General features: G+C 34.9%; 1 protein-coding gene, 2 long non-coding RNA genes and 1 pseudogene across 6 annotated transcripts; 3 read left to right on the forward strand and 1 right to left on the reverse strand.

Moving 5' to 3' along the window:
- The first annotated feature begins 13,445 nt into the window (after nt 1-13,445).
- On the forward strand, nt 13,446-17,842 carry LOC147382514 (BTB/POZ domain-containing protein FBL11-like). Its single transcript, XM_086427330.1, has 3 exons — nt 13,446-14,567; nt 14,998-15,241; nt 17,132-17,842. The coding sequence occupies exons 1-3, from the start codon at nt 14,514-14,516 to the stop codon at nt 17,197-17,199; spliced, it is 366 nt and encodes a 121-aa protein (XP_086283456.1). The 5' UTR covers nt 13,446-14,513; the 3' UTR covers nt 17,200-17,842.
- A 2,529-nt stretch (nt 17,843-20,371) lies between these two features.
- LOC147382515 (putative lipid-transfer protein DIR1 pseudogene) lies at nt 20,372-20,689 on the forward strand (annotated as a pseudogene).
- A 6,279-nt stretch (nt 20,690-26,968) lies between these two features.
- Nucleotides 26,969-28,858, forward strand: LOC147382516 (uncharacterized). The gene is made up of 2 exons (XR_015173570.1): nt 26,969-27,706; nt 28,674-28,858. It is a non-coding gene; the product is annotated as an uncharacterized LOC147382516 (long non-coding RNA).
- A 394-nt stretch (nt 28,859-29,252) lies between these two features.
- LOC147382517 (uncharacterized) lies at nt 29,253-34,504 on the reverse strand. 4 transcript variants are annotated; one of them, XR_015173568.1, is made up of 7 exons: nt 34,283-34,503; nt 33,969-34,166; nt 32,548-32,598; nt 30,602-30,688; nt 30,424-30,517; nt 29,536-29,589; nt 29,253-29,458 (listed from the first exon to the last, which is right to left on the reverse strand). It is a non-coding gene; the product is annotated as an uncharacterized LOC147382517 (long non-coding RNA). The 4 variants fall into 4 exon arrangements; XR_015173567.1 differs by having other exon boundaries at nt 29,253-29,589; XR_015173566.1 differs by lacking the exons at nt 30,424-30,517; nt 30,602-30,688 and having other exon boundaries at nt 34,283-34,504.
- Nucleotides 34,505-72,089: the final 37,585 nt, after the last annotated feature.

Below are 72,089 nucleotides of genomic sequence, written 5' to 3' on the forward strand. Positions count from 1 at the left end.
TATGATTCTTTATCTATCCAATTTTCTCATGGCTTTTTGTTTTAAAGTTATATTATAAACCTCCTTGGGCCAAATCAAAACAGCAAGGCTGATTCATCTCATCACCTTAAAATTCATTAAAATTCGACAAGTCTATTAGGAAACTTGACTAAATCAACTTAAAATTTTATCAAGTTGGAGTTAAGACTCTACTCATGAATTAAGCAAATTATCTATAATATTTTCTCAGAATATAAACGAGTTGACGTGAGTGGGGAAATTCGTCCCCTGGTGTGCTCTCCTACTGACCAGTCAATTTGATCGAGAACAAGAACTAATCCTTGTCTGAGTCTAGAAACTCGAATAAGGATGGTTTTCTTCTCCTCTTAATTAAGTAGAAGTACCCTTGTTTTTTAGGGCACATCCTCAAAGAGAGCCGGACTCTTATATCAAGAAGCCTGAGTTGCAGATATTCTCCCAACGGAGCATTCATCTACTCGATGACATAGATAAGATGGTAAAAATTATCGCTCTTTTGCCCAAGAGCCCTCCTATAAAAGTTAAAGACTTCTCAAGTTTACCTACTGAGAGGGACTCAGATGACAGCCTGCAACTGCCCCCAGTACACCACAGTGATGCTATTGGGGGAGGCTTTGAGAGGATGAGGGCTCATCTAATAAAGAAGTGCCCATCTCATTAAGGATAACATAATATTATTTTCTAACCTCTTGGTAGAAATAGAACTGCACTAGGTGGAGCTTACTGAAGTCAAGGAAAGATGAGTATGGTGGCAGACAATAAAATCTCGCAATAGAGAGTTGGAGAGGAAGAAGAGTAGAAAGAAAAAATAAAAAAGAAAAAGTGAAGGGAAAGGGGAATTTATAGACCTCAAAAGCATCTAGATACGTAACAAATGAATGGCCATGATAGACTCGAAGAACGAAATAATAATAAGCTATCGACGCATTTAATATGCGTGGGAAACGATTGAAATGGTACTAACATGCGTGCACTATTAACCACGCAAGGGATGACACGTGTGTACAACACATAAATACTTCGTAACATGATTATCAAGATGAAACAATCGGCATCGCGCCGCATAAGAAAGCCATTTAAAGCGTCTCCATGATGATTTGAATGGTTGGAGCTCGAATTTAATGCCATGGGTGGAAGGCTGACAGGAAACTGACTAGCAATAGTCCAATAGGCAGCTGCCACATATCATTAATTTATTAAGTTGTCTTTGAGCCTCAGATCAAGATTCGAATCACTGAGAAGGGGTATTGTAAAAAACATTTTTCAAGAAACTGACATGTGATAGTCAAGAGACGATCTCGCCGAGTGTTTGAATCAGCAAATGAGGAAGAAAGGTCGATCGTTTCATTCAACTGAGTTCTAAAGGTTAAGGATGAAAGCTTAGAGGCATCAAATCCCTTAGAATCAGGAGTTTAACCATATTTGCAGTGGAATCATTCAAATGGAAATCAAGGAAAGAATCTGAGAAAATCTAAGGGGAAATCTTGATAAATACATAGGTGCAAGGCTTTAGAAGGTATGCAATTTTCTTTGAAAATACTACACTAATTCTTGTACTTAAAATCTTGACTTGGGCGTCGGGACGATGTTGTTGTGGGCACACCTAGGAGCACATGAAGGCTAGAATTTGTTTGTCAGCAAATATCACAAGGTAGTGCAAGTTTTGACATCTACAATATTCATCTTTATTAATGGGATCTAGTAAAACTATCCCACTCAAATGCATAATTAATGCTTCACAATGCTCCTCCCCCACTAATGATGGTCCATTATCTCCAATTGTGTGTATGGATAATTTACAAGTAGTCCCATATCCAACAATAATAAGAAAGACATCGCAAGCACTCCCTAGCTTTACCACTTGTTGATCTATCCACTACCATTCACACATCAGCACCACCATCTCATTCTATGGTAACATGCATGAAATTGGAGTTTTCAAGCCTAATCTGAAATACTTCTTGGTGTTAATTGAGATGCCTTATAAACCAAAATCAGTCAAGTCTGCTTTAAAACATCCTGGTTGGCCATTTGCTGTATAAGAAGAGATTCAGGCCCTTCACCAAAATGGCACATGAGAATTAATTCCACGTAACCCCACTATGAAGCAAATGGGTCTTTAAAACCAAACATCACTCAAATGGATCACTTGGGTATCTCAAGGCATGATTGGTTGCAAAAAAGTTCAATCAAGTTCCAAGAGTTGATTTTTTTGACATTTCTTCTTCTGTCATCAAACATGCAATAATATGCACGATACTTATTGTAGCCATAACCCAGCCCACGATTGGGATATTCATCAACTGGACGTTGAAAATGCTTTTCTAAATGGGCATCTTAATGAACCATTCTTCATGGAACAACCTCTTGGGTTCAAAGACCCCAATGGACCGGATCATGTTTGTAGTCTCAAGCGGGCCTTATATGGGCTTCATCAAGCCCCACATACTTGGCTTGATCGTTTTATCACCTTCTTACTTAGCATGGGATTCTTTTACAGTTTAGCCGATCCATAGTTATTTATCTACCATCATAGTTGTGGAACAATTCTTCTATAATTATATGTTGATGATATCATCTTAACAGGTGATAATCCGATTTTTTTCTCTGAATTGTGACTCGTCTCCATCAAGAGTTTTCCGTAAAAGATCTTGACTATTTGCATTACTTCTTGGATGTGCAAGTTCATAAATTTTCTGGTGGATTATTATTGAATCAAGCTAAGTATGCCTATAACCTTCTAGAGTGAGCACAAATGTAAGATTGCGAAAGTATCTCCACACCAACGGCAACCAAAATTCGATCATCACCTATTAGTAATGATGATCTATTTCATGATCCTCAATTCTATAGAAGTATTGTTGGTGGATTGCAATAATTAACTTTAACACATCTAGACATATCCTTCCATGGAAATTATGTTTGCCAATTTATGCAAAATCCCACCAATTTCCATTTTCAGCTTGTCAAGCAAATAATTCGTTATATTCACAAAATGATCAACTATGGTGTTCGATTATTATTTCATAACTATTAGTTATCTATGGCTTTTTTTATATACTAATTGGGCAAGGTATCCTATCACTCGTTGATCAACTATGGGTTTTTGTATGTATCTGGGATGTAATTGCATCTTATGGAGTTCCAAGAAGCAACACATGGTAGCTCATTCAAGCATAGAGGCCAAATATCATGTCCTTACAAGAAAATTGATATATAGCAACGGGATTTAGCGACAGCAAAATTGTATCCGTCGGTGTAGAGGACTTATAGCGACGGATCAAAAATATTTCGTCGCAATAGAGTTTATTTTCTCTATTTTTTCCCCTCTCCTTACGTTTTCCTTAGTTTTTGTTTTCCCTCTCCTTTTGTTTTTCCCTCCAATCAAACAAGCTCTCTGCCTCTCTGTCGAATTTGAGAGAAAAAAGTGCATTTCTCTATGTCGAAATTGAACTCTCGATTTCTATTTTTTATCCGAAGAGATTGACTTGATGAGGAAAGATTAGGGATGATCCGAAGAGAGAGCTGAAGAGGGATGAAGATTTGATCCGAAGAGATCTGATGATGACTTAAAACAGATCCGAAGGGATGAAGAGAGAGCTGATTAGGGACGATCCGAAGAGAAAGCTGAAGAAGGACAAAGATTTGATCTAAAGAGATCTGATGATGACTTAAAACAAATTTGAAGGGACGAAGAGAAAGCTAATTAGGGACGATCCGAAGAGAAAGCTGATTAGGGATGAAGATTTGGTCCGAAGAGATCGAGCTGATTAGGGACAAAGTGATCGATTCGTTCAACAATTTCATATTTTCGACTAGAGGTCTAGGGTTTCTCATCGATCAAATCAAGGTAAATCTATCTTTGTGTTTTATTTTATTTTCCTAGTTGATTCCACAAAACCTAATCGAAATTTACTTCTTCAACAGTGCTGTTGCTGCGAGAGTTTTTTATTTCCATCATCAGGTATATATCGATTAACTTTCTACCTTTTCATATTTGAGCATTATTATATGACTTCTACAATTGCTAGATTATTTATTTATGACGTTTCAAATTGCACATGCTTAGATCTATGATGATGTTAGCCATTGACTTCATCCAATTAGAAATTAGTCTCTAATACGATCCACTTAGAATTTAAAACAAATCAAGATGATGAGAGTTTGTGAATTTTTTTTTTTTGTTTTTCATCATTTATTTTAATGTTGTTTGCTGAATTTTTGTTAGTGTATCCATGCTTGGATTAGGTTGGGATATGTTCATTAATAATGAATATATAGGTGGTTGGGAGGTCAATGTTTTTTTTTAAAGGCAAAATGAAAGATTTGTATTGAAATAAAAGAAGATAGATAGAGCTACAAAAGTCAAGATGAACTCAACCAATATAAGAAAAAAAGGAATAAGGTTCCCCCTAAACAGAAAATGGTTGAAACTCCCCTTAATTTCTTTAGTACATCGGCATCAATAAAATAGAAAGCTTACTTTCCAAATTTCAGATTTCCGAGAAACATTCCTCCTTGGAATCAATCTATCTTGTTCTTCTTTATTGGAAAGTTCTCCCAAAAGTAGGTGTCCAAAAATCTGAAGATGTCTCCTTAGTAATGGGGAAGGTGTTTGATATCGGCACCAAACATAACCCACGGCTTCTAAGATCTTGTATCACCTCCCACTTTGTATGAGAGACTTCATCCTTAGATTGACACTAAAAGGTTGAATCCTTCTTTATATTTCTCTCTCGATGCAAAGGTGATTAGTTTCTGAAGGGACGTCATAGACATTAGATGCATGCATGACCATTCATTAGTTTAGTGTTTTGGTTGTTAAAATAGTTGGAAAATTTGTTTTATCTTTTTTTCTCTTTTTATTTAGGATTCAATAAGCAAGGTTGATTGAAAATTGAACCTCATCTTATAAAGGTTTGTGTCAAGGTTACTGAAAATCTGAGCACCAAATCAGAGAAAGAGAGGTACAATGTGTGTTGATGACAAGTCATTGACAACAGTCCTAAAGTAGAGGAAATGAACTATTAATTGGACGATCATCATCATCATCAATAAAGTCTTTATTTAAAAAATTTGATGGAAAATCGTGTTGCTTGATTCATTTCTATTTAAAGTTATGTTTTGTTGCTTTAACATCCATTATTTTAAAAACTCAATCCTCATCTTTTTGGTTCTTCATTAATTTTGTACTTCTAATTGGGACTATCATCGATTTTTGTTGCATATACCAAATCATGTCAACTGATTTTTATTGTAATCGATTGTTGTTTCACAAATGTGTTTCATTTTTAATTTTCTCTTTTAATATTTTTACTCATTTATCCTAGCATTTTCTTTTTTGCTAGACTTTATCCATGAACATATTATTTGGAAATTAAGAATTTCACACTGATTCAAGAAACCATGAAATTTTGGGGTCGATCAACTTAGTGAACTTTGTGGACGTATAGAATTAATTCTTCACCGACATACATTATCACATTAAATTCATTAATGTTTCTTTTGTGGTTGTAAATTTAGGAGAAAATGCTTCCTCAATCATTTGAACTTCCCCATTATACCATTACTTACCTAGAAAATAGATATTTATATGGACTTGGTTGAGGTTCATCCAAGAGAATAAATAAAGATATTTTAAAGATTTCTACTATTTCTACTATTTTAACTTTAGTTATTAGTTTTGTTGGTTTTTTATTTTTCTTCCTTGAGTTGATTTGTATTATTTGTAGATATAGTGCAAATAAGGATTCTCATTTATGAGCTGAATTTTCAACATTTTTCTTATCCCATATACCACTAAGGATTCTTTTTTTCATTTCAAATTAACATTCTTGTGATATGTTCTTTTATGTGTGTGACTATGTGTTATTGGTTTAAAGGTGATGTCGTCGTAAAGTAGACATGCCAATAGATAAAAGTTGGATTCAGTTGCCTAGAAGTACCCTTGTGTATGATGAAGGAGTTATTAAGTTCTTAGATTTTGTATTTTCTCGTTCAAGGTTTGGTAACATGATTACGTGCCCATGCGTCAGATGTTTCAATGCGATTTTAAAAGATCAAGATAACGTGCATGGTGACTTATTATGGTATGGGATGAATAAATATTACACTCGTTGGATGTACCATGGAGAAAAATTTGAAGATGAAGATAATAGTAATGAGTCTGAAGAGGGTGATGATATGCAAGGGATGTTACAAGATGCATTCGGAATCCCTAATTTTGATGATGAAGAGGTTAATGAGTCAAATGATGATGGTCCCGATGAGCCAAACGATGATGCAAATAAGTTTTATGAAATGTTGAAGGATGTTGAGATTGAGTTATACCCGTGTTGCGCTAAATTTTCAAAACTATCTTTCGTTGTAAAGTTGTTACACCTGAAATGTCTTAACGGATAGAGTAATAAATCATTCGATATGTTGCTTGAGTTTTTAAAAGATGCATTTCCTATTAGAGAAAAATTGTCAAAGAATTACTATGAATCGAAGAAGATTTTGCGAGGACTTGGTTTACATTACAATAAGATAGATGCATACCTGAATGATTACATATTATTCTAGAAAGAACATGAGAATGCAAATAAATGCGCAGTATGTGGTGAGTCTAGGTGAAAAACTGTTAAATGCCAATCAGTTGAAAACTCCTCTAATTTGTCTTCAAAGGAGAAGAAAATACCTGTAAAGATTTTGCGTCATGTTCCGTTGATTCCCAGGCTGATGAGGTTGTTTATGTCTTCAAAAACAGCTGAACATATGTAATGGCACGCCGAATATTATATAAAAGATGGGGTAATAAGGCATCCAGTAGACTCTATGGCGTAGAAAGCTTTAGATAATAAATACCCATCATTTGGTTCTGAACCTCGGAATGTTAGACTTGGATTAGTCATTGATGGCTTCACTCCTTTTAGTTACATGAGTACTCCTCACAGTACATGGCCCGTTATTCTGATTCCATATAACCTCCCTTCATGGATGCGTATGAAGCAAATATCTTTTATAATGTCGTTGCTTATTCTTGGTCCTAAGGCTCCTGTGAACGACATCGATGTTTACCTACAACCATTAGTGAATGAATTGCATGAATTGTGGATATGAGTTACAACATATGATGCATCAACAACACAAAATTTTTGAATGCATGCAGCGATTTTATGGACTATCAACGACTTTCCTGCATATGCTAATTTGTCAAGATGGAGCACTAAAGGAAAACTTGCTTGTCCATCCTACCACAAGGATACTTGTTCAATATGATTGCAAAAAGGAAATAAAGAATGTTACGTAGGACATCGTCGATTTTTATTACTTGATCATAAATTCTGACATAATAAAATGTCCTTTAATGACAGAAATGAGTTGGGAGTTGTGCCAAAATCGTTGACAGGCGAGGATGTGTTCGATCAATTACGTGACTACGAGTAAATCATATTTGGTAAGGTAAATAAAGATAAGGATGGGAGGAAAAGAAAAAAGGATGATTGCAAATTATCGAAGAATTGGAAGAAGAAGATCATTTTTTTCAATTTACCATATTGGAAAGATCTTTTGTTGCATCATAGTTTGGATGTTATGCACATTGAAAAAAATGTGTGTGAGAATGTGATCGGAACATTATTGAACATTGAGGGTTCAACGAAAGACAATTTGAAGGCCCATCTTGATTTACAATTAATGAGTATAAGAAAAGAACTTCACCCGATATCGAATTGGGGAAAGTTGTTACTACCACCTGCATGTTACACAATGTCTTCAATTGAGAAAAAAAGATTTTGTGAATGCTTGAAGGATATAAAAGTACCAGATAGTTATTCATTTAATTTCTTAAGGTGTGTTCAAGTCAAACAATGCAAGATATTAGGGTTCAAGAGTCACAATTGTCATGTTCTAATGCAATAATTTATTCCACTTGCATTAAGAGGAATCTTGTCTAGGAATGTGTGTTTGATTTTGATTGAGTTGTCCACATTCTTCAGACAATTATGTTGTAAGGTTCTAAGGATATGGGAGTTAAAACGCCTTGAATCTCAGATTGCGCTAACACTTTGTAAAATGGAGATGATATTTCCGTCGGCTTTCTTTGATATTATGGTGCATTTGCCTATTCATTTAGCCGATGAGACCAAGTTGGTTGGACCAGTGCAATATAGGTGGATGTATCCAATAGAAAGGTACTTTCACAGGCTAAAGTCATATGCGCGTAATAAAAATCATCCAGAAGGTTCTATTGCTGAAGGGTATCTTTATGAAGAATCATTGACATTTTGCTCGAGGTACTTGCATGAGATTGAAACGAGGTTTAATCGACCAGTGCGTAATAATGATGTTGTTGATGATGGTTCAAGTGAAAAATTGTCAATTTTCAAAGAAAATGGTCGTATTATAGGAAAGGCAATCTCACAAATGTTAGGACGGAGTGAGTGGGAACAAGCTTGTCTATACGTGCTAAACAACTGTAATGAAATTGCTCCATTTGTTCGATAAGATAAATAATTTTTATTTATATTCATAATTGATAGTAGTCCCTAATAAATGAAATAATTTATTGTACAGACAACACAAACAGATGATTAAAGACACTCATAATCACATGAGTGTTAGGGATGTGGAATGAAAACATGTGAAGGAGTTTGCCGAATGGTTTAAACATTATGTATGTGATAAATATCATCAAAATTAACCTACTTAAATATAGTTTTAAATGTATTAATTTCATTCTTTGATCTTAATAGGTTTCACAAATGCGATTAAATGGTGAAGACATAAATGAACAAATCTATTAGTTAGCTCTCGACCCTTCTTATAATGTGATTTGTTTTAAAGCCATTTCACACCAAAAAACAAGATAGCCAGAGAAAAATTCAAACTAGTGGAGTATTTGTCTTTACAGAAACAAATAGTTTTGCAAGCGCTAAGGACATTAATTCGATGACAGGTAATGTAGGATATTATGGCATCTTAAATAATATTTTAGAGCTGAAGTATCCAGGTGGGAATTGAGTCATACTATTCAAATGTCATTGGTGGGATGTCATAAACCGTGGGGGATTCAAGCAAGATGAATATGGTTTCAAGTGTGTGAATGTTACACGGACCTTAGTCACCAACGAACTATACATTCTTGCAAATTAAGCACAACAAGTTTTTTATATAAAAGACAACACCCATTGTGATTGGCGTGTTGTAATAATACACAACCACGCGACTTATACAATATGGAGCAGGAAGATGATGTAGTAGCAGAACCTTTCCAAGATAATGAGTCAGGGTTGCATCAAAATGCAATCGATACAAATGATGATATTATCATTTGGAATAGGAACGATATCCAAGGAGTACTTGTCGAAGGATATGTTGGTGATGATCAAGACTTTATTAATGATGATGATGACGATTACATCTAGTATATGATTGATTGTGTAAATTGTTATTTTTTTTATAATAATAATTCATTTTAATAAAATGAAATTACTCTGTCATTTGATGAATATATTGATTTTAATTATATGAGAAATTGTTGGTTAGATATGTTACGTAGAAAGTCATCCAAGCAGGTGGTCCAACAGACAGTGGGAAGAAATAATCCCTCAAATTCAGTCTCAAATGCATCATCTAGTATAACTAGACCATCTATGAGAGGTGAAAATGGGAGTAGTAATACAGGTATGATATGTTTTATTAAGTTATTTTGAATACCTTGTAGTATCATTAATACAATGTTTGTCTAAATAAGTTTTCATTGACATATTTTTTGTTTTGTTATATTTTTTTAACTCTTTAAACAGCTTCTAGCAGTACTAGAAGGAGAGGGCCTACGCGAGGCGTAGGAAATTTTGGACAAAAAGTAGGGCACAAGATGTTAGTAGATTGAAATGCTCATTGTCAGCCAATAGGAAAAAATTCTAGCCATTTTACACATTTCCTAGGGTATGTTGTGAGGCATTCTGGTCATGCCCCATTGCAATTCAAGTCATGTACTGAGGTTCCAGAGCATGCAAATGATTCCTTGTGGCGAGAGGTTCAGATAGATATAGATTACTTTATATTTTAGGTATTGTTTTACGTTTGCCTTAACAATATGATATATGTTTATTATTTTTCTTGTAATGTTTATTTTTTAGAGATTTGTTGAGATTGATGATGATAAAAGAGATTGGTAATATTATCCATGTCAATGAAATATAAAGATTGGAAGAATGACTTAAAAAAAAATTACCTACAATTCGATACGGATGAAGAAAGATTGCTCAATATTCCTAACAATGTCTCAGAAGCCGATTGGACTTGGCTCGTCCACTATTGGAGTACTCTTGAGGCTCAGGTATAAATTATTAAGAATTTGTTAATTAACAATCCTTTATTATAACTTTATGAAATTTGTGTAGGTTGTATCCAAGAGGAACAATGATAATAGAAAAAATCAAGTAATCAAACATGTTGGGGGGACAAAAAGTTGTGCTCAATATCGTCATGAATTGGTGCGTATCTAATATCGGTCATTTTGATTATTCCATTATCTTCTAATATTCAATGTGATTTATGACATATTTAATATGATTATGTTTGTGTTACTAAAGAGTGAGGGTAGAGAACCGGGTAATTTACCTATTCGAGCTGAAGTCTTTAGGAAAACCCATACTAAAAAAAATGGGTCACCATCTGATCCTAAGTCGGCTGAGCTTATGGTATGTGATCTTCAATAAATTTTAATATAATGCCAAATAAATAAATTTGAATAAGTTCATACTAATTAGTTCATTTTTGTTGTATAGGCTAAAATGAAAATGGATCATGAAAAAAGTGATGGATCAGATTCTACGCCTATAGGCGAGAAGATATTCACTGACGCGTTTGAACTAGATGGGCATGGTCGAGTGCGTACATATGGTTTAGGCCCGACACCGAAATCAGTTTTTGGCTTCTCTTCTCACTCATCTATTACTAGTTATGCCGATATGCAATCTCAGTTGACCAATCTACAACAAACGTTAGAGGAAAATAAAAGAGAACATGAGGAGAGATTTGTTGAGATGCAAAATCAAATGCAAAGTCAAATCCAGAGTTAGGTGCAAGAGCAAATAGCACAGTACTTCCGCACCATGTTTCTAGACGGCCATCCTCCTAGTCAAGGGTTATGAGATTTTTTATATGCTTGTTTGTCCTTCCCATGACATTTAACTTTTTTTGTATTATTTTCGTACAATACTTAGACTATATTAGATAACTTTGCATGTATTAAGTAAAACATTTTTTAACTCCGCATGTCTTAAGTAAAACATTTTTAAACTTTAGATGTATTAGGTAAAACCTTTTTAACTCCACCAATGTACAACTAACATTTTACATTGCCGGTCCCAAGCCTGGATAAAAGAGAAGGGAGAAGGCATGCCATGGATTCATCACTATGAGTTTATTTGCTGCAGATTTTAAATTCATTGAAATGTATTTTGTCCTTTTTGTCTTCTTTTTCCCATTTTATTGTACCTATCTGAAATTGGTAGCTTTCTCCAGCAGACCATAAGTTATGACATTTTGGATGTTGGGATCATGCATCCTGAACTCAAACCTACTGGAGTGCTTTTGACTGGACAAGTGGGTTATGTTGTCAGTGGCATGCAGTCAACCAAAGAAGCACGTGTTGGTGATACTCTTTATCATACTAAAAGCATTGTAGAGCCTCTTCTAGGTATTTCTTCTTTTATCATTACTTCACTTAGTAATGCCATTTGTTAAATTTATAGCTTGAGTTGTCGGTATGAAGGGACATGTTTGGAGTTGTTATTTTAAATTGATTCAACTGCTTTGCAAGATATGGTGATATGTGTACTGGGTATTTGATTCTTCATCTTTTTAGGTAGGTCTAGGAAGTGGGGAATTTGGAAAAATGGTACCTTGTCTGCAGTGTAATTAGTAATAATAGCTTATGAAAATCATGCAAAATACTTTTTATGAATATTATTTCATTTTTCCACAGCTTTGACAAGTTATTTTAATGGTAGAAATCTGATCAAGATTTTGATTCAGATGCAACTATTGTACAACTTAGCTTTGGAGATCGCCTTGGGGCTCTTATTGACATGGTGAAGTGACTCAAATCATGTTCTCTCTTATGAAAATTTCTGCTGCAGTACCCACATGCAAATTCTCCTAGTAAATGATTTATTTGATTCATTTGGTTTATATATGGAGGCATCAGTAACACAAACAAAATTTTATGCCCAAACAACTATCTTAGCATATTAGAAACATGGTTAGGACTCAGGGTTACAAGATTACAAACATATATTTCTCTAAATTTAATTTGAGATTTTTACAATGGAGAAAGTAAGCGGTCTGTATTGGTGTTTGATTCGAGTTCAACCAACTCCCACATCTTACAAACTTCGGAATACCAAGCAGAACATATAAACTAGATTTCGGGTTTTAATAGTTGATCTGTGATAAAGATAATTTATTGAGAAATAGAGAAAGAGTGATGGTCAAGACATGTCAAACGTAAGGTGAGATGGCATTGACCAAAATAAGTGTGCATCTTGAAGCTGCTGTCAAGGGCTTTTGTAATTCATTCCCATCACTAAGAATATTGAAAGCTTCTTACTGTTTGCACTTCAAGATGAAGGCTCTGTTTCACTTGGTACAAAACTGCCCTATAGTCAGTGAAGTTGACTTAACTGTTGATATTAGTCCTGCAATACCAACACAAGTATCGATAATATCGACTAGTTTTGATAGGTACCGAGATGTAGATCTTGCATCATATAGGATGTTGAAAGAGAGACTGTTGTCATCACAATCCTTTAGATATTTTCTTTAGCTTTTTGTAAGATTTTAATGCTGTTTCTTGTATTTAAGTGGCTGTGGGCATCAAAATTTTAAAGAGGCCCTCATAAATTTTATAAGTCAAAATAAAGTCCTTAACCTCACAGTTAGGCCCACAAGTCTAAATTGGGGATCTATTAATCGGGACGGGCTTCATATGTTTAGGTTTGGATTTCCGTAGATAATACCCATGATCTAAACTAAATCAAGTGATCCATATATTAAATATTGGGCCTTATACCTAAATAAATGAGTTTGGCCCAATAATAATCCATAGAATCCTTAAATGGGATTTGGACAAATTTAGCCTCTTAAACAAATCAATTAAGCCTATTTAAGTTGGGGTATAATTGGAAAGCTAAATTATTTTAAGTCTATAAATACAAGAGCCTCTCTCATGGAAAGGGGATCTGGATCACTTTATCTCAGAAGATAAAAGCTCTCCCTTTAGAGAAGAAGAAGCTCTCAAGCCCTCCTCCAGCGACAAAGCAAGGTTCTTCAGAGATCTGGACTCCGACTAAAGAGAAGATCAAGCATAAAGCCCTTCTCCGAAAGCAAAGTAACCTTCTCAGCCGATAAAACGCAAAGCATGGAGAGAAGAAGATTTACAGAAGCCTCTACAGAAGATTAAACACAAAGCAAAGTCACCGTCAAAGCATCATTCTCAACCGATAAAGCGCGAAGCACAGAGAAAAGAAAAGCTACATACGTCATCATCACTATTTTTGTACTTGACTATTAATCAGAGGAAATACTGAGATCTGTATCCACTTTTCATCAAAAAATCAAGAAAATCATTTGCGATCTTATTTCACAAATCTCGAGGTAGATCCGTTGAAATTTATTGTCGACAGTGGCATTTCTTTATTTCATTCACAATCCTACTGAGCTGTTCTTTTTCATGCTTATGCAGATGTGGACCTCATAACTTTCTTGGTATTGTCTGATTCCTTATCTTACCTGAACCTTAAAGGGTGTACTTCAGTAACCGATGTGGGCATTTCCAAACTTATATGCAAATGTGTGAACCAACATTCAATAGTTGTTTCCGATACATATTTTGGGGCAAATTCTATTCTAGCTCTTTGTTTCGATTTTCCTTCTTCGGATAGTTTCCTGGGAGTGCATCATGAATAGAAGCATTCAGCTTCATTGACCTTTAGACTTCAAAAGCTGTATGTTGGTGGCTGCAAGAGTGAGTGAAACTTTCTCCTTTTCATGATCTTATCCCAATGTGGTGAACCTATTAGGAATGATCTTCCTCAAATATTTTGATTCTGCATACAAAAGAGGAAACAAAGATCTTGCTATTTTTAGGAATTCTTGCAATATTTTTGAGAAGTTAAAATACAAATTCTGGGAATATATATAATGAATCAGATTTCCACTCAGAACTTCAGAAAAACACAAAAATAAGTCATAGATGCCCGAGGACTCCCTTGCCACAGAATTCCTTATTATATGATCCTATACATATGTATGATGCATCATTTTTTCTTTGGCAGGTGTTGATGTATCATCTCTGTTGCAGCTTATGTCTCACACTTACTTGCTAAAAAGTCTTTGCTTGAGGGGGATTTTCATCTTTATCACTGGAAAATTTGAGACCTGCAATCAGTTCACTAAGAGCCATAACAGTGGGTATTGGTGCATCGTTAAGCCATTCTGCACTCATGCTTCTACCTAAGATTTGTCCTTTGCTAGAGTTTGTGGTTCTTAATTTTCAGGTAATTTTGAAGAGTAGATTCAAGTCCATGTAGGATAGACCCTAAGGACGATACACCACTGGTTGATTGGTCCATGTGGTGCACAATCAGGAGAGTCTGGACTACTATTCGATGACTGACACAAGATATTTATCACGCCTAAAATGATGGATGAGACGATCATAACCATTCATCTCCGCACTTAAGACTGAGCTTATGATTACAATCAACCCAATCTATATAAGTTTGTGGTGTGGGAGATCCCGCTGGGGCTAGTTAAATGATCAATGATGGAATTTAATCCCTTGTATGTAGACCACTTTTGAGATGGTGCTGATGCTAGATCATCCTTAGGGTCTACCCAACTGGACCTATTACTTGCCTATATTTTAACAATCTTCACTTTTGTAAAATGTTTGTTTCTCAATATTATGATTAATGGTCTTAACAGGTAATTTCTGATTGTATTGTGAAAAATACCGTGGAATCCTTGAGGCATTTACAAGTGTTAGGTCTGTGCTACTGCCTTGGAGACAAGTCTTCAATAAGCTTCCACCTCAATATGCCAAACTTAAGGAAATTGAGGCTAGAAAGAGTGACTCCATGGATGACAAATGATGATTTGTTTATTCTAACTCAGAACTGTGCAAGTTTGATTGAGCTCTCATTATCGGGATGCACACTCCTCAATTCAGGTCTGCAATCTTATATATCAATCATTTATTTTACATGCAGGATAACTCTTCTGCATGTTCTCTATAAGAAAATGTATTCTTTTTCTCTTATTATATTTAAAGAAGTCACAAGCACATGATGCAAATTGCTTTCTTCTTAAAGCCTTTTGTTCTTCAAATTTCAAAGGCTCCCCCTCTATATCTGTATTATTGTCTTCTTGACATCAAATTAACTTGGTAAAAGCTGTCGCTTGATCAACTTGATGGAGTAGGTATGATTGTCAAGTAGATCTTTATTTCATCTCTTGTATATCTGAATGAGTAAACACGCTTATTGCTTCTTGTTTCTTGGGTTTTGGATATGAGATTCATGGTTGAGGAATTGCAAATCATGCATAATAATTGTTCATCACCAAAATTATTTTGAATTCTAAACTGAATTATATGATGGCTTGGATTAATAAAACTGCCATTGTGGATAACAAGCAATTACTTTGATGTGATTTTCAACATTCGTTGTTATAGGATTCATTTTTTCATTCCTTACTGCCCGCATAATGGAGTAATGAACTCAATTCAGCTCTTCATATACCTATCTTTGTTGGTACGAGTCTGTCAAAGGAGATGGAGAGTTGGGGTTCAATGAATTACCTTCTGTTTGCATTTCTTTGCTATATATTTCATATTGCTGAAGAGAGAGAGAGGGAGAATTTATGTTCCATTGATCTTTTAAGTCTCAAGCTCTTAAAAGTTTGATATGGTTCTCCAATCTTTTACTATTATCTCAAACTCATTGTTATAATCATTATGGGTATAGCCCACACCAAACACCCATGTTTACATACATGTATGGAAGGACTATCCAGTTTCTTGGTTCCAATAAAAAATCTGACTCCGTTATATTTGTGCTTCGTATTTATCCATGTTGCCAAGATCTTTCACTTCTATATACTGTAATCGTCCTTCACTTCTTCAGATTCTGTACTGCACTTTAGCAATCAAACTTAATGAAACACAGGGCTTGTTCAGGTATATTGGAACTTTAAAAAGAAAATATTTACATAACAATGACAGTGTTGTGTGAGTGACTTGACACTGATACAGAGTTTTGCACGCACTAGCAAATACAAACCAAGCACTTGATACACATGCAGATATGGCAGGCTCTTCATTTCGATGGTAAAATACTCTGTCATTCTTACGAAATCAAATGTATATAAATGATTGGGTTTGGAGTTTTAAACTCGAATGGAACAGATGATTAAGTGATTGTTTTTTAGTTTCCATCTTCATCTTAATGTTTCTTTAATTGGGTTTTTGTTAATTTTTATGATTTTACTAAGAATCATGACTAACCACTTAGAACCCTTATTCCAATTCCTTGGTTTATTGGTTGTTTATGTCCATATAGTCCATGGTATGCTTTTAGTTTCCATATTTTGAGTACTGTAGTAGTCCAAGGGGTATACATTGGAAATGGAGATAGGAAGACATAGGCTGTTGTTGGGTACTGCAGTAGACAATCCATCCTGCAGCTCAATAAATCCATGTTATATAGATGGAATAAGTTTTTTTTTTTTTTTTTTTTAAAGTAACATCTTTTATTGATGAGGTTGCCCTATTTTTAATCTTTTATTTTATTTTCTTCTTCATATCAGCCAATAGAATAGTTTGATCATTCTAATTTACACACAAGACACATACAACCCAATCTATATTTCTTCATGGTTGATGATTCTGTAATGTTGTGGATGCTATTGCAGCTCTAGGCTCTCTAATCACGGTGAGTTTGTTTAATTACTCAAAAAATATAGTTGGATCCTTAAGTCATTAATTACACACAAATGTTATGGAATTTGAATGGGAGTTTTACATATTTTTAACTGAATTGGTGGTGGAGTTGGATCACAGGCATAAACGCTTTACGGTTTTGCTTGCAAGGAAGTGGCCAATGTAATAGCTGCAGAGTTCTTCTTTGACAGTCAAGCTAAATCTGGACTTAAAAACAATTCAATGGGGTCTCAGGTAACTGCAACAAATGTACAGAAAATTCCATGCCTCAACATACTTGTGCTGCTGTTTTCACTGGTGACTGAATTGTGTGCCAACAAGTCCTCTGTAAAGATTAGACATGAAATAACTTAACAGCATAAACTGTGATTAGTGGAGCCGTGTGAGGTCTTGTTTGCTTATGCAGGATCACCGATATGGATGGACAGTAGAACTACTTCTCAATGCAGAGAGATAGAGAAAGCGGTTGGTAGTGCATTGGAGAAAGCGTGTGAGAAATTCACAGGATTGAAGGTGTTTGCACTCTCAAACAAGGCCGTAATTAGACCATTGCCAACGCGATTCGACATCCAAAGCATAGCTGTCAACAATGATTTTGTATTTACAAGAACCAAATGTACAAGTTCATATTTGGATTTTGTATTTTGTTTTATGGGTAATGCTGTGTTTGGGGACAGCAGTGCATTAGCTCGAATTTGAGGAGAGAAATAAATTTACAGTGGGGTGGGGGCTAGGCTGGCATTTTGATTTTTTTTTCTAACAAAATAGCATTTACCGACGGACTTACAAAGTCTGTCGGTATAACATATAGCGACGGCATATACTACTGTCGGTAAAGATGAAAATAAGTGACGAAAAACAAATTTCCGTGTTAAATTTTTTCCAGAAAATAAGGGATATAGCGATGGTACTTTTATTATGCCGTCGCTAAAACAAATACCGACACAACCAACTCCGATGAGTGCCGACGAAAAATAAATTTCAGTGTTAAATTTTTTCCAGAAAATAAGAGATACAGCGACGGTACTTTTATTATGCCGTCGCTAAAACAAATACCGACGCAACCAACTCTGACGAGTGCTGATGAAAAACAACTCTATCGGTATAATATTCGGCAACGGACTTCTGTAGATTTAGCGACGGATCTAACCGTCGGTATAAGTCTCTCTTCTAGTAGTGTTGCATCCACTACTACAGAGCTCACATGGGTCTCTTTTTATTTTGCATGATATTGGTCTTCATTTAGCCCAACCGCCTACCTTTTTTTTTTTTTTGTGTGTGACAACACATCAGCCCTACACTTGACTGTCAACCCTGTATTTCATGCCAAGAAAAAAGTCAGAGAGATTGACTATCATTTTATAAGGGAAAAAGTGGCAGTAAGTTCTTTGCTGACATTCTCACTAAGGCATTTCCATTTCCACGAGGTTCCCTTGCAGATTTACGAATCAAATTAAGCCTTTGGTCTGCACCACATCCCAGTTTGAGGGGAAGTATATAAGTATGCAGCTCAAAAGGTGTCAACAATATTAGCTGTATAAATGGTGATTATCAAAGCTGCTACATGTCCAATCCCAACACAAGAGGTGTCATAAGCAGCAGTACACATTTGTGCTCATCCAAGATGACACAGACTATCCTAACACAACACAACAATATATTACTTGAGTAATTAAAGGAGAAGCTCAACTGCATTGACTCATTCAAATTTTAGTTAGAAAATCTCTTGATTCTATAGGAATACAACAGTTGTAACATTCCTATTTAAATAGTGTTGGAGAGATTTACCAAAAGTTTTTTACTTTAAAATTCAGATAATCCTAATTGTCTAAGCAACTTAAATAATTTCAGACAGCCAAAAGTCAAGTGATAGAAAAAAAAAAAAGTTGACAGAGGAGGATATGTTTAGATCAGTCAATCATGCCGAAATTTGCTCAATATGGTTTCCCACTTAAGGCCCATTGTTCAATGGTATTACTATGCACCCTTTTTAAGATAAGAGCAATGTAACATTTATATGAAAAAAAGATCCTACACTTCAGGGAATTGAGTAGTTATTTAACTCCATTTTTTTTCCCATCATGTTCCAGTGGTGGCCTAATGCAATAAAATAATAAAAAAAAGTCAGATGCTTTGAAATTTACAACCATTAGGAAATATCAATCTCAACAATTTGAATTACAGACCTTGATTATTCAAACATTGATCTCGATGACTGTTTTTTTTTTTTTCCGACATACATCTACACTAGATAGATCTTCTTGAAATATTCAAAATGCATTATAATTAAATATCCAAATTTTGAGCATCTTACTCTCCATTTATCAACATTCATTCTTACAAATAATAGAAATAGATTGGAAGTTTTATCTAAATCTTCAAATTTATTAGCATATCATTTCTGCTTTTCATTCACCATATTAATGAATTAACAGTGAAGTTTTTTTTTTTTTTTCAAAATTCCTTTTAAAACTTAAATTATTAAATCAAAATAAAATCAAAAATCAAAAATCAAAATCAAAATTTCACCAATAATTCATTAAAAAAAAAAAAAGAAACATTGACTAATTTCACCAAAAATTTCACCAATAATCAACCAAAAATTTCACTAATAATCAAGGGTAGTAAACCTAATCTTGCACTTTGTAGGAGGGGACTAATTTAAACCTAATATCACCAATTTAAGAGGGGGTGTTTTTACTAAGTTACCCTTGAAAAAGGGTCATTGAACCCACATGGATTGCCACAACGACAATCTAACACCAAAGTCTTCTAGATTTCATGAAAAAATAAGTTTAAAAAATTCAATTTTTTTTTTCTTTTTCACTTCCGAACTTGATCCATGGTATTGAAAATGGACGACTAGTAAGTATCTAAATTTAAAATTAAAATTCAATAGTGAAAAATAATTTTTTTTTAAAGCTCAGAAGAATTTCGTCCTTTACAATCCTGTGGCATCAAGTCATATTTTTGAATACCACAAGATGATGAAATCAGGAAATTTCTTTTTTTAATTATGTTGTGTTTTGTCTTTTCAGCCACACGTAAATGGCTGTGGTTTTGTGAGAAAAAAAAAATTACTCCCAATAATATGCTAGCTGGCATCATCCTATATCAATCATTATTTGTTGGAGTGTCCAACATCGTTGTACACTATAAAATCAATCACTAGCTCACCCCCATGACACCATAGTGTCTCGAAAGCGCACTTGATCACGGAATCGCAATCTTGTGTCCCATGCATACCTAACCGTTCCTTTCTATTATATAAAGTCTGAATCATGGCTACCAAATACCAACAATAAGAGCACCAGCTAGTGAGAGAGAGAGAGAGAGAGAGAGAGAGAGACAGAGACAGAGATGGAGATTTCGCGAAAGCTCACACATGTTGTAGCCTTGGTTCTCTGTGCACTCCTAATAATGGGGTCGTCGTGGTCCGAGGCACAGATATGCAACATGAGTAGTGCAGGTTTAATGGCATGTAAGCCATCTGTAACTAAAGGTTCAAATCCAGTCCCTCCTCCATCCCAACTCTGTTGCTCTGCTCTCTCTCACGCTGACATGCACTGTCTTTGCTCTTATAAGAACTCCACGCTTTTGACCACCCTTGGTATCGATTTCAATCTTGCCATGCAACTCCCTAAAAAGTGTAACCTCCCTCAGCCAACCAATTGCTAAGTTAATTAGCTTAATTTGCTGTATGTGTGGCCTATATATGTAAGTTCTCATACACTAAACCAACTTATGTTTTTATTAACACTTGATTTAACTCAGATGTTCACCGATCGAGTCAAGTTGAAAACTCGTGAATTGATCTGGAGAAGTCGAATTAAAATATGAGTCTCGATCCAAAAAGGTGTCCCATTCTATAACAATGTACGATGTCTAGGGGGCACATTTTTATTGGGGTTCAAACACATTGGGCTGCTTGTACAGCTTGGTTTTGGTTAAGAACCCTAGGTGTTTTGAACTCCAACAATAATGTGTGCCATGTAGATACTGCCCCTTATTATAGGAATGGGACACCCTTGATTCCTAACTCTTTCAAATATTAGGGAAAATTATTGTTGTGTGCCATGGAATTTTAATTCCCAAACCATGTTTTAATGGTGAGATTGTCACTGTATTGGGTAAATTACAATTTCTTACTTTGAATATGACAAAATTTCGATTCGGTACACTGTGCATTTTATTTCCCAAAACATGTTTTCTAGCGAGTTCATCACTTTTCTTTTATAATCAATGATTTCACTGATAAAATACCAGATAAATGATCTTTAAAAATATCAAGGGTATTTGACTTTAACATTACTTGAGATCTCGCAGGTAATTTATCATCGAGATCGCTAATTATAGAATTCGCTTTAAAATTACCTGAAATCTCGTTGGTAATTTATCAGCGCTAATTATGAAAGTGACTAACCCATTGGAAATCGTGTTTTGGGAATTAAAATGAGCAGTGTACCGAACCAGAATTTTGCCATATCTTGCACACGTTTATGAAAATTTCTCTATATTTATTTGACTCACTTGAGTCAACTCATGAGATTCGGAGCTGACTCAAGTCAATTCGAATCGAGTCAAGTCAAGTTTTGAAACTATGCCACCAACTGGGTTGGAGGAATAATAATAACTATTGTTGGTGTTATTGTATTAGCAGGATGGAACTTCTTCATCAATAGTTGGGAAAAGCTTTAGCGGATGTTTGTGTTACCTTTCACCAGCAGTTGTTTCTCACCTTGTGTGATTTAATTTACCAGTAATATGTAATGAAAAGTATATGACTCTTTATCTATCCAATTTTCTCATGGCTTTTTGTTTTAAAGTTATATTATAACCTCCATGGGCCAAATCAATACAACAGGGCTGACTCATCTCATCACCTTTAAACTCATTAAAATTCGACAAGTCTATTAGGAAACTTGACTGAATCAACTTAAAATTTTACCAAGTCCGAGTTAAGACTCTACTCATGAATTAAGCAAATTATCTATAATATTTTCTCAGAATATAAACGAGTTGAAGGTGAGTGGGGGAAATTCGTCCCCAAGTATGCTCTCCCACCGACCGATCAATTTGATCGAGAACAAGAACTAATCCTTGTCTGAGTCTAGAAACTTGAATAAGGATGGTTTTCTTCTCCTCCTAGTTAAGTAGAAATACCTTTGTTTTTTAGGGCACATCCTCAAAGAGAACCGGCCTCTTAATCAAGAAGCCTGAGTTGCAGATGTTCTTCCAACGGCGCATTCATCTGCTTGATAGCATAGATAAGATGGTAAAAATTATCGCTCATTTGCCTAAGAGCCCTCCTATAAAAGTTAAAGACTTCTCAAGTTAACCTACTGAGATGGACTCGGATGACAGCCTTAAACTGCCCCCAGTACACCACAGTGGTGCTATGGGGGGAGGCTTTGAGAGGATGAGGGCTCATCTGATAAAGAAGTGCCCATATCATTAAGGATAACATAAGTATGTCTAATCTTAGATAGAGAAGGGCACACGGGAGAATAAGTCTTCCCCCTGGCCATGGAAGAATAAGAAAGAAAATGGAGAGGTTTAAAGAAGATTTGAGGAGAGGGAATATTATTTTCTAACCTCTTGGTAGAAATAGAATTGCACTAGGTGGAGCTTGCTGAAGTCAAGGAAAGATGAGTATGGTGGCAGACAATAAAATCTCGCAATAGAGAGTTGGAGAGGAAGAAGAGTAGAAAGAAAAAATAAAAAAGAAAAAGTGAAGGGAAAGGGGTATTTATAGACCTCAAAAGCATCTAGATACGTAACAAATGAATGGCCATGATAGACTCGAAGAACGAAATAATAATAAACTATCGACGCATTTAATATGCGTGGAAAACGATTGAAATGGTACTAACACGCGTGCACTATTAACCACGCAAGGGATGACACGTGTGCACAACACATAAATACTCCGTAACATGATTATCAAGATGAAACAATCAGCTTCGCGCTGCATGAGAAAGCCATTTAAAGCGCCGCCACGATAATTTGAATGGTTGGAGTTCGAATTTAATGCCATGGGTGGAAGGTTGACAGGAAACTGACTAGCAACAGTCCAATAGGAAGCTGCCACATATCATTAATTTATTAAGTTGTCTCGAAGCCTCGAATCAAGATTCGAATCACTGAGAAGGGGTATTGTAGAAGACATTTTTCGAGAAAGTGACATGTGATAGTCAAGAGACGACCTCGTCGAGTGTTTGAATCAGCAAAGGAGGAAGAAAGGTCGATCGTTTCGTTCAACTGAGTTCTAAGGGTCAAGGATGAAAGCTTAGAGGCATCAAATCCCTTAGAATCAGGAGGTTTAACCATATTTGCTGAAATCAACAGAAGTCCTTAAAAAGATGGAATCATTCAAATGGAAATCAAGAAAGAATCTGAGAAAATCTAAGGGGAAATCTTTATAAATATATAGGTGCAATTCATTAGAAGGTATGCAATTTTCTCTGAAAATGCTACACTAATTCTTGTACTAAAAATCTTGACTTGGGTGTCGGGACGATGTTGTTGCAGGCACACCTAGGAGCACATGAAGGCCAGAATTTCTTTGTCAGCAAATATCACAAGGTAGTGCAAGTTTTGGCATCTACAATATTCATCTTTATTAATGGGATCTAGTAAAACTGTCCCACTCAAATGCATAATTAATGCTTCACAATGCTCCTCCCCCACTGATGATGGTCCATCATCTCCAATTATGTGTATGGATAATTTACAAGTAGTCCCATATCCAACAATAATAAGAAAGACTTCGCAAGCACTCCCTAGCTTTACCACTTGTTGATCTATCCACCACCATTCCCACATAAGCACCACCATCTCATTCTATGGTAACATGCATGAAATTGGAGTTTTCAAGCCTAATCTGAAATACTTCTTCGTGTTAATTGAGATGCCTTCTAAACCAAAATCAGTCACGTATGCTTTAAAACATCCTGGTTGCCCATCTGCTATACAAGAAGAGATTCAGGCCCTTCACAAAATGGCACATGAGAGTTAAGTCCACGTAACCCTACTATGAAGCAAATGGGTCTTTAAAACCAAACATCACTCAAATGGATCACTTGGGTATCTCAAGGCATGATTGGTTGCAAAAAGGTTCAATCAAGTTCCAAGAGTTGATTTTTTTGACATTTCTTCTTCCATCATCAAACATGCAACAATATGCACAATACTTATTGTAGCCATAACGCAACCCACGATTGGGATATTCATCAACTGGACGTTGAAAATGCTTTTCGAAATGGGCATCTTAACGAACCATTCTTCATGGAACAACCTCTTGGGTTCAAAGACCCCAATGGACCGGATCATGTTTGTAGTCTCAAGCGGGCCTTATATGGGCTTCATCAAGCCCCACATGCTTGGCTTGATCGTTTTATCACCTTCTTACTTAGCATGGGATTCTTTTACAGTTTAGCCGATCCATGGTTATTTATCTACCATCATAGTTGTGGAACAACTCTTCTATAATTATATGTCGATGATATCATCTTAACAGGTGATAATCCGATTTTTTTCTCTGAATTGTGACTCGTCTCCATCAAGAGTTTTCCGTAAAAGATCTTGACTATTTGCATTACTTCTTGGATGTGCAAGTTCATAAATTTTCTGGTGGATTATTATTGAATCAAGCTAAGTATGCCTATAACCTTCTAGAGTGAGCACAAATGTAAGATTGCCAAAGTATCTCCACACCAACGGTAACCAAAATTTGATCATCACTTAGCTATTAGTAATGATGATCTATTTCATGATCCTCAATTCTATAGAAGTATTGTTGGTGGATTGCAATAATTAACTTTAACACATCTGGACATATCCTTCAACACAAATTATGTTTGCCAATTTATGCAAAATCCCACCAATTTCCATTTCCAGTTTGTCAAGCAAATAATTCGTTATATTCACAAAAGGATCAACTATGGTGTTCGATTGTTATTTCATAACTATTAGTTATCTATGGCTTTTTTTTTATGCTAATTGGGCAAGGTATCCTATCACTCGTTGATCAACCATGGGTTTTTGTATGTATCTGGGAGGTAATTGCATCTTATGGAGTGCCAAGAAGCAACACATGGTAGCTCATTCAAACATAGAGGCCAAATATCGTGTCCTTGCATCCACTACCGCAGAGCTCACATGGATCTCTTTTTATTTTTCATGATATTGGTCTTCATTTAGCCCAGCCGCCTACATTTTTTTGTGTGTGTGTGTGTGTGTGACAACACATCAGCCCTACACTTGACTGTCGACCCTGTATTTCATGCCAAGAAAAAACTCAGAGAGATTGACTATCATTTTATAAGGTTAAAAGTGGCACTAAGTTCTTTGCTGACATTCTCACTAAGGAATTTTCATTTCCACGAGGTTCCCTTGAAGATTTACGCATCAAATTAAGCCTTTGGTCTGCACCACATCCCAGTTTGAGGGGAAGTATATAAGTATGCAGATCAAAAGGTGTCAACAATATTAGCTGTATAAATGGTGATTATCAAAGCTGCTACATGTCCAATCCCAACACAAGAGGTGTCGTAAGCAGCAGTACACATTTGTGCTCATCCAAGCTGCCACAGACTGATCCTAACACAGCACAACAATATCTTACTTGAGTAATTAAAGGAGAAGCTCAACTGCATTGACTCGTTCAAATTAATTCAAATTGTAGTTAGAAAATCTCTTGATTCTATAGATATTCTTCTCCCTATTAGGAATACAACAGTTGTAACATTCCTATTTAAATAGTGTTGGAGAGATTTTCCAAAAGTTTTTTACTTAAAATTCAGATAATCCTAGTTGTCTAAGCAATTTCAATAATTTCAGACAGCCAAAAGTCAAGTGATAGATAGAAAAAAAAAAAAAAAGGTCACAGAGGAGGATATGTTTAGATCATTCAATAATGCTAATTTTTGCTCAATATGGTTTCCCACTTAAGGCCCATTGTTCAATGTTCAATAGTATTACTATGCACCCTTTTTAAGATAAGAGCAATGTAACATTTATATGAAACAAAGATCCTACACTTCAGGGAATTGGGTAGTTATTCAACTCCATTTTTTTCCCATCATGCTCCATCTGGTTAATCTTTTCTAATTTACTCACAAACTCTGTGGTGGCCCAATGCAAAAAAAATAAAATAAAAAAAGTCAGATGCTTTGAAATTTATAACCATTGGAAACATCAATCTCAACAATTCGAATTAGTGACCTTGATTATTCAAACTTTGATCTTGATGACCGATTTTTTTTTCCGATGTACACCTACACTAGATAAATCTTCTTGAAATATTCAAAATGCAATAATTATAATGATGAAACGGATATTTGGATCAAACATTATAATTAAATATCCAAATTTTGAGTATCTCACTCTCCATTTGTCGACATTCATTCTTATAAATGATAGAAATTGATTGGAAGATAGGAAGTTTTATCTAAATCTTCAAAATTATTAGTACATCATTTCCATTTTTCATTCACCATGTTAATGAATTAGCAGTGATTTTTATTTTCAAAACTTAAATTATTAAATCAAAATAAATAAATAAAATCAAAATTTCATCGATAATTCATATAAAAAAAATTACATTAACTTTGGATCAAGGGTGGTAAAACTAATCTTGCACTATGCAGGAGGGGAGTAATTTGAACTTTTAATATCACCAATTTAAGAAGGGGTGTTTGTTACTAAGTTACCCTTGAGAAAGGGTCATTGAGTCCACATGGATTACCACATTGACAATTTAACACCAAAGCCTTCTAGATTTCATGAAAATTTTCAGATTAAAAAAATTTAACTTTTTTTTTCCTTAACTTAATCCAAGGTATTGAAAATGAACGGCTATCAAACACATAAATTTAAAATTAAAATTCAATAGTAAAAATTCACTTTTTTTTCAAAAGTTCATAGAATTTCGTCCAGTACAACTCTGTGGCATCAGATATCACAAGATGATGAAATCAGGAAATTTGTTTTTTTTTTTTTCATTATGTTGTGTTTTGTCTTTTCAGCCACATGTTAAACGGCTATGGTTCTGTGAGAAAAAAAAAAAATCAGTCTCCCAATAATATGCTAGCTGGCATCATCCAATATCATCATCATTTGCTCGACACTGAGTGTCCAACATCGTTGTACACTAGAAAATCAACCAATAGTTCACTCCCGTGATACCATAGTGTCTTGAAAGTGTCCTCGATCACGGACTCCCAATCTTGTGTCTCATGCATGCCTAACTGTTCCTTTCTATATATAAAGTCTAAATCAAGGCTACCAAACAACAACAACAACAAGAGCACCAGCTAGTGAGAGAGAGAGACAGAGATGGAGATTTTGCGAAAGCTCACACATGTTGTAGCCTTGGTTCTCTGTGCACTCCTAATAATGGGGTCGTCGTGGTCCGAGGCACAGATATGCAACATGAGTAGTTCAGGTTTAATGGCATGTAAGCCATCTGTAACTAAAGGTTCAAATCCAGTCCCTCCTCCATCCCAACTCTGTTGCTCTGCTCTCTCTCACGCTGACATGCACTGTCTTTGCTCTTATAAGAACTCCACGCTTTTGACCACCCTTGGTATCGATTTCAATCTTGCCATGCAACTCCCTAAAAAGTGTAATCTCCCTCAGCCAACCAATTGCTAAGTTAATTAGCTTAATTTGCTGTATGTGTGGCCTATATATGTAAGTCCTCATACCACTAAACCAACTTATGTTTTTACTAACACTTGATTTAACTCAGATGTCCACCGAGTCAAGTTGAAAACTCGTGAATTGATCTGGACAAGTCGAATTAAAATATGAGTCGCCATCCAAAAAGGTGTCCCATTCAGTAACAATGTACGATTTCCAGGTGGCACATTTTTATTGGGGTTCAAACACATTGGGCTGCTTGTACAGCTTGGTTTTGGTTAAGAACCCTAGGTGTTGTGAACTCCGACAAAAACGTGCCATGTAGGTTTGTTACAGGAATGGGACACCCTTTTGGGTCCTGCCTCTTTCAAATATTAGGGCAAATTATTGTTTTGTGTGCTGAGTATGGGAAAATTCCCATTCCAGTACATTGGAATTTTAAATCCCAAACCATGTTTTTTAGTGAGATCCTCACTTTATTGGGTAAATTACAATTTCCTGCTTTGAATATAACAAAATTTTGATTTGGTATCCTGTTTATTTTATTTCCCAAAACGTGTTTTCCAAGCGAGTTTGTCACTTTTCTTTTATAATCAGCTATTTCGCTGATAAATTACCAGATAACTGGTTGTTAAAAATATCAAGGGAATTTGACTTCAACCTTACTTGCGATCTCGCTGGTAATTTATCATCGAGATCATTGATTATAAAATCACTTTAAAATTACCTGAAATCTTGCTGGTAATTTATCAGCGAGATCGCTAATTATGAAAATGACTAACCCGTTGGAAAACATGTTTTGAGAATTAAAATGAGCAGTGTACCGAACCAGAATTTTGCCATATCTTGCACACGTTTATGAAAATTTCTCTATATTTATTTGACTCACTTGAGTCAACTCATGAGATTTGGAGCTGACTCAAGTCTATCCGAATCGAGTCAAGTCAAATTTTGAAACTACGCCACCAACCGGTTGGAGGAATAATAATAACTATTGTTGGTGTTATTGTATTTGCAGGATGGACCTTCTTCATCAATAGTTGGAAAACGCTTTAGCAGATGCTTATGTGTTACCTTCACCAGCACTTGTTTCTCACCTTCTGTGATTTAATTTACCAATAATATGTAATGAAAAGTATATGACTCTTTATGTATCCAAGTTTCTCATGGCTTTTTTTTATTATTAAAGGTATATTATAAACCTCCTTGGGCCCGAATCAAAACAACAGGACTGATTAATCTCAACCACCTTAAAACTAATTAAAATTCGACAAGTCTAATAGGAAACACTATTTGGAAAAAGCCCATATTTAACGGTCTTAGCCCGTCAAATTTTGAGAAATTTGACAGACCATCTCATCAAATATGTCCGTCAAATATTTTCTTGTAGAATTTTTTTTGTGACGGCCCTGGACTATCAAATTATTGGAGAATGAGCTTAAAAAAAACAAACAAAAATTCATAGAGTATGGCCATCGAATTTGGAGGTTTAACAAACAATAGCACGATCCTCTAATTCACCAATCACAATAAACGAAATAATAAAAAAAATCAGAAAAATAAAAAACAAAAGAAAAATCATAAAACAAACTCCAAATTAAATTAAACAACTCAAAATTCATATTATATATTGAAATTTCATTATTAAACAAGCTCTAATAGAAGCAATTGAGCACTTACAATCAAGATCCCAAGTACAAGGCTAAAACCTCAAAAATATCAATTCCAATAACTAAAATACAATTGCTTTCTTCCAGCTTTTCATCAAGTAGTCTACCATTATTGCTTTCTCTTGAAAGACCCCTATCAACACACCAATCGGCTCAAATTCAAATAGAAAAATAGACATAGTTGTGCCATCTAGGGCAAAGATATTTCACCTGACAATGAACTAAATGCGTAGCAAATCAAGGTGGAAGCGATGCTCCATGGACCTAATTAAAGGTAACAAATACTTATTATGAGAAATGTCACTTAGTGTATAAATTACACTGAATGCATAGAGAAAAAGTACACACATTATAGGCTAAATGAGCACATGTAAACATTATCTGAAAATACAAATCACAATTCTAAAATGTAAGCAGTTGCAAACATAAGAGCACATTATAGGGCAACAAACCACTAGACATGAAATGAACGATCAACCAACAAGTTCTCTTTAGACACTGCAGCAATAGAGTACTTGTAATCACAAGGCACTCCACACATAATATTTAACAAAAAACAGAATAATTGGTAACACTATTTTCTCTAGCACTTAAACTGGCTCAGAACTTGTTACTCTGACCTAAACTTTCCCTAGCAACATACAGATCTGGAAGCAAGTTGCAATCTAAGGAAGTGCACTCATGCAGAAGAGCCAATAAACATTATTTCATACAAAAAAATATTGCCCGGAAAAGGTAAAACTAGGATTCGGAGTTGTCTTCAAAATTTAAAATATGGTCATATGCGCTCAAACAGCAACAACAATGATGAAGTACTAAAGAACTAATAGAAACAAACTTAAATATGCTTTAAAATTCAAGGAACTTTAGCTGAGTGTTATTGACTAATATTTCTAATAGATAAACTATCACAAGACTTGAAAAATAAACAATGATAAACTGATTAGTCTTATCCATAACAAATGCTTCCCCTAGAATCTGTCCAATCATGTGTTTTTTCACTTTCTATGGGAAAAAAGGAATTATAAATTCTATAGATAACAAATTAGAACCATCAAAATAATCCACACTGCAATATTGTAATCAAAAGAAAACCACCTTTGCAAACTAAAGCAGTGTCATCTCATGTCTTTAGCTTGGTCAACTCTGTAATCTTTGAAGTGACTTTTAATTTTGCCTTCACCATCTCTTCCTAAAAGAGAATAAATAAATAAAAAGTTATTAACACACTTAGCACCATCATCTAACATATTGCAACCTAATAGCTCCATTAGACCTTAAATCACTAGCATATCTCTGTAACTTGAAGAACGCATTCTATTTTACAACTTCTGATTTTTTGCTCATCATTAATCTTTTGGAGCTGTAAAAGGAACCAAAAGGGATAAATAGAAAGTGGATCAGCATCTCTTTAATAATGTAAACATATACCCAAGATAACGTCACTCAACCAAGTTTTGAAAAAAAAACATGTGAAACCATCTCGTACATGGACATAGAAGTGAGCGTACCTGTCCTAAGATGTTACATTCCATTTTTTATATAGAACATATTGGAGTATGTAACATAGACGGGGACACATTTATTAGTGTCAAACATTGATAAAAAGTACTAGAGCACCACAAACTCGACTTCAATGAAAGTAACAAAGATGAGACTATTAGAATACATGAGTGGTAAGAATAATAAAGATAACCACAAATGCGACCATTCAAGGAAATTTAGGAATACCCCAATAGTAAACAAACATGTTTTGAATTTTGAAGGCTTCAAAAAGTATGTAAAGCTATGAGGTTGAGAACAAATTTTCTAACCATTGGGGTGAACAATCAATCTCTATGGCACCATATAGACCTAATTTCTTTTTTCGTTAAAAATATTCCTTTGACAATTCCGAGTTAGTAGAATTTGTCTTTTGGTCCCTCCATTGCAAAAAAAATCTTGGTTGTCTAAGCTTTCTCTTCCGTACAGAGTCCAAAAGAAATACTTATGCACTAGTGGCCAGAAATATCTGAAAATTAAATACAGAGAGAACCACGATAGTAATTTGATTCTGAACACAGTTTTATTAATATCAGATGTGGAATCACTAGGTTCTATTGTCGTACCTGTTGATCGAGAAAAGTTGCAATGTCTGTTGGGTGGATATTTTCAACATTAAATGAACAAAGATCGATACAAAACCTTGACCCCAAAACATTCAAATGTTTTGGGAATTTATCATATATGTATCAGAACGTATTGGTTTTATCAAATGTATCAGCTGATATCGTCTCAATTTTTTCATTAACCGAAACGTTCAATCAATACGATATTTTAAACCTTGGTCATACTGACAAAAGTTCCTTCTTAAGAATTTCAGCAATTCATTTGGAAGCTCATCGGCTCACTTTACAAAATTAAATTGATCTCTATACTTGTATATATAATATGCATTTTCCATTCCTGGACTTTTCAATTGGATTGGAGCATTTATTTTTTTAGGACTGCCTAAGTGTTGATGCCACCAAGCAGAGATATGGTACCCGAATTTCACAGCAGGGGAACTACTCTTAGTCTGTTACCATCACTAATCTTCTACTGGAAATTTCATGGGAGAAAAAGTAATGTATTTCACAAGAAAAATGCAACCCCTTCCTGTCTTAACACTAAAAATTCTGCCACACTAAGATAACATTTTCTTTGTGTGGATATGTATACTGAATAACTTTATAGAATAATACATAGCCTTTATAGTACCTCTAAGATTATCTTTAGGAAGATTTACAGCATATAACATAGCCTTGCATTTTTAAAGTATCCCTAGCCAAAAAGGAACAAAAAACTATAAGGCCGAAAAAAAAAAAAAAATGAATTGTTAGGACAAGAGGAAAGAAGAAGAGCTATGAACTGAATTTGGTGAATGAGAAATGTACTCTTCAAGGATGAAATTTAAGCCAGGTGTTTCAACTATCCAATATGTGTTTCATAACTACCCAATCTTTGTATTAATATAGACCATCCACCATATTATTTTTATGGTCCAAAAATGCAGACAGGATGCATACTTCAAAAGTTAATATATTTATTAGTGATATTAGGTGTAACTCCTTGCAAAATGCAGATAGGATGCATAATTTCTTAAGGAGTTGCAGAGTCATATAGTAAGAGAACATGGCAAGAAAAGAATGCAACGCTGCATATAAGCATAAAAAAATAATATAATAACTTCTTAAGAAATACCTGGGGACTGTTCCAATTCAATTGGACAGCTTTTGCATAGTTCTTTGTTGCCTGAAAAATAACAAAAAATAAAAAAAGGAACACTTTAGATTTCCATTGTTCTTATGATATAAACTAACTTTATTATTTATGTACAATTTTAAAAAAGAGCTCCATTTGAAATTCTTTAAATAGATTTGACGACATCCCATGTCAATGAGAAAAATAACATCAAACAGTGCAGCTCTAAAGTCAATGCCAAACTAAAGCTATATCCATAACAGTAAGGTCTGTCATAAGGTAAATCAGAAATATAAAATGATGCACATAATTAAGTGGATTGAAGAAAAATATCAAAACCATGCAGATGAAACTTTAGGTGCAAAGAGATGTACAAAGCATGGCCATTTGTGCCTTGTGAGTAGTAGAGCAAATGATTTTTCACCCTCTACTTAACTATGCCAGCTCATGATATAAAAACTTGTTAATCATTAAAAAAAAAGTTCTTCCAAATAATAAAACAAGCCATTCAAATCAAACCTAAAGAACCAAAGCCCAATTGTAAAGTGCATCATAATTTCTATAGAAGAGAGAAAGTGCTGATCAGCATTCAAATCTATAGGAGAAATCATGTCCTCGTCAGATAATTCAGAAGTCATAATTAATAGGCTTTTATAAGCTAAAAAGACTTGGTTATATTCCACTAGGATCAAGGAATTCCTGATTTCTTTCAAAACCTTAAACTATGAGGTTTGATTCAAACCAAAAGAAGCAGGGTGGGTCCACTAAAATTTGATGGTAAGATCAGCATGATGTCATTGTTTTGTTGAGCTTAACTAGAAAATGTGATTATCAGATCAGCAATGATCCTAATATATTTTTAAGACTATATTATGTGCTTTTAATTTTTATAGATTAAAAATTACGTACAAAATCACCAATGATAAAACAAATTCTATAAGAAAAAAATTCAAATCTGATTTGCCGAATGAAGTTAATTTAATTTTTAATAGATAAAAGTTGAAGATAATCTCAGTTAGCATTGTAACAGTTAACCGTAACGAACAATTGAAATTAAGGAATTATATTCAAATTCACCATCGATAAAATGAATTCTATCAAACAAAAATTCAAAATTGATCTACAGAAATGAAGCTAATCTAATTTTTTTATCGATAGAAATGAAAGATGATCTCAATGGAATATTCTAAGGGATAATCTTGACGAACAATTGAAATTGAGTAATTACATAAAAAATCACCAATTTTAAAACAAATTCTATCAGGAAGAAAATTCAAAAACTGATCTATAGAATTATACTACTCCAATATTTTATACATAGAAACAAAGATGATGTCAATTTATATGGTAACAGTTAACCGTAATGAGAAATTGAAACTGATGAATTACAAAATGAAATATAAAATTAGAATCAAAATTACCTTCGGAGATGAACAAAGGCTGAGATTCGTGAAAATGAACGCCACGAACTGGTCCATCATGCTTATCAACCATTGTGAAGACTCGCAAGGATCCATGGCCTCTTACTATGTAAACTCAAGCCCTTCAACCGATTACTCTTTGTTTCAAATTTCGTCAACATCGTTTTGAATCAAATCTCAAACTCTAATTACTAAAAACTGCATCAATCACAAATCAATTTCATCAAAACTTTAAAAAATTGAACATACCTCAAATGCATCTCTGTGATCTTTCCCTAGATGAACAGAATTGGACTTATCAATCAAAAACATACCTCTTGATGACTTATTAGTCAAAAACGAGGATCTGATCGAGATTGATCGATCAAATAGAGTGGGAGATGAGATCTATCGAGGAAGACAGATCGAGAGAGAGAAAGAGAGAGAGAGAGAGAGAGAGAGAGAGATGTCAATCGAGAGAGAAGGAGATTGAGGGAGAGACTGAGAGCGAGACTGTGAGAGAGAGAGAGAGAGATCATGGGATTGAAAAATGTGGTCGAAAGCCGTGGAATTTTAAGTTATAAAATTCGTCAGGCCAGGCCCAACAAAAAAAAATTGTTTAAAATTTGGGTTTTTCATGTAGTGAAACTTGACTCAATCAACTTAAAATTTTACTAAGTTGGAGTTAAGACTCTACTCATGAGTTAAGCAAATTATATGGACATCCTTTAAAATTTAAATTACCATAGTTTTATAATGATAATTTTTTATTGGGATAAATTTTCTTGGGAAACCCCAGGCATCTCACTGGTCAGTTTGATGAAGAGCCTCGCAGGAGCATAACATTAAGAGGTGGAAAATAACTTAGGGTGGAAAAAGATTTTCCAATAAAAATCTATGAATTTTAAATTCCCTAGGAAAATGATTGGGGAAAATGGAAATAATGGGAAAAACTTGATTCCATTTTTTTATTACACTTGAAAAAATGATAGGGAAAAAACGAAAGAGAGAGAGAGAGAGAGAGATGAATTTTATTATTTCATGGGTATAGATGGAAAAATAAAATTCATCTTTATTGGATTTTAGCAAAAGCTTGGAAAATCATTTTCCATTGCAAAATAATCAAACACGAGGAAAATGACTTTCCTACTTATTTTTCATGATTAATCAAACACACCCTAAGCAGAAAGCAAATTCTAAGAAAATGTATAACCATAAATTTAAAAATCGCATTTTCCAGCCCATTTTTCACACCCAATCATACAAATCCATTTTTAATAGGGCATTCATTCTTATTGTACCTTTCAAATCAAGGGATTTGCAAGCTTGTGGATATGACACTTGATTTAGATGCAACATCCACCAGTATAAGTTTGGTTTGCACATTGTTTGGTCCATGGTCAATCGTAGGACGATCTACATGAACAATTGTGATGAGTACATGTAGACACCTCATTTTGCTTTTGACTTACCCATCAACTCTTCACCCCGACACGAACTATTTCTTGTGATAATCATCTCCAATTACCCTCAAACCATCATAAATTCTTTTGTTAGACTTTTTATCATACAAAATTAATTCAACATGAACATTAGACCATATAATGTTATTTTCATATTATATCTCAAGAAATCTATCACGGTGATATTCACATGATTTGGCTCTTCGGAAGCATACCTTTTGCCATCTAGATAAATAAAATCAAGCAATAGAAAATTTGTGAAGAAATTAATCAATCCCCCTCATGTGCGACCCGGATTATCTGCCTTTCTTGGAAATAAGAGTCACCTTTTTCTTCTTTTCTCTCTCTCTCTCTCTCTCTATTCTTTGGATCAATTAGGGTTTTCTATAATTGATGAAATAAAAAATCTCTTGATGTGTTCTCACATGTAGGTACCACAACATGGGTGATGTACCTTTCTCATATACACGAGAGAAGAGGGCATAGAGTTTCTCTTTTAATAAGATTCTTATCCATCAAGGTTTTCTAATAAAATAAAATAAATATTAATTTATAATTTCTAACAATCAGGATTTCCTAAATATTGACATTTTTTAATTATAAAATCAAATTTAAATAAAATTCCAAAATGTGAAAGTCGAACATTTTTCCTCGTGTCCCATTGAACCGGTTGTGATAAAATGTATTTTATTTAAAACTTTGTGCTTTTCAACTCATTTTGGATTCTATCAAAAAATAATTTTACATGTGTACACTATAGACGCCCCATTTTTTTCTAAATTGAGAGCACAAAAAATCTTTCAAAAATGGGCTTGACCCTAGGTATTTCTGACAAGGGCTTTAAAGCCCATCAGTTGATAAGGCAAAGGCCTCGACGCCATTTTAATGCTTGATTTCAGCCTGGTAGTGGTTAACCCAAGGACCAAGCCATTTTGGGTCCAGTCTTTGGCTCAGCCATGGACTTGTGCATTGTTTGCTTAGTATGGGGCTCACCGACGACTTGGTGCATTTTTACTTAGTCTATTACTTACCCAAGGACTATTCTATTAGGTAGTAGCAAGCCCATGAGTGCACAAGATTTTCTCAAGAAAATGATAATCTAAACCCCCCTAAGTGAATTTTTCCTCAAGAAAATCCCTTCTTTTTTACTTCTATACCCATGCATTAACTCACTACTTGAAAATTGGAAAATTCTACAGAAAAAAATTGACGGGCCATGGCCCACAAATGTTAGAAACTGAATTTTGACGGTCAAGGACATTCGAAATTCTTGATGTTCCCAGATTTGACGGCTTAGATCCTCTCACCCTTCATTAATTTGACAGTTTTGGCCTATTGAAAGATAAAATTTGACAATGAAAAATTCGACGCCGATCGGACTTCTTAGTCCATCGAATTTTATGAAATTTGATGGCCCAAGGCCATCAAATTTGGGCTTTTCTCACATTGTGACTCTTTAATAAATCCCCCACCAAGGTCTTCTAGTAATTCACCCATTCTTCTAATCTTGATTCCAAGTCCTTTTTGGTCCCCACTTGAGTTGAAATACCTCCTTAACTTCATCTTATTATAGCTAAATTAAGGTGATTTACTCTTATGCTCATCAACCCTATCCTCAATTTTAAAGAGTTCCTTGTAATTTGACTACATTCCAAGAGCCATGCCCTACCAAGAGAATGTTTTTAAATTTGTGTGCAAAGACATTTCTTTCCTTAGGTTGTTATAAGCTTAGCTAGGTAGAATGTTCATAAAGCCCAAAAATCAAGCACCAAATTACATACCACTTGGGCCCACGGAGGGTTAGAATGAGAGGTTTGCATAAATTACTTATCTGGAAAAATTTCAAAGATGGGTAAATATTCCTTTAATGACTTGGATACTATCTAGATAAATGATTTGAGACGATGTTTTATGCACCTTTTTGTTTTATCTCTCGAGATCAAACTCTTGTAGAAGTAAAATCCAATGAATGAGACGTATTTTAATATCTTTTTTAGTTAGAAGGTACTTCAATGCAGCGTGGTCATTGTAGACTATGACTTTTGATCCTATTAGGTATGGGCAAAACTCATCAATGGCATAGACATGGCCAGTATTTTCCTCTCTATTGTAGGACAATTAAGCTGAGCATTGTTAAAAATTTTATTTGCATATTGAATGACATGAGGAAGTTTATCGATTCATTGACCCCAGACAATGCCTACCGCATAATCCAATGCATAGCAAATGCCCTCAAATAGAATATTTCAATTTGGAAGTTGAATAATGAGAGTCGAGGTTAACTCGAACTTTAGGTGGTTGCTTGCAAAAACATGAATTCAAGAAATCAAAAGAAACATCATTGGCAAAAAACTCACATAAAGACTTCGAGATTTTCCTAAAATGTTTTATGAATCGATGATAAAAATTGACATGACATAAGAATGACCTAACTTCTTTGACATTTCTAAGAGGTGGTAATTTTTCAACTAATCAGACTATCGTTTTGTCTGCCTCAATCCCTTTTGTAGATATGATATGTCTTAGTACAATCATTGATATTATCATAAAATGACATTTTTTTCCAATTAAGGATTAAGTTGACATCTTTACAACACACTAAAACCAAAGTAAAGTGATAGAGACAATCCTCAAAACTTGGTCCAAAAATTGAAAAATCATCTATGAACACTTCTAGGAATCTTTCTAACATATCTGAGAAGATACTCATTATGCATCGTTGGAAAATAGTAGGTGCATTGTGTGGACACGTGATTTATTCAATTTTGAATATATCATCCACTTTGAGGGATTTTGGAGTCACCACCATTCATATTTGAAATGGGTGTGAATGGTCACCAAGATTACATTTTTTGAAAAATATGTCGATTTTGACATTTTGGTGACTCTCGTACGGATATGACTCATTTGGTCCAATTTTTGATTTTAGGTAAGGGGACTTATTGTATGGAGTAGGGAAGGTGTTAGCACCCTACTCCATCCACAATGGTGGTAACCTCGAATTCGGTCCATTTTAAAAAAAAAAAAAAAAGAGATCCGATATGTGCCCTTAAGTATGAGGGGTTTTGATGTTGGTTCAACCTATTAAGGGCACCCTTATTGAAAAATGGGCCATTTGATGGCTCAAACTATGGTGGTGTGCGTGAAGGTGTGTAGAAAGGGATGAGTAAAATACGAGAATTTGAGGGGGTGTTCTTTTGTTCAAATCCACCTTGCTCCTTTGTTGACTTCCTTGATAAATCCCTTTGACCTTCTTGGATTTTCTTGATAAGAAGTTGAACGTTGAAGGTAATAAAGGTGAGTTGAGAGTTGAGAGTAATGAGATAAGTAGAGAGTTTTTTTTTTTAAGTATTTTTCTCAAATTTTCATTTGGTAGTGAAAGTTAAAAATGAGGGAGGGTTTTATAGAGTTTGGGAGTTATTTTTACGGGTAAGATGGGGTGAAATGAAGAGAGGTAGTAAAATGGTGTGGGGTTTAAGAAAAAGGTAGGGGTAAATTAGAGAGGATTGAAGGCATTTGTATAAAAAGGTAAATGGGTTGTTTTACAACCCAAATGGGTTGGATCTTTCAACCCATTTGCGTTGAGTATTAGATGGAATAAAATAAATGAGAATGGTTAGGAGGATAGGATTGTGTAAGAAAGTAATTAATTGGTGAAGTGAGTTGAAGGGATGGGATTTTAATTAAAAGAAGGGTTGTGTAAGAGGGTGGTTGATGATATTTTGGGAGGGTGTGAGAAATGATGCCATGTGTTAAAATGGGTGAAAATGAAGAGTTTAGATGAATAGATGAGAGAGTATGAGTGTTTGATTTGAAAGGAAGGGTGTGGGTTTAGATTGTAAGTATGGGTTTTGTAGGAAATGATGAGGGTAGATTAGGGGGAAGTATAGGTTAGGGGTGTAGGTAGATTAGCTTTTTTTTAGAAAAAAGGTGATGGGTTAATGTGGGTAGATTAAGGGCAGGTATAGGTTAAGAGTGTGGGTAGATGATGTTCAGAGAAAAGGTGATGAGATAGGTTGGGGATGAGGAAGGTGAGTTTGGGTGGTGACATGTGTCCCACCTTGATGATTGTGGTGATTGATTGTGATGTTGGGTTGGGTTGAGAATTAGGCTTGGGTAATGAGTTGGGCTTGGGTAGAGTGTTGGGTAGGTATAGTGTTAGATTGGGCTTAGGTTGTAGGTTGAATATGAATGGATTTGAGTTGAATGGGTTTGGTTAATTGGTAGAATAAGAATGGATTTAGGGATTGAGTTGAGTGGGCTTAGGTGTGTGGCGTCCTGCCAAAACGCTAACACAAAATCCCTATGTCAGATCTCGAAGTACTAGTGAGACACCCCATTTTTACATTCGCCTGATTAATCAACTCGTCAACCCAATCGCAATGATTCCCAATTATGGATGTTTATTCCATTGCTTTATTTTATTACCAGAAATATTTCAGAAATCCAGATGAGGTATCTCGAACTGACAAAATTGTAGAAACCACGCTACGCTAGGAAAATATAACCCTAGAAGTTTAAAAATCATCATTTTTCAGACAAAAAGAAGTTTTACGATAAAAATCACTAAAAATGATCAAATTATCAAAATACCCCTAACATCAAAACAACCCTAGAGCCTACGTTACGCTTAGAAAAACTCATTCAAGCACATAAAACAACAAATCGAAATCAAATAAATCATTTCACCAATTTTAACAAAATTCGACAAAATTATGAAAATGCCCCTCATAAAGTTCATGACCATTTCACAAAAAAAAATTCATAAATGACACAAACTAATATTTCCATTGAATTTCTTATGAAAAATCGATTTTAAAACATCCTAGAACATTAAAAATTGACTTAAAACGTGAAAAGTCCTCTCCGGGGACAAAACGATAATTTCACAATTTTCATAATTAAAAATTTTGAAATTAATAAATAAAACATTAAATAATTAAAGTGAAACATTAATGAAATTAATTTAAAATTTTGAACTAAAAAAATCAATCAATTAGGCTCTCATGAAAAATTGTTGAGGGTTAGTGAGATATTTCTTTAAGGACCCCTATATTTGGGAGTCCAAAGAATTAAAGATATAATAGAGAGGGGTTCTCCAAAATTTTAAAGTCAATCAAGCAAGACTAAAGTCAAGGTATTAAAGTCAATCAAGTAAGACTAAATCAAAATTAAAGTCAATTAAACAAGACTAAAGTCAAAATATTAAAAGTCAATCAATTAAGACTAATGTCAAAATATTAAAAGTCAATCAAATAAGACCAAAAGTCAAAACCTTAATAGAGTTCTAATTAAATAATAACTCTATTTAATAGAGTTCTAACTAAAATACAACTCTATCTATAATAATTCTAATTAAAATATAACTCTACCTAAAACAATTCTAATTAAAATACAACTCTACCTAAAACAATTATAATTAAAATACAACTCTAACTAAAAGAGTTATAATCAAACACTAATTCTATCTAAATCAACCCTTGAAAAAAATCTATAAATAGAGGTCCTCACACCCTATTTTCATATCAAGTTATAAACCTTAAGAGAAGTAGGTCTAAGAGCCCACCTAGCCTCTCATAAACCCTAGTTTTGGAATCCCAACTCTTTACCTAATATCCCTTCTTCGATTTTAGCCTTAAAAACACCTAAAATTCCTTCAAAAACACCCCAAAATTCACAACAAACTCGAAGAATCCAGATTAGAAAAAAGGAGATACCTTACCTCGGAGATCAGAAATCGAATCCGAGGACAAAGCGAAACAAAGGGTACGGTACAAGGAGCAATTTTTATTGGATCTGAGGGAACAAGTTCTTTGCTATCGAAAAATTAGTAGAGACCGACTTTGGTCGGGCGGGGTTGGTGCCTAACACCTTCCAACCCCGTAACATGATCCCCGAATTTAATTTTTTTCTGTTCTAGATTAGTTCTTTATCCGTTTAGAGTCATTGATCGGTTCCTAAATCGTAATAACTAGGTGGCGACTCCCAAACCTCAAGAGTCAAAAGTGGATCCGCACATCCCGCGGATCGAGGGCGCTTTCAGTTAGTGACACTTCAAAATTTCGGCATGGTCTCCTCTTTTTATGCTAGCATTCCAAGGCGTTCAATCTGTACCAGATAAGCGACATACAATCCTGCATATATATACAAAACATAATACTAGCGGAAGCCTATATACGTCTAATAACATATGAAATATCATAGTACGGAAGAAGAAGTTTATATACATGATTATACAGGAATTCTTCACTCTAACAAAATTCATAACTCTCAAAATCAAAATCTATATTATTCTCAGACAAATCGATACCACTAGGGGTAATTACCCTAATACTCACCAACTGACGAACTCTGACTTTCTATCTGACCCACCAGATGATTATCACTCGTGCTCTATACCTACCTCGCCAAGCTTCAGATCTGAAACTAAAAAATGAAGAAGGAAAGGGTAAGTAACAATGGTTACCCAATAAGGAATAACACAATTTCTGCCAATAACCTCTTCTATCATGTACGAATAAGCATACTAAATCATTTTAAAATATACAAAATTTTACAGAAGAACTATTATTAACTGGTACATATAGCTAGGGATGAGCAACTAAACATTTTAAAACTCACATTACATCAATCAATAGTACTCACTATAACATTCTCTTTTTTTATACAAATCTAATTGATCAAATGGAAATATTAAACATTCATTTCATTTTATATATCAAAATAAGCAATAAATACATAATACACAATGGTGAAGTATTGAATTAGAGAGTTGGGATTTACGACTGGATCGCTCTCAATTGGGACATGATGTTACAATTCTTCTTTGGTTTTTAGTTCCTGATTTTGTGGTCAGTCACTGCATTTACCACCCTTGGTTGACCATTTATCCAGTTCAGGCTGGCTGTTTGACGTGACCGTAAGCAATGGGTCTCTTTTCGATGTGTCAGAACGTTCGACTACTATAGATTGTTAGTGATCACTGACTAATTATCTTCGTCTATGCCTATCAGGCGTGCATGTGATTCCCAATTATACAAACTATTCGTATACGACCACCTTTACATTACAAGTTCACTGGTAAAAATATAAAGGAATATCCCAGATTCCAGTTGTGACTCCACTCTCATATGCGTCTCATACCACGTATGAGCTTGGTGGTCTCTACCATACATCCCAGGATAATACACCACTCTAGATGATATGACGCACTATCCCTTCAAGCATTCACAGACTCTTTAACAGCTCACAAAATAGCTACATATATATATATATATAAAGAGAAATTAACAATACAAGGTTGAGAATGGATATCCAGTTTCCTACCATGCAAGTGTAACCACCTGACCTAAAATAAATAACATAACGGAAAAGTAAACAGTACCTCGCACTAATAGAAATTTAAATAAACATGCAACCAACAATATTATCTCTAAATATCTGTTCACCAACCTGCACACAACACAACAACGTAAAATGCAGATACCACCCCTCGGGTGTGACTTTGACATTTTACCGTTTCATACCCTCCCCTTTTTCTAATTTTTACAGTTTTCAATCTCTTCAATAAAATATCCATTTTCTGATATTCATCAACTCAATATGAGTTCATTGAATATTAAATCATATTTTCCAACTATAGAATTTATTTTTATCAATAATATTGAAAAAGAATACAAATTTTATATCAAAACGGGGTCCGAGTAGTGCACAAGACCCAATTTATGGAAATAACTCGTTAAAATATCATACCCACATAGAATTTATTAAAAATAAAATTAAACATATCAAACTTACAATTTCTGGCGTGAATTTTTTAAATAACAAAAGAATTCCATATTTTAGAAATACATCCACAATTTTTTTTCGATAAAATCCTAAATGCAATTTTCACAATCTACGATTACTAATAGAAATTGAACGTTTCTTACCATCTATAGGCGAAAGGATCGAAACACATGCGTAGAAATCGAGGTGAATAGCATGAAAATCGAGATAACTCATACTTCAAGGAGGTTGATTTTTGAAACTGGCCTGGTGGTTTCGAAGATCTCGATGTGTTCGTCCTTTCTCCCTTCTACGGCGGAGGATGGTTTGACCCCGAAACAGGTGAAATCCGAGGTCGAAGTTACGAAGTTCTCGTATATACGTACGGCTAATTTTTGATGATATTGGATGAAATAAAATGTGAAATGAAAAAAGATTGGGTAGGTTTTGTAGATGTCGAGGCTACGAATGTTTCTCCCTTCTGCGTCGGAAGACGGTTTGACCCTGAAACGAACGAAATCCGAAGTCAAAGTTTCAAAAATTTTGTATATAAAATACGACTAATTTTTGAAGATATTGGGTGAAAGAGAAGATGAAATGAAGATTTCTTGGGTAGGTTTTATAGATGTCGAAGCTGCGGATCTTTTTCTCTTCTGCGGCGATCGTCAAAAGTGGACCGTTTGTGAGGGATCTGAGGTGGAAAATCGGAAGAAATCGAAGAAAATTCGTTATTTCGTTAGCTCTTTTGGACAAGTTGGAGAAGACGAATAAATAAAAAAAATTAAAAATTTTATTTATATAAAATTTGGGACGAATTCGGTATTTTTCCAATTGTTTCGATCAACGATAACTTGACCGTCTGGACTCCAAAATTGACAAATGAATACTCTATTTCGCCTAATTTTTTACTCCGGATCTAATGGTATAGTTAATTTCTACAAATTATGTCTCTATCAAAAGTTTACATTTTTGGCCTGAGGTGACCCATAAACTTGATGTCGTTTTCGTTTTTGACTATAATTCGACTTCCTAATCTCCAAAAATGACAAATAAATAGTCAATGTTCAATAATTTTTCGTTATGAACCCAATAGTTTGATTAAATTTTAAAAATTCTTACTCTAAAAAAATCACTATTTTAGCCTGGTTTGACCCAATAATCGAGGACTTTGCCACTTTTATAGTCGGACTCGCATTTGAGCGTGCTACAGGCTAACGTATATTTTTCAATCATTTTGAATCCAATAGTGAGGTCAAATTCAATTAAAAATGATCAAAAACATCATAAAGTTTTACCCCTAAGTCCCACTTTTAAGATTTTCTTAAAAATTCACTATTTATTTTTTTTCTCGAGATACGAATTGAAAATTTGGGGTTTTACAGATGAGAGGTTGAATAAGAATGGGTTTGGACTTATGTTGGATTGAGTTGAAAAGAGTAGAAGGGTGATGAGGAATTGGGGTCCATGGACCACGTGAGAAGCCTTAAGTCATTTATTGAAAGAAATAGAGGGCTTTTGGAGGTATGGACTTTGAGGGCCCAATCCGTTTTTTACTATCTTTTTGGGCATTTTACGTCAAGGGCCCGGTCACATTTGGGTGTCGGTAGCTGCCTCTCTTTGCAGGAGTTACATGCAAAGAACTGTAAAGAATAGACGAAACCCTGATTTGTGCAGGCCAGAGGATTTTACTCGGACAAGTTTGAAAACACCGATTTGGTTTGACGAATTTGATGACAAGAAATGGCTGTCCAAGCGCAGGGTCTGACAGGGTGAGCCTCTTGATTTCCTCGACCTTGTGGCACGGAGCTCGTGTGAGGTCTTAGATTTGTGATAGTTTGGAGAAAAACTTTGAAACGATAGTTTTCTAACGAGTTTTGAACAAATTTGAATTTTGTTTTTGTGAAAATACTATTTTGTCGGTTTGTTTTTTATTTTTTATTTTTTTTTATATTTTATATTTTATGTTTTTTTATTTTTAACCTAAAATCCACTCTTCTTTGTCTTACTTTATTTATCCACAAGTTGATCATCTTTATTCATGCCCTGTCCCTTGTAATGGCACCTTTGATCCTTTCAACAGTGCAAGCAATAAAGTTGTTAATAGTTACTACAGATCCAAGAGAGAGTTTTGTTGTTGGAGTTGAATCAACTAAGATCTGAAGGCAGGAGGGCTACATAGTCTGACTCACCCACATTTTAGAACCACATTCATTGCAATAATATCAACAAGAGCATAAATTACGAACGAGCCTGTTGCATTGGTGCTACTCTCTTGTAATATCAACATGTTCCTCTGATTGGGATTTGGAGTATTTACTTGCAGTAGAGATACATAGTTGCTAAGATTAGGTGATCGTCTTGAGTCATTGAGGAGTAAGGAATTTTCCATTTTGAAGGCTAAGATTGGTGATTTACGGGAGAGACCTTCTTAGGGTCCCTGCTTCGATGCCTTCGTGTCTTACCTAGTGAGTTATGATGCTTCAGACGCTGAAGTGGTGGTGATGGAGCAAGCTACCCGAATTTGTGTCTTGGAAGAGATACTTGATTCTTTCTTCATTTCTCGTCGAGACGTATGATTGGCACCAGTTTTTTTTTTTAAACCGACATGTAATATGAAACTTTTTTTAAATGAAAAGAAAATAGGTTTTTTACTTACTTGGCCTCAGGTGTATCTATTGCTTTGAAAACATGAAGTTTGAGTAAGTCCTAGATTTTTTATCATCGGCCAAAATAGTAGTTCTGAAAACGTTTGAATTTTCGTGATTTGTCTTTGTCGAATAAATATTGACGATGCAGAATATGAATATTTTTGAAAAACCTTTGTTACTTCGATGATTTTTGTGTTTTTGCCAAATACTAAGGATATAGATGTCAGTAGCTCTTTGGCTCTTTTTAGAGTTATCCCTAGTGTCCCAATACTGGGTAAAAATCGATTGAGCGACTTGGGATTTCAAAATTTTTTTGCCGTTCATGGTTTACACTCATGCTGGCCAGGAGTTAAATTTTTTTTCTTTATTGCCCATGGCGCCAGTTACGATTTTCACCAGACCTGGTTTTCATATTTTTGAGTATCGACGTCCTTTTGAAATTTCATCGTGTCGGTGGCTTTGATCTTACCAAAGTCTAATTTTTTTACTCATAGTGCCCTTTCGGGTTTTCACTATGCTCTTTCAGATTATGCTTATATTTTTGACTTTTAAATTACAAATCTTGCTTGGAGCCTTTTGTATTTTTGTGGCTTGGTGACTCAAGTTGAGCTGCGAGATCAGCGACTCTACGCTTCGAGTACTCTTTTTTTTTCGAATATTCGATTTGGACTCCCCTCTCGAGTCTTTCATCAACTAATAAAACTTGAGGTCCAGATCAAGTTACAAGATCATTAGTGCTATCATTGTCATTGTGAAGCCTTTAAAACATTCCCTGATCCGAAAGGACTTTTGGTGGGACGAAACGTTGGCTTAGGTTAAGGGTAGTGGAAAAGATACAAAAGGTTTAAGATCTAAATCTATCTAAAATGAGTTACATGTGGGATTTGTCCATTTTTGTTTCGAAAAGGTGATCTATGTTTCCTTCCAACGTCTCTCAAACTTGTTTAGGCTGGAGATTTGGGTCGAGCTAAAGATCAAGTATTCGATTTTTTACTTTTTTTTGTATTTTTAGTCGTTCATAGTTTATCCTCATGCAGGCCAGGAATACTTTGATGCTTTGATTTTTTTTTTTATATTGTTGACTTGCCCCAGTCTTAGGTTAAGAAATGAACGTGATGGCTCAAAAGGGTTGATTAGGGTTAGATAGTTATTTTCAGGATAGCAAAGATGGCCTTTCGTCATCTCAGGATCAGTCTTCAGGCGTAGTATTTCTTGACAGTGTCAGCATTGATTGGTTGCAGGAAGACTTGTCCGTCCATTTCTGTGAGAATCAAAGCTCCTCCCGTCATTACCTTTTTCATAATAAATGGTCCCTCATAGTTTGATCGAAATTTTCCCCTAGCGTCTTCTTGGATTGTCAAAATTTTCTTCAAAATAAGGTCTCCTAGCAAGAAATCTCTAGGTTTGACCTTTTTATTGTAACCACGAGCTATTCGCCGTTGGTAAATTTGCCCATAACAGATAGTCGCAAGCCGTTTCTTTTTTATTAAGTTCAATTAATCGAACTGAGCTTGAACCCATTCTGTTTCGTCTAACTCTGCTTCTTTTAAGATCCGGAGGGAGGGAGTCTCAACCTCGACAGGTAAGACTGCTTCTATTTTGTATACCAACTAGTACGGAGTTGCTCTAGTCGAGGTTCGAAATGACGTCCGATAGGAGTGAAGGGCGAAAGGCAACATGTCATGCCAATCCTTGTATATAACAGCCATTTTCTCGATGATTCTTTTAATATTTTTGTTAGCGGTCTCGACGACTCCATTCACCTTGGGTCTATAGGGTACAGAGTTATGATGGGTGATCTGAAAGTTTTCGCACATCTTAATCATATCCTTATTTTTTAAGTTATTGGCATTATCCGTTACTAATCCGCTAGGAAGCCCATATCGATAGATGGTGTTGTTCTTGACAAACTTCAATACATTGCTTTTGATGACATTGGCATATGATGCAACTTCTACCCATTTTGTGAAGTAATCAATAGCGACCAAGATGAAGCGATGTCCATTTGAAGCTTTTGGAGAAATCTGCCCAATAACGTCTATGCCCTAGAATGAGAAAGGCCAATGAGTAATCATGTTGTACAATTCTGAAGGTGGAGCGTTGATCTTATTGGCATACATCTGGTAGAGATGGCATTTACGAACGTGCTGATAGCAATTACTTTCCATTATTGTCTAATAATATCTCATTCTCATGATCTTCTTAGCAAGCATGTGACCATTCATGTGAGGTCCGCAAACTCCACCATGTACAGTCTCGATCAATCGTTCAGCCTATTTTTCTGTGACACAACGAAGAAAAACCTCGTGATGTGATTTTTTGAACAAAGTCCCGTTACTTAAGAAGAATTGACCTGTCAATCTTTGGATGCTCCTTCGTTCATTTATTGTTATATCTGACGGGATGGTTCGATCTTCTAAGTATGCCTTGATGTCTGAATACCACGATTACTCCTCGGACTCTGCTATATCCACTGGTAAAAAATAGGCTGGTTCATCTTGAATGTCAATTTTAATAGGATCGATGACTAGGTCCTTTGAAATACTGGTCATGGAAGCAAGCGTGGCCAGTGCATCTCCAAACTGATTTTTGGCTCACGACATGTAAATGAATGAGATCCTGGTAAAGTTTGAGCTCAGTTCTTCCAAGTACTCATGGTAAGGGACTAATCTTTATTCTCGAGTCTTCCATTCTCCAGTTGTCTAATAAACCACTAGACTTGAATCTTCGAATACATCGATTTCGTCTACTTCCAAGTCGATTGCTGCTTTTAACCCTGCAATACATGCTTCATACGCTGCCTCATTATTGGAACATAGGAATTTCAATCGGATGGCGATCGCAACATGAGATCCATCTGGTTTGATCAACACTGCCCCTATTCCATTTCCTTTCTGATTTGCAACTCCGTTGAAATACACTTTCCAACCTTATTCTTCGTCACTATCTTCAACTTCTGTCAACAAGATGGCTTCATCTGGGAAATTTGTCTTTAATGGCTCATAGTCAAGTAAGAAATGCTCAGCTAAGTGGTCGGCAATGACTTGTCCCTTGATGGCCTTTTGAGTAGCATAGGTGATGTCGAACTCAGATAATAGTAATTGTCATTTTGCAGTGCGTCCTGTCAACACTGGCTTCTCGAAAAGATACTTGAGAGGGTCTATTCGAGCAATAAATATAGTTGAGTAGCTGAGGAGGTAATGGCGCAATCGTTGAGATGTCCAGACTAGTGCATAACAAGTCTTCTCAAGCGTCGAGTACTTTGCCTCATAATCGGTGAACTTCTTGTTGAGATAGTAAATGGTTTGCTCTTTTCGACCTGACTTGTCGTGTTGTCCTAGTACACAGCCCATAGATGTTTCTTGCACTCAGATATACATTAGTAAGGGTCGCCTTAACGTAGGAGGAACCAAGACTAGCGGATTGAGCAGATATTTCTTTATCTTGTCGAAGGCTTCCTGGCAGTCCTCGTTTCATGCTTTTGGTACATCTTTTCTCAGTAGTTTGAAGACTGGTTCGCAGATAGGCATGAGTTGTGCAATGAATCTGCTAATATACTGTATTCTGCTCAAAAATGCTCTTACGTCCCTTTCTGACACTGGTGCTTTCATTTCAAGAATATACTTGGTCTTTGTTGGATCTATCTCAATGTCTCTTCTACTGACGATAAAACTTAACAATTTTCTTGATGTTACCCTGAAGACGCATTTTGCTGGATTGAGCCTCAGACTGTACTTCCTTAGTCGATCGAACAACTTTCTCAAATTTATCAGATGGTCTTCCTCTAAGCTAGACTTAGCGATCATGTCATCCACATAAACCTCCATTTCCTTGTGGATCATATCATGGAATAAGGCCGTCATTGCTCGTTGATGAGTTGTCCCGACGTTCTTGAGCCTGAATGGCATGACTTTGTAATGAAAAGTGTCCCAGGGTGTAATGAATGCTGTCTTCTCCTGGTTTTCTTCTGTCATTTTTATCTGATTGTAGCCTGAGAAACCATCCATGAATGAGAACATACCATGCCCTGCTATGCTACTGACTAGAGTGTCGATGTGGGATAATGGAAAATCATCCTTAGGACTGACTTTGTACAAATCCCGATAGTTGACACACATTCACACTTTTTCATCCTTTTTCAATATAAGAACGACATTGGCTAGCCATTTGGGGTACGTGGAGACTGTGAGAAATCTTATTTGGAACTGTTTCATCATTTTGTCTTTGACTTTAAGTGCCCATTCTGACTTGAGTCTTCTCAACTTTTGTTTGATCGACTTGCTCCCAGGAGCGATCGACAGCTTATGAACAACAAGATCTGTGTCTAAGTTGGGCATATCTTTATAAGACTAGGCGAAGATGTCTTGATAGTTACGTAGTAGTTCAATCATTTTTTCTTTCTATTGAGGGTTTAACAAGACTCCGATTTTTACAACATGTGGGTCATCTTCAGTACTGAGATTAACCGAATATGTATCCTCAATGTTTGGTTGAACACCTTTTTCATGTCGTTCTAGAAGGTCTTTGATTTCTTCAGGAGGGTATTCGACTTCGTTCTCTGACTCTTCTTCGATTCTCATGAGGTCGAAGTCAAGTTTGAGATCGAAGTCATACTCATCCCTTCCATATTCTGTTATGCGCAAAGGTCCATTCGATTGAGACAAATCCCTTAAATTCTGGAAATTTTTTTTTTTGATTTTTGGAAGATATCTATTTTTTTGAGATTTTGAAATTTTTTTGATTTTTTTGTTTTTTGTAAACTTTTTTATTTTTTTAATTTTTGAAGCATTTTTTATTTTTTTGATTTTTGAGTGCTATTCTCCGGACATCTAAAATAAGAAGAGCAATCATGCATTAGTAAATATAGGGAGCCCTCAAAACAGTCTTTACCTGAGGACGAGGGCTCGTTATGATCCTCAGGCAAATTGATTTTGCCTAACGACATTTTTTTTTAGTCTTCAGCAGCCTTAAGGGTTAAAGGGAATTCTTCCCAATTGTTCAAAATCTCCCTTTCCTTCATGGGATAGATAAGGTGAAAAAGTGGTTTGTTTGGTAGTTCGATGATGACCATGATCTCGGGTGGATTGTTGTTAGAATTGGGCATAGCTCCTCCCAAGCTTGGTGGGATGACGACTGATGCCTAGTCAATGCTGATGGGGAAAGGTGATTCTTTTTCTTTGTTCACGGTGATTTTCATTTTTGTAGGCTCTCTTGTCATTTCTGTTAGATTCTCGTTGGAATCCCCATTAAATAAGACATCAATGCCCTCCACGAGAGATGGTTGGGACTCAGTAACTGAGTCTTCTTGAATGCGTTGGGGTTTGAAACTTACTGTTTTCTTCTTTCTGGCTGGCTTTGTTGGTAGTGGTTCTGATAGATTATCGGGTCTGACTTGTGATTTCGGGAAGCTGATGTTGATGTAAGGAACCTTGCCAAGATTTCAAATGTTTGGTTCACGATTTTTCTTCCTTTCTAGTCGAAGTTCTCTCTTTTTGTCGTTCATGTCACCAATGTCTTTCTTTGTAGGTCTGAAACCCAAACTGAAATAAGGAGTATGATTCTTCGCTTCGACTGACGTGATTTTCCCTTTTTTTCCTCGTCCTAACCCTTGCCTGGGTCGATAACCTGCCTTTTTCACGACCCAGCCAATCATCAAATTTGCCCTTGATAGTTTTGCCTTCACTTTCTCTTTCCCCTTTTCAACATGGTTAACAGTTGCAAACTGATAAGAATGATATAACACCTTGTCTTTCGTCATCTCTATGTCAATAAAAGGGACATCCAGAGCTCTCCCAGCTGGAATCAAGTTTCTGCTAGTACAGATATCATCCTCTGCCCCATAATAAATTTGACTATTTGGTGTAAAGAGGAAGGCACTGCCCCAGCAATATGGATCCATGGCCTGCCCAGCAGCAAGTTGAAAGTTGTAGGTATCTCCATGACCTCGAAGGTGTAGGGTCCCATAGTGATTGATAAATCTATCTTTCCCAAAGAGTCCCTTCTCGAGCTGTCAAAACCTCGAACAACCTTATTGTTGGGTTTAACATGCGACCAGTCCGCATGAAGTTTTCGAAAGGTTTTGAGAGGACAAACATTGAGGGCTGAACCATTATCGATTAACGCCCTAGCAACCATCATGTCCTTGCACATGACCATGATATTTAGTGACTGATATGCCACCGTCCCTCTGGCACGAACTCATTTTCTGTGTAGACGATGGGATTGGGAGCCATGATTTGACCCGCTATTTGTTCTAACTATGCTGGCGAAGTAGTTGTAGGTACATGTGATTTTCTCAGAATTCTCAACAATGCTTCTTGATGCTCTTCTGACTTTTGTAGCAGACCCAGGATTTTGATCTGAGTCGGCTGTTTATTCAGTTAATCCACGACATTGTGCTCACTCTTACGAATGAGCTTAATGAAGTCTGTTGCTTCCTTGTCTGTCACCTTTCTTATTTTCTCATCCTTTTCCTTTTCGTTTATCTTGCCATTCCCCTTTTTGTTTCTTTTCTCCTCATCCACTGCTTCTTTTTGTTGTTTCTTTTGCCTCTTCCCTAATGCTTATCCCTTTTATTGGTATCCTCTAATACCTCTCTACTCTTGTCATATGACCAATGTCGGCCACCATTGCCATTTTCATTGTTTCGACCCTTACGATCGTAGTAACAGTGGTTTCATAGCTCCAGGAAATCACTTGGTTAGAGCTATACGGGAATGGTTTTGGTGAGTGTATAGTTATTGGGGATGGATCGGACTTCACATTGAGGATGAGAGGTGGTGGTTGCATTTTGGATGTCGTGGGGATGGGAGAAGCTACTTGAAAAGTTGATGGAGTGTAAAGAATGACTAGTGGTGGTCGTGAAGTGTAAGGTATATGAAGGGGTGGTCGAGTCATATATTGAAAATCTTGCGATGCATATGGTATAATGAGAGGTGGTCGAGTAGCAGTATTGGGAGTGTGATGAATGGGATGGATGGTGAGGTCAGCCATTCTGAGGGGCAGTTGCAAGTTTCGATGTGGATTTGTTGTGTACTGGTTGATAGTGTGAACTATTGGTGTTTCTATTTTTTCTACTAGATGGATCCTGATTTTCAATCCGATGGGAGCTATCAAAGCTGATGGGTTAAAATCGAGTTCTCCAAGAATGACATATACCTTGTACCCACTTCCCCTTCAATTGTGGGTAGGTAGGGGTTTTAGTTGATGTTCTGCTGCTGAGTGGGATTCGCTGGTCCATCTAGTATGAATATTTTTTTATCTATCAAATTTTGTACCTGGTGCTTGAGTTGCCAGCATTGATCAGTAGAGTGCCCCGGTGCACCCATATGAAATACACAAAACAAGTTGGGATTATACCTTAGTCCTTTTGCAGCCTTTGGATTTGGTGATCGTTTTGTGAGGTACTCTCCTTTGAGCAAGATTGGAAGTAATTATGTTAGCGTCTTAGGCAATCTGGTGAATACCCTATTGGGTCGTGCTTATTGATTTTGCCCATACTGTGGTGCTGGTTGTATTTGTGGAGGAATTGTCTGAAAGGGATTCTGCAGTACTGAAGCCCAGACAGCTCGAGGTACTAGCGTCCAAGGGACTTGTGGTGTTTGTGACCTATGAACTAGTGCCTGAATGAAAAGAGGTTGGCTAGGTTGTACATTGTTGACTTGAGTTTCCTCTTTCTTTTTGACAAAAGGCATTGACTTCTTTTGTGTCGATGTCCCTACTGCTGCACTCAGGGTTGTGAAGTTAAATATTAAATCAGTTCGAATTCCGTCCTCAACCCGATCTGCTACTTGAACAAGATTGGAGAAAGTGCCTGTGATATGCCCTACTAGATGAATGTAGAACGAATGTCCCAATGTATAGATAAACATGGTATTCATCTGTTGTTCGGTCATAGTGGGTCGTACTTGGGAAGCCGACTCTCGCCACCTTTGGGCATATTCCTTCACTGTTTCCTTCTACTTCCTCGTCATTCTAACCATATCATTTCGATCTAGACCTACATCTGTGTTGAATCGATAATTGTGCCAGAATATTTCAGCCAGGTCTTGCCAATTCTTAATGAGCGTGTGATCTAGTCCTGAAAACCACTTGAGGGCCGGCCCCGTTAAGCTTCTTTGGAATAACTATACTAGTAGCCTGTCATCTTCGCCATATCGGCACATAGATCCATAGTATAATTTCAAATGTGACAGCGGACACCCCACTCCATTATATTTCTCAAATTCTGGGCATTTGAACTTAGTCGACAGCTGGGCATTGGGATAGTAGCAAAGGTCCCTGAATCTTGTCTCTCCTAAAGTATTTGTACCCTTCATTCGTCTCATTTCCTCTTGGAGAAACTCAATTTGCTGGGCCATTTTGTTATCAGTGGCATTTTTGGCCTCAGGCACCCTGAAGTCACACTCATCATCTGAGATTACCACCGGAGGTGGTTGATTCTGTGGGATGTAAAGTGGAGGGCCCTGATACATTGGCATAGTAGGAGGTGGGGTGGTCTGTTGATCTGGTTGTGTCTGTTCAGGGGGTTCTGGATTTGATCCAGATGCTTGGTGCTGAGCGGTTTACGCTTATAGAAAGTTAGTACTACTAAAAACAGCCATTAACATTTATTCCTGTCTTTTCGTTATTTCTACTAGCTTCGCTATCATTGCATTAGCTTCGACAAGTTTACTTGTCACAGGTTATGGGTCCTCTGAGTTGTTCATAGTTGATATAGATCAAAGGAAATACGGAGGCTTCTTAGGGTGTTTGTACTTCTTTCTTTTGGTCACCTTGTGCGTACAGAAGACCAAATGTTACTGTCTTGTTTACAAAAAGGAATATGCATGATGTTTTATTAAGTTCGACAATTATTCGGGATAACACCCAAAAGGAAAATTTTAATTATGTAAAAAAAATCTGGTTCGTCAGTGCAGAGCTGGATCGTTTGAGAAAAAAAAATTACATCAGCACGAGACTGGCATCAGCACGGAGCCAGCATCAACGCGGAGTTGGAAGAATATTTTGAAAAAGAAGTATATCAGCTGGAGCTGGTATCGACACAGAGTCAGTATAATTAAAAAGTGATTACCATCAACACGAAGCTGGCATTAGTACGGAGCTGGTATCAACACGGAGTTGGTAAAATATTTTATAAAGGAATTACATCAGCCAAAGCTAGCATCAACACTGAGTTGGTAAAATAAAAAACGATTACATCAGCATGAAGCTGGCATCAGCATGGAGTTGGCATCAACATGGAGTTGGTAAAAATATTTTGAAAAGGGAATTTCATCAGCACGGGACTAGCATTGACACGCAGTCGATAAAACAATTTTTTTTTAGAATTACATCAGTCGGAGCTGGCATCAACACGGAGTTGGTATAATTAAAAAATGATTACATCAGCACGGAGCTGGCATCAGTACAGAACTGGCATCATCATGGAACTGGCATCAACACGGAGTTGGTAAAATATTTTGAAAAGGAAATTTCATCAGCACAGGGCTGCATCGACACGGAGTTGGTAAAACATTTTGAAAAAAAAATTACATCAGCCGGAGCTGGCATTGATACAGAATCGGTATAATTAAAAAACGATTACATCAACACGAAGCTGGCATCAGCATGAAGCTGACATCAACATGGAGTTGGTAAAATATTTTCAAAAAAGAATTTCATCAGCACGGGGCTAGCATCGATAAGGAATCAGACAAACATTTTTTAAAAATAATTACATCAGCCGGAGCTGGCATTGACACGGAGTCGGTGAAAAGATTGCATTAACCGAAGCTGACATCGACACGGAGTTGGTATGACATTTTTGAGAAGTAGATTTAACTGAAATAAGTTGAGTTGTTTGATTGTTTGTTATCCTTGTTAGATCATTGATGGGTCACGGGTTTGATTCGAAATCGGATATAGGTCGTGGACCCATTTGAGGTGGATTATCAATTGTTGTGTTACCTCTTTGATAACATTTTGGTGAATCCTAAGATTGAATTTTGTACACCAACCTATTAAATAATTCATTTATGCCATGCTTATTCACAAAGAAATTAAAGAAAATTTATTTAACTAACAAAAATTATTTGATAGATAAGATTTTCATAACAACTTTCAATAACTCTGACTTAGTTTTTTTTTACATAGACGCTTGACTTTGTTTTGATCGTCATCAAGATTGCTAGGATAATTAGGCTTGTTTCTTTTGGTTCCAATGGCTGACTCTTTGAACTCTACTGGTCCATCTGGATATCCTCAGTTGCACTTGTTCCAAGCCTTCTCAATGAGATGCATTAACTTTTCAGTCAATGATTCGGGCGGAAAGAATTCTTTAGGTTGAGGTAGCAAAAACTCTATAGGCACTTCGTACTGTTCTATGATCAAGGCAGGTTGGTAAAAAGATGTCTCATCCAGTCCAATCAAACGGACATAATAGAACCCTTTGGTACCTAAAACAGGATAGTCAGTCATCCACCAAGGGCATCTCAAACTAATATGACGGGCAAGACGAGAATCCAACCATGTACTCAAAGCCTTAACTGAGTTGTGATGTACTAACGTGTTTCTTTTAGAAAAGTGCTCTGACCTATACTCCAGGGTTGAAAGAATGTCCACAATTTTAAGACTGTTATAGAGCCACATATAAAGTAGGTGAGGGCTTTTTTTGAAACTCCTTCCCTCACCATTTTTTATGGCATCTAGACCTAAGAAGGTTTCAGCTAGAATGAGAGGTACAGGATTGGTTTTTTTGGAGAGTTGGAAAGCTATATCTATGAAGGACTCAGGGACAATTTGACCCTTACTTTTAGAGGTCAATACGTATTGGGCTAAAATTCCTCAACATAATCGATAGTCTCTAGTGGCTCGCCAGGCTTTTGGTTTTACATTAATGGGATGACTGTGGGAGTGGTATGGACTCAGTAAGGGTACTAAATCCAATCTCCCGTTACGGACTAAGTCCTTGGCTTCTTCTTTTGAAATATTTAGGTCTGTGGCGAGGTCACCAGAATATCTTGTCTTCAATGAAGGCCTGACTAGAGGACCTAAAGTAGATATCCTCATGATGCCGCAATAATCTTCATGAGTAGGACACAAGTATATATGTCCAATGTGGAAGATGTGAAGATAAGGGTTCCAACGATTAGTCATAGCGCGCAAAAGGTTCCAATCTATCTCAAACTCGTGGAAGTACAGGGTGCATCTCAACATGAATTTTCCAAAGTTGAATTTCTCTACAATGTGCATCCCCGTGATGGTTGTTTTAACCAATTAATCGATTGAGTTATTCCCTGCAGCTAGCATCCTGAGTTGACACAAAAGAATATTTCAATACATTTCCAAGGTCCATGCAAAACATATCTTTGTAAGTCATTTTTTTTTTCAAACAATAAATCTTTTGTAAATCATTTTTCCTTTCCTTTTCTTTTGAAAAATATTTTTCTTCTCTTGAAATTGGTTGGGACCCGAATTAGAGAAAAAAAGTACTTGAACACCATTTCAACTTAAATGGTCCGGCCCATTGTGATCGTTAAATCGAGATGAACTAGGTCATTGTGCATCATTATCATATTTAAAATAGATTCTTTATTGGGTTGGTGCACCCATTGATATAATAGTTTTGAATCAGGTAAAACAAATGGTTTGATTATCGTAACTTCCTGATCTCACCAATTTATAATGTCCATTTCCAAAAAGCAACCCGGAAATACTTACGATAAGTTCGAGTTATGACCTATAGGAAGGTTTCTTAAACTCTAGGTTTACTATGCGCAATGCAATTTATCTAGTCACCCTTGTCCAAGTACACTTATATACCTTTCTAGCGTACTCAATCAGACGGTACGTGGTAACTTGGTTTGATATATCGTATAGGTGATAATTTAAGACTCAAACTCACAATCTCTGAAGTAAAAACAGCCAGTTTAATCCCTAGTTGAGAGGTGGCGCACGATGCTAAGCAAGGGCATTCTTAAGTCACCTCTCATGTAGAATAGATGTCGTCTATCCCCTAGTACGGTAGTATCTCGGGGCAGGATCTCGCTTAAGTACTGATTTTGACCAAGAAGTACAATTGGTGAATTTAAATTACTTTGATATACCGTATAGGTACGAGTCTAGGGTTGTAGCTTTTATAAATGGTTTTCACATCCCGCGAGGGGACCGACCACGTACTAGTACTACACTAGCAATCGGGCATGTGACCGTGCGACTTACAAGAGGACAAAGGCTTAGGTCGCTCAAACATGGGTGCATCGATATACTTTGCAGAATCACCCGATCAAACGGTACTGATGTCCCAGTTTTATATGCCTTACGGTACGTGATTGGAATTGTGATTTTAATGAATGACGTCACATCTCCGAGGAGATCGGGCCACACACTAGTGTCACGTTGGCTATTAGGGATATGCAAGCGTGTAATACAATAAAGTAAACGTGCTAGTGGTGTATGCAAAATAAGATAGGGTATGCCCGGGGCATTTTTCAGATGAGTGGGCCCGTGGGACAAATCAAACCATTTATACAATGATGCCACATATTGTTTAATATTTATTGTAATAAAAGTTTTATTGTAACCATTCCCCCATGTTGTTTAGTATTTATGGTAATAAAAGTTTATGATTCTTTAATGATAATGAAGACCTACTCTTTCTAGTTCTTATAACCTACATGAAGTATATGAGGAGTGGTCTTTGTAGACACCCCATTTTTGCACTGGCCTGATTAATCAACTTGTCAACCCGATCGCAACGATTCCCAATGATGGATGTTTATTCCAATGCTTTACTTTGTTACCAGATATGTTTTAGAAATTCGGATGAGCTATCTCGAACTGACAAAACCTTAGAAATCATGCTACATTAGGAAAATACGACCTTAGAAACATAGAAATCATCATCTTGCAGACCAAAAAGAAGCTTCACGATAAAAATCACTAAAAAATAATCAAATTATCAAAATACCCCTAAACTCAAAATAACCATAGAGCCTACATTACGCTTAGAAAAACCCTTTCGAACACATAAAATAATAAATCGAAACCAAATAAATCATTTTACAAATTTTCACAGAATTTGACAAAATTACGAAAATGCCCCTCATAAAGTTCACGACCATTTCACATAAAAATTTTCATAAACAACACAAACCAATATTTTCATTGAATTTCTTATGAAAAATCAATTCTAAAATATCTTAGAACATTAAAAACTGACTTAAAACGCGAAAAGTCCTCTCCGGGGGGCAAAACGATAATTTTACCATTTTTATAATTAAAAATTTCGAAATTAATAAATAAAACATTAAATAATTAAAGTGAAACATTAATGAAATTAATTTAAAATTTTAAACTAAAAAAATCGATCAATCAGGCTCTCAGGCAAAATTGTTGAGGGTTCGCAAGATATTTCTTTAAGGACCCTTCCATTTGGGAGTCCAAAGAATTAAAGATATAATAGAGGGGGATTCTCCAAAAAATCAAAGTCAACCAAGCAAGGCTAAATTCAATGTATTAAAAGTCAATCAAAATTAAAGTCAATTAAGAAAAACTAAGGTTAAGATATTAAAATCAATCAATTAAGACTAAAGTCAAAATCTTAAAGTCAATCAAAGAAGACCAAAAGTCAAAATCCTAATAAAGTTCTAATTAAATAATAACTCTACCTAATAGAATTCTAACTAAAATATAACTCTACCTAAAATAGTTCTAATTAAAATACAACTCTACCTAAAATAGTTCTAACTAAAATACAACTCTAACTAAAAGAATTATAATCAAACACTAATTCTATCTAAATCAACCCTTAAAAAAATATATAAATAGAGGTCCTCACACTCTATTTTCGAATCAAATAATAAATCCTAAGAAAAGTAGGTCAAAAAGCTTCCTTAGCCTCCCATAAACCCTAATTTTGAAATCCCAACTCCTTACCTAACACCCATACTTCGATTTTAGCTCGAAAAATACCTAGAAGTCCTCCAAAAAATACCCAGAAATCCATAAATAAGTTCAAAGAATTCAGATCTAAAAAAGAGATACCTTGTCTCGGAGATCAGAAATCAGATCCGGAGATAAAACGAAACGAAGAATACTGTATAAGGAGTTACTCTGTTAGATCTAAGGGAACGAGAACGTTGTCTTCGAAAGGTATAAAATTTCTTAATTTTTTTTATTACTTAGGTCTTTTAGCAATGTAGTTTATTTGGGAATTAGTAGAGACCGGCGTTTGTCGGGCGGGATTGGTGCCTAACACCTTCCAATCCCGTAATTTGATCCCCGAACTCAGTTATTTTGGAGTAAATTAATTGTTTTTATCCATTTGAGTCTATATTTGATTCCTAGACCGAAATAACTAGGTGGGGACTCCAAAACTTCAAAGGTCAAAAGCGGATCCACGCACCTCATGGATCGAAGGTGCTTTCAGTCTTAAATGTGTAACTGTTCTAACTTAGTGATTACTCAGTTCTCGAGTTGACTCAGTCAAGTTATGTAGTAACAACTCTTTCTAGTATCATGTTTTTCCTTGGTAATGAAACTTGTCCTACTTGAGTAGTCTTGCGTTGTATTCTTACTACTTAAATAACTTTGTGTAATTCCACCTCCTTAGTTATCGAGTAGATTAGTCTATTATAAGTTTTTATGATAAAGTAAAGTTGGCTAGTAGAACCAAACTATAGTGAAATAGATTGGGATTGAACTTATTGTGCAACTGAATTGGGGGGGGGGGGGGGAAGGGGGTGTAGGCTAATGCGGCCAAACCCTAATGAGAAACTGATAGGAGGATCGACCAATGTGGACGATACTCAATTGGCCAAACCTCATTGAGTAATTGATAGGAGGGTCGACTAATGACGACAAACCTCATTGAATAATTGATAAGGTCTTACAATGAGGCCAAACCTCATTGAGTAGATAGGAGGGTTAGCCAATGTGGCCAAAGCACCCTGTGGAATCAAGTAAAGGGGTTGGCCTTGGAGGTCGAACCATTTTGTGGGATTAAGTAGAGGGGTCAGCCATGGAGGCCAAATCGCCTTGTGTTTTAAAATTGGGTTTATGGGTTGGCTCAGGTTAGAGTGGATCCAATCGTCTCGATTTAGTAATATTGCTAATCCCAAGGAAAGAAATATTTTTGGTTCTTACAACAACCCTCATCCAATTTTTCGGAGTCATTTGATTCTTAAACCATAATAACTAAGTTGTAATTTCTACACCAAAAAATGATTTCTTCCTCCAAATAAGACATAGCACATCCACACAAAAATGGATAAGACCCAATTCCATGTGACAAAAATCATTTGGTCAAGGAGGAAGGATGATCCGGATATGGGAACCCATAGCCAACCCTGCTAGAAATATTTGAGGATCAAACTTTAGCATATCCATTTAATTTGTTTTCCTTCATTAATTTTGGAAAATTCTTTTACTTATAATTATTATTATTACCATTATTTGCATTCTTGCCAGTGCAAAACTTCATATATTGTTTAAATGTGTGGAACGTGAACTTGTGGACTATCCTTGGTTGCAACCATGTCATGTTGAAAATGTCCAACACAATGGTCCATTTGGACATTGTGATTCTGTTCGAAAAGGCTTATGTTTACAAAAATGTGACCAATTTTTGACAAATTTAAGATTCTAGCTCACTATTCATTTTAGTTGTCAAAACATGAACAATAACGATATCGGAGGTTTTAAAGTGATAATTTCACATGTTTAAAGTGACAATCTCATAGGTTTCGTTATTTTTAGCGAGACTGTCATTATACAAACTAGTGAGATTGTCACTTGGGGGAGGGGGAGGGGAAGGGGGAGGGGGAGGGGAGGGGCCAGCAAGTTTGTCACTTTAAACCATGGTTTTAAAACTCAATTTCGCGTCTCGTCTCGTCCGGGTCCGATATCGAGTCGTCTCGGATGAGTTTTCCGATACGTTTGAGACGTCTCGTTCAAAAAATGTAAAAAAATTGAACATGAGTTCTAAATCTTAGTAAAAAAAGTGACTTTGTGAGTTGGTCTCATTCAGCTCCGATATTGAGTTAACTCGGGTGATACGTCTCAGTCTTGGACGAGTTTTAAAACCATGCTTTAAACTTGCGATATCATCACTTGAAAAATTTTCAAGTTTGCCCATTCACGTTTTGGTAATTAAAATGAACAATTAGTCAAAATCGTAATTTCGTCAAATTCAGCTCACGAAATGATAATTTACCCATAATTGATTCCTGTTAGATTTTACTCAGAATTTTTATTTTTTCTGAAAAGTGGGAAATTTTGTTTTTCTGCTCTTAAAGGATAATTTTAGTAAAAAAAAAAACATGAGTTTGCCAAAATTCAAATTTAAATAATATTTAAATCTGACTTTGTTACATACCGAGATTAAAAGAGTAGGGAGTATGATAATAGAATATATCTTGCTACATAGTAGTATTCTAAGTTGATTAGGATTTAAATTATGGGTTTAATATGTTAGATTTGGATTAGGATAATTTAGAACAAAAACAGATTTAGATTAGTATGAATTTGAATAAAATCAAATTAGTTAGATTGGGATTTTTTTCTATAAATACCCATTGTATTCTGATTAAAAAATCAATGAGAAAATTAATCAAAAATCCTTTTGGGATTATTGGTCGAGGTCCGATGTGCATCTAATTGGATCAATATATAATCTTATTAATTTTTTATTTTTTATATTTTATTTTGTGACTTGATAATCACGATATGATCTATGATCGTATCAATTGGTATCAGAGCGATCTTCCTCGAATCGATCCCTGCTGCTTCCACAACATGAATTATGATTGTCTTTGTCTCCAACAATCATCAATGTGCAACACGAACACCCATCTTTAGCATTGTCGCACTGTCTCATCCACGAAAAGATTGAAGACTATTTTAGTCCTTTAAGGTTTGAAAGATCACCCGTGGGCGATTTGTCTTACTTCAACACCATCCTCCTCAGATTCTTCTTGCACCTTCAAAATCTTGTGCGAGAGAATTGATTTGAATTCTTCATTTCGTTGTCCCTGTTAGAGAAAGGTAAGAGGAAATTTTCAGAGGCCAAATTTCTTATCTTCGTGGGTTAAAGAAGACTTTACCAAGGGCTTTGTTCACATTCACTAGCCCTAACTTAAAGAGTATATTGGCCCAGCCCCAATCCCAACCCCACCCCCCTCCAATACCATTCCACTAGTGTAAGCCTAAAACCTCTTATACCTTTAACCAACACAGATTACTACTGTTCTTTAGTTTGGCATTAGCTTTTATATCTTTTGTCCCAACCTTAATCCATTTACCTATGATTCACCTCAATGTTCCCTGACTCAGTAGCATATACCAATGCCCCATTAGCCCAACAACTTGAATATTTTCAAGTTGATCCTTTAGGCCCCTCCAAGCAACCACAGTTCCATTAATCCCTTAGACTTTTCACTTAAAACAGTCACAAGCTGTTTCATCCATTAACACCCACCCAAAAACTAGTCTACCCACTTGGACTGACCCAAAAACACAATTGCATCCTAACGGTCCCTGTACCTTTAACATTTGCCCAAATTATCCATTTCCCCCCAACCCAAGTTGACCTAATCAAAAATAGCCTTGACATTTGATCAATTTCAAATTTATGAATTTTAATGTGATGATCATGAAATCGAATGAGACATGCAAGGAAATATTGAAATTTATACGTGATGACTAAAAAGAAATTGGTCTCTTAATCGAAGAAATGCAACAACAAAATCAAACCATGTGTCTCAGGATGGATCAGTTCGTATCATAGATCTATATTTAGATGCTATTAAAGATGATCATGTCACGGAGGGGTCTGAATCAAGTATTGAAGGATTTGTCCCATATCATTCCTGACCATCATTGTCTCAGGACCAGAAGAAATATGCTAACATCACCGAACATATTGAAGATGAAATACACGACGGACCTGATATGAACAATGGCATTGTTGATGCAAATTTTATTTTGGAAGAACATGAAGCAGTGGATTTTGTATTCCTGGTTATTTTTGAGTTAGATGTCATCAAGCCAGTTATTTTGTAGAAATTCCAAGACATGAAGGTTCAATATGCTATTTTCGAATACATCATCATTCACTTCAAGACCAAAATAACCTACATAACACCACTTTGGAATTGCTTCCTACACGATTTGAGATCCAGGAGGGTTCAATCTTGAGGACAAGACCAATTTCAAGGGGGGTGAAAAGTTACCTACCTAGATTAAAAGAGTAGAGAGTATGATAATACGATAGGTGTTGCTACATGGTAGTATTCTAAGTTAATTAAGATTTAAATTAGGTATTTTATTAGATTTGGATTAGGAACATTTAGAATAAAAATAGATTTAGATTATAATGAATTTAAAATAAAATAAAGTTAGATTAGGGTTTTTATCTATGAATACCCCTTGTATTATGATTAGAAAATCAACGAGAGAAAATTAATTAAAAATACTTTTGGCTTTGGGAGGTTGACTATCTCAAATCAGTCGAGGTCTGATCTACCTCTAATCGTATTCATTTTTTATTTTATGATTTGATCATCACGATATGATCTAAGGTCGTACCAGACTTGAGAAAATAGGCTCTCTAGGGGATTTGTTACTCCATTCTAAGCAATTCAAAACTTTTATGGATACCTTCAATTTTCCTCACAGGACACATCAAAGGTATTTTGGTAAATTTGATTAGTAAAATGTGATTTTGTTGAAACTCAACCTTTGGCTAATACACATGATTCTTCAAGGAAAAAAAGGGGCTCCATAGAAATTTGTTGCTTCATTTGCACTTCAAAAGTCCTTACGACTAATTACGAGCTCAGGCAAGTACAATAATAATTTACAATTATTCACTCCATACCACATCCTTCTACAATTAAAAAACAATCATATCCAACCATTCAAAATCTGAACACAAACCAAACTCAACAAGAATCAATCCGATCCCAATCCCAATCCCAAATCCAGTTCTTAAACCAAATCACATTGAAAACAAAGGACCGACATCTCCATAAGAAAGCTAACAATGGTAGTAATAGTACACAAGGCAGACAAATAAAAACAGCATTATATTGTAGATATAATGGAGTAGTAGGAAATAGGGTTAATTAGCAAGAAGTAGGTGGGGTGAGGTTACACTTGAGTGGAAGCTGCATGGCCAGGTCTGGGTCAATTCCAAATGAAGGCAACAGCATTGAATTCCTATAAGAGCAAAAGCAAGTCAAGTCGGCCTTTGAGAGGGCAATGCAACACTCTTGGGATGGATCGGTTGGGTTCGGTTGGGTCACAGATGGCTTGCATGATAACAGATCATCCTCGCTCATATTACACAGGGTTAGTGCCTTGGAGCGACCCAAGATTGCAACAAAGACTAGCATCAACACCACCAACATCACTACCTGCTTTCGCATCATCATCTCCAATATTCTTTCTTATCTTTCTGAGATGAGTTTGTTAATTCTCTTGAATATATAGAGCATTTCTGAGCCACTCTGTTAGTACCCGTGAATGTACATTATTGGCATGATACCTTGGGTCACGGACTCACAGGTAGACATAATTTAAGCCTTTAAAGTTTAAAGAAGAATATTTCTCTGGTGGACCAATATTGTGTGGTTGAATGAGATGGGAAGTTTCCTAGGGATTCCCCAAGGAACTGATCTCTAGAAAATGTCTCCCTCCCCCATCTTATCTGGTCGATTGTACATCTGTTCTAGAACGTGACTGAATTGACTTGATTTGATTGAATTTTAAGTTCAATCATTAATGGTTGGGATACAAATTTCATGTGAGAAGAATTGAGTAAATGTGAATTATTGTCTTGTTGATGTGGTGCTCTCTTAACAGTCCAGAAACACTACAAAGCTCCACTGAAGATCCACTCCTTTAGAAGTTGGGGATTTGTAAAGTTTCTCAAGTAAGTTTTTGTATATTTGTCAGAGGGTGATTAGAGAATTAAAAAAAAAAATAATTTTAAATATTAGTAGGTACTAAATATGTTTGGGAATGGAGGACCACACGATAAGTATCATTGATACATATAATATCAAGATACACATAAAATCTCAACCATTGGATATTGTATTTACATTGTCGAGAATCGAGATCATGTGTTAAAATATATTAATGACACTAAAAAATGTAGTCAATGTATGACTCTTAAGAGTTATTCAGTTAGCTCCGTGTACGCCCAAGTGAAGTAAGTCAGGAGTTTTGGTAGTCGATGATCCGTAGATTCATGAAAAGTGAAATTGATATATTCGTACAAAATCCCAACAATATACTAAAATCATTAAAAACAGGTTAATCAATTTAAAAAATAAAATAATAACTAAGTATGTTTTTGATAAATTTAAAAAAGAAAAAACAAAAGAAAAATGAAAATGCTGCATTGTAGTAAATATGTACACTTCGGTGCCAAAGATTTATTTGATTAGCGATTTACAGCCAGTGGATGTGATCAATTTAACCCTTGATTTTCGTCTATTAAACATGTTCATGGATTACCTAATGATAAAATTAGAGAACTGTTATTGGAATCTCAAATTTTACTTATTACACCGCAATTTCTTAAATTATTTATCACACCTTAATAAAATATTAAAAATCACCATTCAAATATTACAAGAGTTTGGGTCAAGTTTTTTGGTTCAACGTTACAAAGCATCATCACGCATTCAATCAACTTGTTTACAATTAGGATTAGTCTCATATAAAATGTTAAATCTAAAAAATAAAATATCTAAGCTACAAAGAGAAAGAGAGTTTTTATTTGCACCCCAACTTTTACTTATTCTTAATTATTGAATTAATTTTTAATTTCTTTTAATTAAGTTGAAATAAGTAAAAGTTAGAGTGCACAACTAGCTAAAATAATCCTCTAATCCAATAGATATAAGAGGAAATTATAATAATAATAAAAAACCTAATAAAAAAAATATTTTGTAAAAAAGTAATAACTTTGTAAAAATTATTGAAAGGAATCTAAAGGACTAAAGTTTTTTTTAATCGATTTTCTTTTTTTTTTATATTTTAAAATTCAAACTTTCGACCCTTTAAGGGTCAAAATTTCTATTTTTTTTATTTAAATCACTTTTTAATAACTTTTTTTTCCGATCGTTATTTAGCCGTTGAACTATATATATATATATATATATATATATATATATATATCTGACACTCTTATTCTTTCGCAATTCTCACTATTTTTATTCTCTCACAATTACATCGAAGATGCTTTTAAGAGTAATTATTTATTGATATAGAGGTTATATTGAAGGTATCACGTATATTGGTGGAAATACACGACTTTTATCACTTTATTAGAAATTATATATGTGAAGTTAAAATCCCTTATTATTTCAACCTACAATATTAACAATAATTTTCAGTAAGGTCAGTTATTAATTTAGATAATGAAAATTTTTAATTGATATTTTTTATCAAGGAACTTGAGAATATATATTAAATTATAATTAAAATTCTCAAAGTATAATTATTTTTGTGATATAACATGAAAATTTTGTAATATATCAATCAATTTAAGGTCAAGGTGAACTTAGCTCATCAAATCAATATCAAAATACAGATATAGATAATATTGCATACAGTATAACTCAACCTAATGTTGTAACACAAAATAATTCAGATAGGGATGTAGGTGAATTTGTTGATAATAATTTGAGTTCGTCACCTGACAATGATGAAAGTATATTCGATATTTATATTGGTAAAATTTTTAATAATGTAATTGAATTAAAATAAAAAATAATTTCTTTAGTTATTACAAATAAGTTTTCAATAAAATATGTTATTAATAATAAAGAAAAAATTATAGTTAAATACGATATTCCTAACTATGATTGGCGTATATATGTCAAAAAAATTACAAATAGTGATTTATTTGCTATACATAAATTTAACACTACTTACACATATATGAGTATAATGAACTAACAATCTCATCCTTAAACTAATAGTAACTGAATAAAAGATAAAATATTAACTTGCATAAAAAATAATCTATCACGCCCCAAAATCTCAACACGAATCCCTATGATTCATCAGTCAGAATTTCGAGGTGTGAGGTAATTAATCACACAACCTACTAAACATTCACAAGTAATAATACTTATGGAAAAGAAAATATACGCAGCGGAATAAACATTTGACTAACATTTATACGAGAGTCTAGAGTAAGCGGAAGAAATCGACAAATACTGATATACGTCAAGATCCTCAATCTCATAATACATGAGGTTACAAAATTTTCTAACATGTTTCTTATCTACAAATAAAAATCGTTAGGATCCTTTACTAATCCTCAAAGACACAATGGCGACAATACATCATCTGACCCTCCTCAAGGACTTCTTCAAAAGACTCCTTAATAACTGAATAATCTGAAAGAAAAATGATAGGGTGAGTAACAAGAGAATGTTATTCAGTATGATAAATGTCATTCTAACAATGAGGCATACATGCACGAGTAATCATTTGAACAGTTAAATAATACAAGTTTTTCATAATATAACATATGATAAATGTCTAAGCATACTCAATAAACAATTAAATAATTTCAACCTATCATTTATGTTATTAAAAGTAATTTATGCATCTTTCAAATAAAAACAACTATCAAACATCACAAAAATAAGGAAAAATACATAATAAGAGCATGGCGGTGTAGTCGATAAGAGAGTAGAGGAATATACTGATATAACCACCTCGACTATGGTAATTCGTTATTCCAGACTTTTAATCCGACGTGGAATCCCATCGTTATAATCTGATTTTATTGTCGGTCTAGCATACCACAGTTGGATGACCATTTATCCAGCTTAGATTGGTCGTTGACCAAGAACCTAATACTAAGTTCAAATAATGGTGAGGTCTACCGTTTGATGACTACAGACTAATAGTGAGCACTTACTAGCCTAGGAGACCCCTCACGTCGAAGCCTATCAGAGACAATGCATGTGAATACCACCTACCTCTATACTATACAGAGACCGCCTTTACACACAACGTTCCCTAGGAAATAGTAGAAGAAATTTTTGAATCTCATAAATTGTAATATGCTTTAAGGTATCTCATACTATCGAAGAGCATATGACATCTAACGTTATCCTAGATTGACTCGCCACTTTCAGATACATAGCAACTCGTCAATCTTTATAGGTTTTCAACGAATATTTTCTAGTAAACAAAATAGTATATTTTTGTATATTACATACTAATTTCTTTGTATCAAAAATACAAATAAGGTTTGGTAGTACTCTTTAGTGATAATCATATGTCATTTTCATTTATCAATCATCTCATCCATCTATCTATCTATCAAGTTTTACGTGGTATGACTACTACGTAGAATTTGAGGCATTGTCACAACAACCAGTCAAGAACATACATTCTCTCTACCTATCAATCAATCAATCGTCTAACTTCTTACATATCTATCAAAGTATCTTCGCCTTTAAAGTTATTTGAAATCCATAGAGCATCAACCAATTCCATTCGATGGTTTTGGTTGAGTAAAAAGGTTCAAAAAACAAAGATAAAATCATAAGACGTAAAAGTTGAAAATCTGTGAAAATTTGGTTAAGTGTTAAAAAAATAATTTTTCAAAGTCAAAATTGAAAACGGATTTTTTTTTATACAACCATTCCCAACGTTTCAAAATGGGAGGGGTAAAATCTTCATTGTATTAAAGAACTTAAAGTAATACTTAACTGTTTTTAATTAAATAAATGTAGGAAATGAATATACATACTATATGTAAGCAATACAAAAAAAAAAAATAGAACCAAACTCAACATTCGGATACTTTTCGAATTGTTAATTTTTCGTCGAAACTCGACGAAAATTGATCCAAACCTTATACTACTCATAAAATACATAAAATACATTAAATAAATCAAATGAATTAAAATAAATAAATAAAATAGTCTTACAAACATGATCTAATGCGTTCAAATATGTATAAATATAATGAAATAATCGATCTATCGAAGATCTCATAGATTTTCTATGAAATTATTATATAACTAGAAGGTAGAAAGGAAGACAACCTACTTTGAGCTATATTCGACGGTTGAACGGAGTTTAAAATCACCTTCGACTGATCTTCAAAATTTTCTTTCGACAAAAATCGAATTTTTTTGTGTCCATGCGTAGTCCTTGACGACGTGCACAACTTTCTTTCTTGCAGTAAAATTTGAATCGTTCTAGTTTGGTGTAGATCTAAGTTACAAATTTTGAGAGAAAAGGGATAAGTTTTGTTTGGAAATGAGAATAAGAAGAAATCATATTTTTCTAATAGAATTTAGATATTTATAACTTAAGTGGGATGTAAGCGTCATTTCGGGAGTTGTTTTTCCTGAATGTCGATTTAGATAATCTTATACTCTATTTCGGATTATTTTTCAATACGACTCTAATGATATGATCGAATTCCTCAAATTATATCTCTAAAGTGTCATTTACCTATTTAGTAAATATCTAAAGTGAAACTCGAAGATTTTGTAATTTTTTCGTCTGAACTCGAATTTGAGCGTACTTACAAGGTAAAGTATATTTTTCGATCATTTTGAATCCAATGACAAAGTCAAATTTCGTTAAAGATGGACAGAACAAAATCTGAATATTTTATCTGAAGTCATTCGATTAGAATTTCTCTAAATTTCACTATTTTATTTTCTCGAGATACTAATTTGAATTCGGGGTATTACATAATCAATTTTATTTTTTCCAATCTATAGTGAATGATATTAGAGATAAATATAATGTATCTATCACATATATAAAAGTTTGAAAAGTAAGGGAAATAATTAATCATGAAATACATGGTTGTAAAGTTGAGGTATATAAAAATATTGAATATTATTGTCAAACTATTTTAGAAACAAATTCGGAAAATTTTTGTTTTATTAAAATTAGTCAAAATAGTTATTTTCAACGTATTTTTATATTTTTTAAAATATGTATAGATGATTTTAAAAATAGATGTTTACTAATTATAGGATTAGATGTTTCATTCTTAAAAAATAAATATCAAGACATAAAGTTTGTTGCGATTGCTTATAATCCAAATTATGGTATTTTTCCACTTACATATACAATAATTGAACAAGAAAATAAAGATACTTGGGAATGGTTTTTAAATTATTTTATAATGTCACTTAGACTTTATGCTTTTAACAAAATTTCATTTATTTCAAATAAACAAAAAAAATGTAATATTTGCAATTGATAAATGTTTTCCTTCATCATTTTATTTTTATTATTATTATTATTTTCTTTTTTTGCATTTAACATTTTCAAACAAATTTAAAAAGAATTTATAAATCAAATTTATTTTGTAAACTTTTAAAAAGAATAGTTAAAGCTTATATTGAAATTGAATGTAAAACAAAATTAGAATTAATTAAGAGAGAAAATATTGAAATATATAATTGGATAATATTATAAGAAGATCTGACACATGTATTAGTCCATTGAACGATAAGTCATTCTCCAATACCTCATTTTAGAATAATAAGATCAAATACAAATGAAAGTTTTAATTGATGAATATTGAAATTGCGTATGAAATCAATAACTAGATTATTAGAAGCTATTAGGTGTAAAATAATTGAATGACATACTAAATGTAGATTAAAGAGTTTTACTTGGGATTCTCAATTAGTTCTAAGGATAGAAAATAAAATTCAAAAAAGAATACAAAACGTTATTAGTTATGAACTTTTAACTATTAATGATATGAGATTTAAAGTATATGATCGCGCAAAATAAAAAACGCACGTACTTCAAATGGATAATAGATATTAGGGGTGCAACTTAATTCGGTTTAAACCGAGAATTGAACCAAAACCGTGCAATTTGGATTGGTTTGGTTCGATTTAGATTGATATCGATTTCAGTTTCGGATTTAAAAAATAAAAAATTGATAAATTCGGTTCGATTCTCGATTTAGGTAATATAAAAAATCGAATCAAACCGAAAATCGAATAATATTAATTTGAAATAAAGATAAAATTTTTATTTTTATTTTTTATTTCTTACAAAACCTAACCTAACCTAACCAAATCCTTGTCTCTCTCTCTCTCTCTCTCTCTCTCTCTCTCTCTCTCTCTCTCTCTCTCGTCTCTACGACTACCACCAACTGCCTCACCTCTTTCTCTCTCTCTCTCTCTCTCTCCAGTTGCGACTTGCGACGGTGAGACCTGGGGTTGCGATAGTGCGTCCTACAACGTGAGGTTGCAACA

The sequence above is a fragment of the Akebia trifoliata genome, chromosome 16, assembly GCF_017979445.1.
Source record: "Akebia trifoliata isolate Shusen 1 chromosome 16, ASM1797944v1, whole genome shotgun sequence".
Lineage (NCBI taxonomy): Eukaryota > Viridiplantae > Streptophyta > Magnoliopsida > Ranunculales > Lardizabalaceae > Akebia > Akebia trifoliata.

Coding starts and splice junctions, on each gene's coding strand:
- LOC147382514 (XM_086427330.1), top strand. CDS start 14,514: ATGCTTCTACCTAAGATTTGTCCTTTGCTAGAGTTTGTGGTTCTTAAT. Junction 14,568..14,997: donor TTGTGGTTCTTAATTTTCAG/GTAATTTTGAAG, acceptor TGGTCTTAACAG/GTAATTTCTGATTGTATTGT. Junction 15,242..17,131: donor ATGCACACTCCTCAATTCAG/GTCTGCAATCTT, acceptor GTTGGATCACAG/GCATAAACGCTTTACGGTTT.